General features: G+C 41.7%; 1 protein-coding gene across 1 annotated transcript; it reads left to right on the top strand.

Moving 5' to 3' along the window:
- The first annotated feature begins 20,960 nt into the window (after positions 1–20,960).
- Positions 20,961–57,553, top strand: wnt3a (wingless-type MMTV integration site family, member 3A). The gene is made up of 4 exons (XM_066716259.1): positions 20,961–21,346; positions 41,930–42,171; positions 52,455–52,720; positions 53,623–57,553. The coding sequence occupies exons 1-4, from the start codon at positions 21,252–21,254 to the stop codon at positions 54,100–54,102; spliced, it is 1,083 nt and encodes a 360-aa protein (XP_066572356.1). The 5' UTR covers positions 20,961–21,251; the 3' UTR covers positions 54,103–57,553.
- Positions 57,554–72,089: the final 14,536 nt, after the last annotated feature.

Raw genomic sequence — 72,089 nt, 5'->3', positions numbered from 1 at the left:
TAATTGTTTGTGGTCATCCGTGACTGAGTTTAAAGGTCTCTTTAAATGATAACCAGCTTTCGACTTGGAAAGAGAAGGAAATATGTTTCCCCACTTACAGTACAGTGCTGGTTTTACAGGGGTGATAAGAGTGAGTGTGTAGTCATTTATTCTGCTCAATTGATGCTTTAGTTGACTGATTGATTCCTCACGCCAGACGTGTTTAAAGTGAATGCGCTCCATCTGCATTTCAGCAAAGTGTTTACAGTTTTTATCACTGTGGTGCAACAGCAATATCTCGCTTATGTTTATTACATCTCACGTGGGTTAGCTGTTAATTGTAGATGTCTGTTACAATTAATTCCTTAAAATGCACAGACAGAAACACGAGCTTTGCACCAGCTAAGCGTTTGACAACTTTCATACGAACGAAGGATCCCAGATCACCCACACAATCTCTCCTGGTCATGAGAAACACAGCCGCTGAAAACGGCCTGTGCGTGTGTTTCTCACAGCACCACAGACTTCTCAGCTTCTTTATTAATGTATGTATGTCTTTTCTTTCAAGTGGAAACTTCTTTTCAAAGTCATCTTAACAGAAGATATCCCATGATGGAAAAATTGCACGGTAGGAAATTGAAAAGAAAAGAGATCAGACATAATGACATAGTGCCACTACCAGTAATAGATTAATACTATGCATGGGTTTAATTTAAATCCCTCCCTCACAACATACGGTGAAAGGCGTTGCTCCTAGCAACCCCAAATTGAAAACACACGTAGCAGACACACTGTTCATTAAAAGCACAACATTCCCTGTCATCTAACCAACACGCATCTTTAAAATCTGAGACAAGCTTTAATTACATGATCAGTCAGACTCAGTGATTAGAAAGAGTTGTGCAATATTTCACTTCCCCCTCTTCTACGTCTCTAGCACCCCAAGCATCTCCATACCTCAGTATGACACCTACTAATTAAAAATATCAGTATATAAGGTTTCCCAGCTTTGCAGGTCTGACGCAGAGAGGGAGAAAAAACACCATTATTTTCTTTATTTGACTTATTATGTATAATCGCAATGTATGAAGTGCAATTCGTGATTTGTGTTTGCTCAGAGATATGACTGGGTTAATCTGACCGCGGTTTGTAAACCTGCACGAGACGCCTCATATACACTCATATACCTTGCATTTCTATTGAAGTCTTTGACAGAGATCCGCACCTCGCAAAGCCAACAGTGTGTGGGACCCGATCCAGTTTACTTTAAGACACCTGGGCAGAACGCTCTGCCAGGAGCTGCAAGGATGTCCATTCTTCCTTTCAATGAAACGATATATTCCCATTCATGGGCAGCACAACAGCATTTACAGGTGGGCAGATCGCAGTCTTTGCCAGGTTTCTGTTTGTTGTATATCCAGCCTATAGTGATAGCAAAATAAAAGAGAGAGAAAAATAGATCTGAGGGAAAATACACTTTCAAAACAAACAAGAAACACATTTACAAACGTATAAACAGGTCTGTAACTACATTACACCTTTAGTTATTCAGGCTGTTCCTCGTTGATTAGAAGACACAGCCGGGGACTTGATTTCTTTGTGCATTCATGGCTCAGGTGTAATTCAGAGCTTCAGTAGAAATGTTCCCATATTCTCCTACTAGTGTATGACGACATGTCTGTTCAAGGGCAGTGTAGTCTTGAGTTCTCCAGTCCGTGTTTGTGCATTTCAAGGCCATTTCCCAGAGCGATTCAATCAGGTGTTGGCTTGGGAGGATCTATGCAGACCCAAAGAACAGAGAACACATAGAGAGCTTGGTAGAGCTCAGCCCATGAGATGCTGAAGTTGGGAGTTAAGATCTCAGGCACAAGATTATTATTTTATCAATTGTTCAGACAAGTGCCAAATCGGGGTGATCCTCCGCCTGAGCTTCAGTTTAGTGGGCAGGTAGTACTTTAATGTGATTTTTAAATCTTATAGTCCATAGTGCCTTGTTACACTTTACTGTGATTTTACAACAGTGAAGTTATCTTTTAAATTATAAACTTGTAAACACAGCAGCTTCATGCATCTGGAAAGTTAAAACAACGAGTTCAGTACGTTTTCAATCTTATTGTATTTCTTTCTCCACCAAAGTAGCTTGAGGGCTTTCTCCTGACAGAGATACTGTTGCAGAAAGTAAATGGAATCATTGAAGGGTTCAAACTAAGCTTCTCCAAACTCTTGAAATATTGATGTTAATTTCTGAAATTGCTGTTTGATTTTCCAAGATGAAAGAGACGATTTGCGGCCGCTATATTATGGTTCCAGGTTAAGGTCAAGACGACATTAACAAAAGATGAATTTCTGTAGACCGACCCTGGCACGCATTTTAATCCTACGCTAGAAGATTTAAAAAATCACTACCACTAGGTAGTCAGCAACCATAGTAATGGTAATCCTGCATGTTATGTAGTTGCCAGTCTATCATTGTGAGACTTTGATTGACTGCTTGGGCTTCAAAAGAAAGAGTCTGTGGAGCACCTGCTCTCCAGGAATGTAGCTGTAAGATGTGTCAGTGCATTAGAGGAAATAAAAGAACTGATCCCATTTTAGAAGCATTGTCTTGCAACGTGGGGTAATTGATTCCCACACGCCTAATACTCTTGACTGCGGTGCTTATTGCTTATTTATTTGGCAACTGGGAGAACCATGGCAGCTAGGGGCATCCTACTGTGGACAGGGGGATGGGGGAATGGGTAACTCTTCACAATATGTGATAAATTCATTCAAAAGAGTCTTCATTTAGACCTTAATACTGCCTGGCAACTTAATTTGTTTTTAAAATATTTCCTAATCATGGGCTTGACAGGACCTGGAATGGATACTCGATGTTCTAGAAAATTCTCCCTTCCTGTCGTATTAATAATGCCAATGGTGCACATTTGGGGGGGGGTTACCATGATGGATATATCCCAGCAGCTAGTGCAGTGGATCAATATTCCTATTCTACATGTTTTATATTCTTTTTGTAACAAATGCTCCAATTTACAAATTTCCTTTTCCTATTCCATTCTTCCACCCAGACAGGTCCACTGCCATGTTGATCAAATCTGGGCGGCCGGCCGGTGCCAGACTGATATAGCTCTCTGTGTGACCGCTCTCGGACATTTGTCAACAAAGCAACTCCCGGCTTGTTAATAAATCACAAGGCAGTGCGGCTGCAGTCTTTGACCTTCCTGATCAATAAAGAAAGTCCCTGCCAATCCGACGGTATTTACAGATGTCAGTCAAGTATTGTATCGAGCTGATATGGAAGAGGTTAACGGGACCATTAGGACAATACTGTTAGCACAGGAAATCACCACGTGAACCCCATCCTCGTTTTAACTGCCGTCGAAAGTTTTTCTGTAACCAAGACTTTGCACAAAAGACATAAAAGTACATTTCTTAATGGCTAATCTGCTGTGGAAATTTCACAAACAATACAGGGGGAAAAGCGAGAGGTAATATAACTTTGAGTGAAAGAGTCTGGACAGGGATTAAGACACATCAACTGTTAAAGGATTAGTCTGCCCTGAGCTGCAAAACTTTCCATAAAGTGTCACCCAGCTTTTTTCTTTCCGTGCAGCTTCATAAACACGCCGGGGAAGGAATCAGGCACAGCTGTCATGGCAGAACTTCCCTTGTTAAATGTAACCATCACTGGTCAATGCGTTTTGTTTGCGTTATGAATAACAGGATAGGATCAGCAATGGTATTTTCAGAAAGGCTGTGATATGCGGTCCGATGACATTTCCACAGCAGTGGCTCTTGAGGTCGGGAATACTTTTGGCCCTGTGGTTCCAGTGAACTGCAGCGAGGCGCAGGATGTTGACTCGTGCTAGGAGTTCAGCTCTTTCCCTAGCCAGGAGGGGCCTGTTTGGGATTTCCTGTATGCCACTCGTTTTTTTTATTTGTGAATACCTACATAAAAACCACCAAGACCTTTTTTGGTGCCAGGATCTTGTGTGTGACTTTTGCACACAGCAGTAAAGTAGCTTTGCTCGGTGGCGGAAAAGTCCTGCGCTTCCCTGTGAGTCACACTGCTGTTGTTGTTGTTGCGGTTGTGGTCGGTATGATTGTTGTTTGTAATTTCCGTAGCTGATTTTTGCATGACAGGACGTGTTGGATAATAATAGCGGATGCAGGAACATTTGGATCAGTGTCTTTAAGAGGCTGTAGCTAGTGGAAGAGATTTCACTGGGACTGCGGGCCTCTGCTGTTGAGCATTGCAGAATAAATTCATTGTACAGTGCAGGTGTTGTTTTTATTGAATTGCTCATGTAGTCACTGCTTCAGCAATTTCCCCGCTGGTGTATAGACAGTGTTTTGGGCACTTGATCATTCTGTTCATTACCTCGTTTTACACCATACATATTTGTATACCATCCATAATTGCAAACCCACAAATCCCCGGATACATTTCAGGAAGCAATTGGGTGAGAATTGTTTTGGGTTTCTGTCATCGTTTAGATTCAAGAGAACAAAGTCTTCAGCACTTTCCACAGAATGCCTATCAATACATGGGCATTTCAGATTGTTACCCACAATCCCCCAGAGTCCTTTGTCTGTCCTTGTGACACAGGACTGAGATTACAAACCAGAGCATTCAGGAAGTCAAATCTCTCCGTGTGTCTTGAGAGGAAAAAAGAACAATGGCAGAAATAATGTATATATATTTACATACACACCTCCCTATATAAACAGCATATCTGTTTTTGGTAATTTGATTTGTAATGTATTTTATTTACTTCGTTCTCTTGCCTTCTCTCATTGTTCAATACAAGTTCCAAGTTTCCTTTTTAGCCGAACTTGCTAACAAAGGGTATCATAGTCTGGCCTTGAATACCCCGAGTTGTACCTTCCAATCCCACACAAATAAGCTGAGCGCTGGCCTTGCTTTTGTGTCACGTCCCATATGAGGAATGTAATTTACATCCGTTTAATGCAACTGTGCGACCCCTCTGCCCCAGGCCGCATGATATTTTCCATGCACCAGACATAATTTGTGGTTTGGGGTTTGGAGGCTGACTGTGCGTCTGTGTAGCTGAGCTGTTTCAGGCGTCGGTCACATCGTTTGCAGTTCCTGAACTTAGATGCTTCTTTGGTTTTGTGAAGTATTGTTATTTTCGAGACCGCGACATATTCACTGCTGGAACCTACTGCACTATTCCGTTCACGGCAAACTGGAGCAGTGTTGTGATCCAGCATTTTTACACTTCTCGTGCAAATATAACACCAACTAATCATGCATGTTTTTGTATGCTTTATTTGACAGATTTCCCCCTTTTTTCACAGTTTTAAAGATTGGACAGAGTACAAAGATGACAAGTGCTAAAACTCTTTACGTCTGAGTTATGAATGTACTCTGCAACTCTCAAAATGGGCTTCTGGATTAGTACAGCATCGTTACAAGACTTTAAAAATGGAATTGAAAACAAAATGTAAAACAGACATTTCAATTAAATTGTCTGGCTGTCCAGAAAGTAAAGTTGAATTAATATAATTGTGTTGTTACTGAGGAAGAAACTTGTCATTAATTTGATATGTCCAAAAATCAAGCCTTGTTACTATCTTGGTACTTTAAATAGTCAAACATTTTGCCATGCACACATGATTGCAGACACCAAGAATGTGCTGTACCTAGATTGCTCCAGTGAAGGAGAGTGTATGGTGCTTACGAAGACATGAATAACCAATTCAGACAAAATACTACACAAATGATGGAGCTAGATAAAGATAAATTCCATGCATATCAACCGAACCTTACTAAAAATTAAGAACATTGCCCATCCAGCTGTCAAACCTGCCCTAGAAAAAGCTTTCCTGCCTGCCAAGTCAATATCAACCTTTTTGATGTGTCTGCTCAAAGAAACAGAACTAATATTTGCAAACATTGTGACTCGCATTCTCGATCCCCACAATCTCCCGAATCTGGAGAGGCAGAGTGAGAGCGTCGGGGCCGGTCAGGTGCCCCGCAACCGCTTCAAAGCATGACTGAACGTTTCGGAAGTGTTTTTGCTTAATAATATTTGTTTGTCAAATACAGGCTTATCAGTCTCTATCAGATATTTGCTTCTAAGTTAAAAAAAATGTTTTGTGTTTTATGAATTTGCAATAGAGTAATTTGTCTCTGTCCTTTTAAACTTTTATTGTATTGTTTCCAGCCCTGCCTTCTACTTGATATTTTGTGAGTGTTTATTTGGCATCTCACATGTATGCTGAAACTATATACATACATACATACATTCATATATATATATATATATATATATATATATATATACGATGCCTACACTGTGTATCCGGGCCTCAGCTCTTGGTCGCTAAGCAGCCGTCTCGCCCTGTGACACTGGCAGTATGTACAAAGTGACAAAGCTATTGCACTCAATGTTTGCCTTCAATCAAAACTTTCACACGGGTCAGTTTAGTCCACACTTTTTTTTTTTTAAATAGAAGACTTCGTTATCAGTGTAAAATGGGAATAGATGCATTCAGCCCTTTACAAATCAAACTACAAAGCTGTGTAGAAATAACACTTGAAAACAAATAATCTCCCCTTCGCACTTGGCTGTGTGTTTCAAGTTTTGAGATAAAGTTATCTTGCTGCCAAGATAGCTGCATTTTCATATGAAGCAAACTGGTTTTTGCGTTGGTTGCACAAATTATTTGGGTTGCACAAATAATTGCAGAGCAGGGGAGAAAAAAGCACCGTCTTTTGGTTATGTTTTGCCTCCAGCTCTCAGTGGGGTGTCCTGAATCTTTACCCAGGGATGCAGGGTAGAAGACATCTAATAAACTCCAGAATTCACCACTCACCTTTTCTCATTCCTCACGTGAGATCCTGCACTTGGCAGGGAAAGGGGTCGGTCACTATAAACCAACACCTGAAATACTGTTCTTTAATAGGGCGACCGGCATCGTTGTGGGTCATGGTTCCTTCACTACAGGGATTCCAGGAGAAACCCCAGTACATCTCCTGCTCAACGCTTCCCTGGTGTAACCACTGTTTCTCACTGCAGTCACAAGAACAGGGTACTTAACTGAGGAACCATTGGCCTGAGGGCCAGATTAAATCAACCCTTTGACCCACCACCGACCACAAATTACACACCTAATTACTTCATGGTGGGTTGCCATTAGGTAGAAGGAGGATGCTGTTAGCAAACAAAACGCCATGCAATTGGTGTGTAACACAGATTTGTTTGAAGTAGATTTGTTTTTTAATTAGGATTCACAAGTTATTTGGTTCTGAATAGCATGGTGAATTTCATCGCTACAGCAGTTCGGTGTTTATCATACATTCCATGTTCTCTTCTTCTCACTGTCTGTGAGGTTCTTACCAGTAATAATATTTTATTTAACACAAATTAAAATGTTAAAATGTGTCTGAAGTGAGTAAGTTTCATGATCTAAACATCGTACAGGTTGCCTGAAATCATCAATAGTGAAATCCTCCCAGAAGAGGAAACAATGACATTATTCTGATGCAATTGACATTAATCTTAAAAGGGAGAGATTTGGTCAGCTCTGTACTAAAATTGAAAAGGTAATGTGTATAATCAGGCTAAAGGGACTGTCCCATTGATCTTTTCCTTAACTTAGTTAAGAAATACTGTTGATAATGAATCGAGGTGAGGGTCAGGCAGGGTCGCGTTTCAAGGTTCACCTGAAGTGAACTTTAGATAAGGCTGAGTAATAACTTTATATCACAGAAACCATTGTCATATGGTATGCAATCTGAAAGGAGAAAAAGGGAACTTAACTCTTTCAGTGCCTGCTTATCTTGGCAGTTGGAAATTGTGTACATCAGTCTTGTATAGTATTTCTATTAAATCAAATATCACGATAGTACTGTCTGCTCTTGGGAACGAATTAAGTGGGTTACCTTTTTTTATTAAATGGGAGTTGTACAGTTTGGCAAAACAGTGTCACAAATTTTGGAAACGTGTAAAAATCTTTGTGCTTCCCCGCTGGGGAAAAAAAGTTTTGCTGTTTTGCTGAAAACACCTTGCTGGCTCGTTGCATGATTGGGTCTGAGAAGCAGCCATGCCTATTGTCTTTATCTGGGAAGCAGGTCTGGATAAAATCCATCTTGTTCAGTCACTCTTGACAAAGGTCAGCGTGGTGCCCTCGGCTCTGGGCTCACAGGAAAGAGAACTTCCCAGCCATCAATACTGACCATGCAGACTGTGGTGGGACCAGACTGCTTTGACTCATCGGGTTTATCTCTGCTTTCAAGGGAGCCTCTTTGATAGTGATGGCACTGGGAAGTCCTGCATAGGTAGAGGTTTCTGATTAAAGGAGGGCCAAGATAAAACATGGGCGGACAATGTTCTGATAGAGACTACAGAGAGAGCGATGCCGCACCCATCCTGCTCCACAGACTGACCCCGGCACCCAGTGCCACTCTGGCTGGAGAAGTGAGGTCACAGTATCCCAGTCACTTTAGAGCAAGGGTTCGGTGTCGTTCTGTCAAGAAAACGGTAGTACACCAAACAGCCTCCTGGAAGAGGTCTACGGTGCATGATTTCGGTCCTTCATTTCGAGATGTGTTTGTATACCTGGTGAACATTTGGGGAGGCTGTTCTTCGGGCAGCTGCGCATTTCCTAGGCAATGAACGTTCATGAGTCAAGTTGCTTTGTCCATCTCTGCAAGGTGGATTGGCCCCTAATGTTTGCATTGATGCCACAGTCACAGTCTGCATACGTCACAAGTTCCCCTGGACACGGCAAAGCCAAAGACCCACGGACTGAAATGTGAGGGAGGGTAATAGTCCAGCGTGGAGCTCGCCTGCCTTCAACGGTCAGCATAGCTCCAGAAGTGGCACCAAATCATCGATTTGTCAGCTTCAGAACTGCAACAAAATGGTCTCCGTTGTGTCACAGAACGCACGTTACAACCCACAGATATACAGGGGCTGCTTCAGTACAATTGACAGTCCTAACCTCACTGCGGGCCGCCACAGCGCCAGATCTAACCACATGGCCGTGTATCCGAAGAGGAAATGCCTCTGACTTTAAGCAGCAGACGTCACAACCTCTGTCTATGTGTGGCATTAGCTAAGGAATACAGGACTCCAGCAGAAAGACTCCATATTTGCGTTGAGACATGTTTATCAGGAGAAGAAAACAGCAAAAACATTCTGCATGTCCCTGTGTTTGTGTCTGTGCCTATGTAGAGGCTGCACAACATGGCCTGGAGAGCACTTGTATGTACAGTTAATGTGCAGCCCTTTTCTATACATAAATACATAATACATAAATACATTAAATATATCCTCCAGCCACAGGGTGTTAATAATGATGGATAACATTGAGGGGAAATTACATAGACACTGAAGAACTGGGGCATGAAAGGAGAGGAACCCATTATCTGATCGCATGTTATTCTACTATGACAGGGGGCTAAATATTGTAATTGTCAGAGAGTTATGTTTCAGATGAAAACCTACAGCAAGCTTCATAAAGCTGAATGGGAATGTTCTCTTTCCAGACTTAACTAATTTAGCATTCATTTTATTGTTATTATGTTGTTCAATCTTCTTCCCTGACAGCTTGACATTGATGCTCTGTTCAAAGCTACAGAAAATATAAATCGATTTTGTGTTTCCTACATCTGCTTCAGAAAGCGATCTGAAATTCCTTGTGATCCGATGCGTCACTCCACCCTCTCATTCCTCACATTTCTGTCTCAGCCCAGGGATGCCCAGCACATGCCCAGCGCCTCCCCTGCAGCTGTCCATTGGTCGGACATGCTGTCAGTCTCCTTCAGGAAATGAACCCTGATGGGAGACAGTCTCTTAACATGCACTGAAAAACCAGCACAGAGCTTTCAAGCTCTTCTAACCAAGGCAAAGTAAATAAATACAAATAGTTAAGAAACCACTGAAAATTGAAACAACCACAATTTCTTATTCCGCTGGGGCTTCAACATGAGTTTGCAATTATAAAAATCAGCCCAGGCCGTGCCTAGTGGGGAATGATGTCCAACGCTGCGCCTACATACAGCGTCGGAGTCGGTGCTGAGAAAATATCATTTAAAATATCAACTGACTTCTTACCACCATCTGACAAAATATATGAGTCCCCCAGTTGATAATTTAATTAATTAACTCACTTACCCCCTGCAAGTCTGTGCAAGCGTAGCTGTGTGCAATGCAAGCCTCTCGCTGCAAAACGATGAGACACAGCGTCAAGACACTCAGGGATGTAAGAGAAAGACCAGGAGCATCCTTGGCATGCCTTTAAAAGCAGACTGAAGCAGTGTGTGAGACGAGACCTTGCACACTGTATCTCTCTACGTGTATACACCAATATGTTTGTTAGCTATTGTGCCACCAGTATGAAACGTGATCACGTGTATAGGTTACTGAGTCTACATGGACTACTCACTCAAAAAGGCAAAGACAATGCTAGGGTATATTGTCAGAAGTGTAGAATAGAGAACAAGGGCAGTGATGTTCAGACTGTACAATGCACTAGTTAGAGCTCATCTGGATACTGTGGACAGTTCTGGGCTCCACACTTCAAGAAAGATATCGCTGCTCTAGAGGCAGTTCAGAGGAGAGCAACCAGACTTATTCCAGGTCTGAAGGGAAAGTCCAACTGAGAGACTGAGGAACTGAACCTTTTCACCCTGGAACAGAGGAGACTACGTGGGGACTTGATCCAAGTCTTCAAAATCATGAAAGGCATCGACCACATCAAACCAGAGGAGCTTTTCCAGATCAGCAGGGACACACGCACCCGGGGACACAAATGGAAATTGGGCTTCAAGGCATTCAAGACAGAAAACAGGAGACACTTCTTCACACAGAGAGGCGTCACAATCTGAACAAACTCCCCAGCGATGTGGCGGAAGAGACAATTTGGGAACATTCAGAAACAGACTGGATAGGATCCTTGGATCACTTAGTTATTAATGGACACCAAACAAGCACGATGGGGCGAATGGCCTCCTCTCCATTGGACACTTTTTTATGTTCGTATGATATGATATATAATATAGATATATAGCACATTGTTATAGATATGTGCATATTAATGTATATATTGAGTTGTGTATGTATCACATCAGAAACGACTGAGACACTCGGTGGGACATGTTCTGATAGACTAGTCTAGTGAAGGGTCAGCTGTAATAAAAGATGAAGAGAAACAAATAGACATGACAGTAGCTCTCGCTGTCTGAGCCCCCCTACATTTCCGGCTTTATTTGTGTTTTTATTGTATAACACTGACATCTGCTGGTGCAAAGTCTTAAACAAACACAGCCCATCAGGGAAATGCAAAGAGAAGGGAGACTTCTACAGCCAGGAGGATGCAATACATGATACATTTTATATATATATATATATATATTAAAAATAGCTACAAATTAACATGAACACTTTAATATTATGGCATGCAGGGTTCTACTCATACAATGTCACAAGTCTTTTCCGTCTCAAGGGAAAAAATGTGTTTCTGCATCGCAAATGTCGTGATAATCTCATCCACATGTACTGGGTCAATTAACACTGAGGGATAGCAGTCCACTACAATGATCTGACCCCCACCCAGCCAAAAACTACTGTTCTGTTTGTTATGAGAACGTCATGCATGTTTTGGGGGAAATTAATCGTTGAGGCGGTTATGGGAGGAAGGTTCATGTTTTTACCCAGGTGCCCTGCGAGCTGCCCTTGCCGTCAAAATAATGATAGGTAATCTCGCTGTAATTATTAAGCATGAAATTACACATCGTTCATAAACACACAGAGTGATGGTTTAACAATAATGGAACAGCGAGGCATGACTCACTCAATCTGCTGAGGTCAAATCAGGTACAATAATCATACCCCATGTGACCGGCTGTTATTTTTACAATTTGACTCCTCACTAACATTCAGACGTATAGATGGTGTTTGAATAGTTGGCCTTGATTTAAAGGGTGAAATGAAGTGGAAAGAACAGCCAAGGTTTGCATAATCAAGTACCTGACTCTATTCTTCACAATGTCTTGTGATTATTTTGTTAGTCTATCTTTTATTTTATTAAGTATTAACAACTAAACTATACAATAGATTGTTATTGTCTCTATTGCCAATCTCACTTGGCAAGTTCATCACTACCTATTCATGGAAAAACATTAATAGAAGCTAATAAGTAAATAATTTAAACTGTGGCCCAAGTATGTTGAGTTATTGTCGTTCCACAAAAACAAGCAACACAGTCACTAGGATGGTTTTCAGGGCACAGAGGAAACTGACCCTGCACAGTGTGCGGCCACTGAGCCGTGATCGGCCAGTGGCACGGTGAGACCCTCTCCCTAATCCCAGCCAGCATGTTCTGTCAATCACCGAGTGAGACGAGGTCACGTGACTTGGCCCTTGCCCAAGCCCTTAGATCAGGCAGAGTGACATCACCGCACGGATGAGGTCAGCCTACACATGGCGAAAGTGCAATAATGGTGAATACAAAGTGTTTCTGTTCTTCGAGAAGGAAAAACTGAATGAGCCACAGAAAATCCTCTCCGATGAGAGAATAGGATTTTAAATCCTGGAACAAAACAGCAACAACAACAAAAAAACATCTTAATTCAGCATCATCTCACACAGCACAGCGTTGACTCTTAACACGGCCGCCCAAAACCCTGCACAGCTCTTCTTTTCTTCTCCTTCTTCTTCTTCACGTTGCTATGATCAATATCATTGCACTGTAGAAGGGACTGGAATAAGGTAAACCAATTAAAAATGAACTGTCAGATCCAGCCTCAGTCAGGATGCAGGACATTTCTCATGGCCAGCAGTGCTTGGCATTTGTTCCTCTCTCCCAGCTGAAGCACACATTAGTATTCGAGTCCCACAGATATACACACTGTACAGATATTAGATTTACAGTCACATTTCATACTTTTTTGGGAGCTGAAGTCGGCACATGTTTTCAAAAAGGAATGCAAACATGAATCCAAAACTGCAGGCACACCCTGTGCTATTCAATATGATTTTGGTCACTTACAATATAATATAATTGCTATATAGGCTGTTGATCCTTTATTTTAGGAGCTAATAAAGTCGTAGCATAATTACATGGTTGTGTTGTTGTGTTGCTGTTGCACAATATCATCGTTAAAATGACCGGCTTCAGAAAGTGCCGGAAATGGAGTCCCGGCCAGCACTGATTGCAATTATTATTACACAACTTTTATTACCCTTTTCTATTTTGTTCAGATTACAGCACAGCGACACGGCAATTTGATGTCACACCATTTCCTTTCCTTCAAGTGGCAAATGGCCCTATCAGCACCTCCACTCGGGTTATATTTGTACCCGACTGCACTTTCAGAGCAAGCAAAATATGGCGTGTGTTTCTGTCACTGTTGAAACACCACCGTTTAGTCTCGCTCGGTGCCAGTGATGACGTTTCTTGGAAGAGAGTGAAGGGTTCACACTTCTTGGTCTCCTTCGTTTTGTGTCCAGTGTTTTTCAATTTCCTCTGGCCGTTTCTGTCAGAGAAGCACTTCAGTCTCCACCTGTAACACAAACATCTGCTGTCCGGGCTGCATCCCACAATGCCATGACATCTGGGTACCGTACAGGTCCATGTTGCTGATCCTCTGGTGGGTCGTCACAGGGCTTTGGAAGTCCTGACTGCGAATCTGGCTCCAGAACTGATTTTAATCACTGATTTTCTGATTGTCACTATGAAACATAAACCAGCTCTGTCAGTTTTGTGCTGATGTTCCCTCCTCTAAAATCAATGACAAACGCAAACATTTGTTTAAAACACACACACACACATTTCATGATGGTCTCTCTCTACCTTAGTGTGTGAGAGTACGAGCACCAACACTTTGACGCCATCTAGTGTTTATATCCTTAATCTCGACTGCTTTTGGCTCCCTTAAGCCAGGCGATCACATTTTATTTCCCCCAGATTTATAGTTCCCCATTAAATGAAAACCAAACTGCCATTTGTGTATTACTCTTCACAGCACACATAAAAGATCCGTTACTCATCCAATTCTTTCGTATATTTAGCAATTATGTAAAAGCCTAGTCATAAATCTCTACATCAGCCAGTTAGTCTGCGGTCTGGGGCCGAACTCCACTGCTTCATTTGAGAAAAACATTTCATTCCACAGAGAGCCGTGTCTTTATGGTCTTGATTGAGGGCTCGATCGCTTTCTTCTGGATTCATGTGGCTACTTTGTTGCGATGGAGTTCTGGCAGATCCTCATTGTTGTTATGGATTCGAGTATTTCTGTAGTACAGCCTGGGGTCCTTGAATTTCAGCTGCCTGTGCTCAGGACTGGGAATCATGTCATCGCACAATTAAGTGTACACTGTCTGTGTGGCCCAACGATAGTGTCCAAATTTCTCTAATCCCCAATGTTATCTTAATGTGTGCGTCTGTGCCTTGTTTTGTTGTGTGTCCTGTTTAATATCCCAACACTTTGATGTTTTGAGTTGCTTATGTGTTTGCCTAGTGTTAACAGACCCACAGGAGGCAGGGCGAAGGGGAGGGAGGATGGGTTTGACAGTAGGACCTCTGTGATGGGGGTTTGCTGAGGTTACAGTGTAACTGCCGTGTGCTTTAACTGTCCACTAGATGGCGAAAGAAGGTAATACATTGTAGGATACAAAGAAGACGGCTCGGCCAAACACACCCTCTCACAACAAGCAGAGATATCCTCTCCTCAAAATATACCAAGGCCCCGGGGTTGGATGGGAAAGGAAGAACAATAACTCACCAAATGTAATATATCAATCTGAACCAACAGCATCTGATGTATTTGTGCTTTTTCACATTTTCTGTGTCAAAAAATGTATAAAAATGGGCTCTGGCTCATCGTGACCCTCGACTGTAGTGGTCGGCCACTGGCAGACGGCTGACCTGAGCTCTATAAGGGAACTTTAACAAATGAAAATGAAAATCCCAATAAATAGGTTGAATTTATTATTATTATTATTATTATTATTATTATTATTATTATTATTATTATTATTATTATTATTATTATTATATTCTGATTAACAGCAAAATTATATTAGCATTGAAGTACTTTTCATGTTTGTTTTGGCATGTTTTGTTTCCCCATTAATTCAATGTATTCATAAGAACATAAGGAAGTTTACAAATGAGAGGAGGCCATTCGCGCCATCGTGCTCGTTTGGTGTCCATTAATAACCATATCCAGTCTGTTTTTAATGTTCCCAAATTTTCAGCTTCAATCACATCGCTGGGGAGTTTGTTCAGATTGTGACAACCTCTCTCTCTCTAGAGGCGATTGGCCCGCTCTGCGGCTGCCAGGGGATCAATTGACCCGCCATTTAAATCAGTTGTTGACCCCTGAGCGATTTGAATTGATGGATAGATTTCTGTTCAAATTGATGAAACCACATCGGTGAGCACTTCTGTCTGAGGTGGGCAATGAAGACTTAGTATTTCACTGCCTTTCAATAGGAAGAGAAACATGGCATCTTTGAATTCATTTAAAATTTGGGGATTTGGGGATGTAAAGCACTGCTGATGAGATTTTGGTTTCAAGCCTGTGCTTTTATATGGAAGTTGCTGTGTGTTTCCATGTTCAATGGTTATTCTTCTTCACAATAACATTCAGATCTGGAATAATCTGAGACTTTGACCGGCTCTGCAATCAAAGCAAACAGAAAACTTGGGCAACACTGAGCGACATGCCTGGAATGAGCAGATGGTTTGTGGGTAATTCCTTGGATTATTCTAATGTATTGCCCTAACTCAATCAAATCTCCAATTGCCAAATACCACACTTTTTTGTTTGTTTCTTTGTTTTCAGAGGATTCTGAATCTTTTCACATTTGCAAAAGCTCTGATTTAGTTAGGCCTGTGAGTCACTTCAAGAATTTGAAAGATACCGAAAATTAAGTGTCGTAATCACATATTTGTCCTGACAGAATATGTATGACTAGCTCAGGAAACGGGGTGCAGCCTAATTCACAGTATCGCTCCCAGCACTGAGCAAGGTTTAACGAGAAGCCCGTGACAAACACGCAGGCTGCGCCGGACCCCCTTGGTTCTGACTTGCAGCCAGACAGACCAATTTACAGATCAGACAGTGACTAAAGCCTGTATGTCGCATATCAATCACAGAAAGGCCGCAACGCATCACTGCGACTTTAAGGGATTTCTCATCGGGAGAAAGCAGTAAAATAAAACTACGCAAACACACAATACAGACCAGGGCACTGAGGCAGGGGTTTATTGCCATGCGTCGCTGGGAAATCTGAAACATTGGCAGTGTGGCTTGAAAGGCTGCAGACTAGAGTATAGTGGACACCGTATGGGAGTTTGTTTTATTGATCTTCCTGTGCTGCCAGTGGAGGACAGCGCTGGTCCATCTGAGCATAGAAAGCAAACACACTCTATTTCAGTGGAGGTTCCCCAGGTACAAAATGGCAAGTGGCCCTATCATGGCATCCAGAAAATATGTGAATAAAGCATGGATTGATTGGCTTGGTTGAAATACATTATTTCAAGTATTAAGCACAGCAGGAAATACAAACTGTGTTTCCTGGCAGATCATATGTGCGTTGATTTACACAATTGCCACAGACTGTCATTTCATTTGTGTGACTTTACACGAGGATACATTCAAACAACTGTTCCCAGCAGGGATTCAGTTTATAGGTAATTCTTCTAAATGGCTCTCATAAATACCACTTACTGTCACAAAGACTGAAATCTCTGTGACAACATGTCTGCTGGCTGTATTGAAAATGTCACACTTGTCCAGCCCTTGAACTTCCAATTCTCTGTCTTCTTCAGCTTCAAAACATTTTAACTCCATTCACCTGCAGCTTGTTCTATTAAAACAGAACTGTGTATAACATATCTGTGACTACATGGAGAGGAGACCTCTAATGACATTCTGGTTGCAGGCTGCAGGTGGCGATCTTCTCTACAGACCAAAAACATCCTAAACCAGGCATTCCCAAACCATTCCTGGTGTCCTCCCTGCCCTGCCCTTTTAATTACTTAATTAATCATATATTGCTTTGTTATAATTAAGGATTAATTAAGGATTCAATTAAGCAATCAAGATCTCAGTTGGAACAAAAACCAGCAGGGCAGGGGGTCCTCCAGGAGCAGTTTGGGAGTCCCACATCTGTGCCCAAGGATGTGTAGTCTTTGGATGAGGCATGTACTGAGCTGCTCTCTGCTTGTGTTTGTTACACAATCACACTGTTTCCATGAGCAGATGCTTAAATTCTGGTGTCCGGGGTCAATTAAAAATCAGGTTTTCTCAAACTGGTCAATCTAGCGTCCACTCCCAGTGGTACCAGTGATGAAGGAATATCCCTATTACCTATAAAGGACTTGCTTGTCAAATGTGGCTTTGAAATGGAATAATAATAATAGTATTTATAGATTTGTCCCCTAGCTTTATCCAAGTCGAGATTTATAAGAGTGCAATATAACAATAACAATACTATTACAATCACAGAGACATCAAAGTATCCGAGAGCTCAGATGGAATTAATTTGAATAAAGAGATGCATAAACAAATAATAAAAAACAATAAAAGTGGATCTCTGCCGGACAAGAGGGTACTAGAGAGCCTGGTGGTTGTATCAGAGTTATTGATCACTTAATTGCTCAAATTATGTGTTAACTGGATCAATTCAGGATGTTTCTGGCTGCTGGTGATTCAGAGAACCCCAGAATACCTGTAAAGTGGATGTTCTGGTCCAAGGTACTCCTCAGTGTCCTTGTCCAGTAATTTCACTTAAACCATTAAGGATTTGGATTCTACCAGACAAGATCCTCCCTCCCGTACAGCTGGACATCCCTAGTGTGACAACAGTGCCAGTGGTGATGGATTGGACTGGGATGGTGGCAGTGGAATGGACTGGGATGGTGGCAGTGGAATGGACTGGGATGGTTGTGGTGGATTAGACTGGGATGGTTGTGGTGGATTGGACTGGGATTGGTTGTTGTGGATTGAACTGGGATGGTTGCAGTGGATAAGACTGGGATGGTTGCGTTGGATCAGACTGGGATGGTTGCAGTGGATTGGACTGGGATGGTTGCGGTGGATTGGATTGGACTGGGATGATTTCAGTGGATTGGACTGGGATGGTTGCGGTGGATTGATGCTTTCAAGAGCTCAGAAAATGAACCTCAGTCTCTTCAAACCCCTTGGGTGACTCAGCCCCTTGTCCTTATACAGTTGCTTTCTTTAAAGAGTTAATGCTTTGTGATGTTAAAATCTATTGTCATTCACAGGGTTTTTCACAGCTCTATCATCCTGTCCTCTTTACCTCTTATTTACGGTCTCCGTGTCGCCCGTTTTCCCCCCTGCTTCCTATGCTGACCCTAATCAGCCTGTTTTCTCTGGTCACTATCAAAACAGTAGGCAGTTATTCTTCAATATGAAATGTTGATTCTTCCCCATTTTTGGTACCAAAAGCCTGGGGCCGGATTGTAACCCTCGCTGGTTGGATGCCAGAGATGGAGGTCAAGTGATGCAAATTTGAAGATTCATGTTATTGCACCAGCGAGTTCAATTAACAGCAAAGCCTAATTGGCTCAGGATGATCCGTTATCATCATTCACTCTCAATTCAATGCGTATGAGCTAATGCGCATCATTACTTGCTCTACAAACTATAGGAAACAAAAAGGGGCACAACATATACGTGATTATAAATTAGTATAAATGATATGTAATGAGGAGAATATTGTGCTTCGTATGGAGATACAATACCAAGATAGCATATTTAATCTGAATGGAAACGATACAACCCAACATCTTTTCTAGAAAACCGTGATGTATTCCTGCGGGGAAGACCGTCGGGTACCATCCCAAAATGAAACGTGAACTATTCATCCCGATTTGATTACATAAATGACACTCAAATAAGTGAAATAATAAAATACTTTGATTATTGGTTCACAATTCTTAATCAAATATCCCTATAAAATAACTGTTTATCGGGAGTAATCTGATCAGCCTATTTTAGGGTACTCGTGTGAAATCCAATCTATCTATCCATCCATCTATCTATTTGTCTATATATCTACATACAGCTCTGGAAAAAATTAAGAGACCACTCCAAGTTCAGAAATCAATGTTAAGTGGTCTCTTTTATTTCCAGAGCTGTATATGTACACACATCCTAACATGTTTAAATAATAATAATAATAATAATAATAATAATAATAATAATAATAATAATAATAATAATAATAATAATAATAGCAAAAATAAGCATAATCCTATATATATATAGTTTTCATCACTTCATTACTGACTTCCCAACTAAGAAAAAAACAAACGATGTCCACCTGTCCCAGTCCAACCTGTCCCTTGCGCTGCGCAGGCTGCAGCTTCACGCATTTCAGTGCCACCCGCACCCATCTCCCCGCGTCCTCCGCCTCGGCTCGGCTCGCCGTGTTTTATCTGCTGTCATCAGACACTTGACATTGCACGGGGAAACAAAACACCCTGTCACTCTAAATCAACGCGCCGCCTCTCGGGCTGTGCGCCGCGGCTCCGCTGGAGATCTGCGGCTGCTGCTGCTGCGCCGTGCGGGCGGCCGTGCGGTCACTGCGCTGCGGTGCGGCCGCTCACCTACAGACATCAGCTGCGCCTGCGTTCACTGCGCTGAAGCCGACCACCTACATTGTTATGTATCTCTTTTTTTATTATGGATGAGCTTTAAGTACAAGTAGCACAACTGATCTGCCCACATGTTCTTATTCCATTTAATTATTTTAGCATTCTATAGGGAATCAAATATTAGTGCTATATCCAAACGCAACAACAACAGCAATTATCATCATCAGCGTCATAGATAGATTATGTTTATTTTATTCAATTGAGATATGATGTAGCTAATACACATGTCCTAAAATGGTATGGCATTAATAATAACAACAACAACATCAACAACAACAATAATAATAATAATAATAATAATAATAATAATAATAATAATAATAATAATAATAATAATAATAGCTTTCTGTATCTTGCATGTAACGAGAAGCAGCACATAATCTTCTATTGCAATGCAAATCAATGATTATGCAGGGACAATTATGATCAATTAAGACCTCCGCTCTGCGCGCTGCTGCTGCAGGACTTTGGCTGCAGTTTGGCGCTTTACTTTCACAGCAGCCTGACAGCAGCCCGAATACTTGTATGATTTCTCAATCGTGAATTAATATATATAAAAATGTGTGTTTCTTTGATTGATGGATGGTTTGTTTCTTTAGTGTATTACGTTGCCAGCTACGCAGAGGTGTCCTTCATTTGACAGTTATTGTACTAGATACAGAATGATAGCTATTTCTAATTGGTATGAATTATATCATTGTTAGTTTGTTTCTGTTTGTTGGTTTTTAATTGACCTCAGCAGTCAGATATATATCAACACAAACACACACAATGCCATACAGTATTGATACAATTCCCCATTTATGGGGAAATCTATAATCTATAAAGCAATAACAATATAAATCCACTATACAACAAATTGAATAATAAAATAAACGATCAAACCAACAAAAACTATAATGTATATTTATAAAAATTGTATATATATATATATATATATATATAGAGAGAGAGAGAGAGACAGAGAGAGAGAAAGAGAGAGAGTATGACAATATATAGTAGTATTAATAGTTGTAGCAGCAGCAGTGTTTGCAACCCACGCTCTCTGCATTGGGAAGGAGGGGGGGGGGACAAAAAAAAGAAAAAGAAAAAGAAAGAAAGAATGAAAAGACGAGTAAAAGCAATTCACACGTATCTATTTTTGCATTTTAGCAGCTTCAAACTAGGGAGTGAAATCCGGACAGGTTGTTATAGCTACCCGATCCACAGGGGTCCCCATGTCTATTTAAACCCCTCTGCCCCCCCTCTCCCTTTAAACTACATTATATATTAGGCCCACCAGCCCTAATGATAGTAAAAGCCTGTCTTCTCGCAGGCAGCTCAGTCTCCGTCTGACAGGGGAAGGAGCGGGAGGAGAGCATCGTCTGAATTCACCCTTTGGCGATACGTGCTGATTGGGTCCCAGACAGGCGGCTGAAAGTTCCCCGAGCCTCCGCGCCGAGCCGAGCGGTGCAGTAGCGTGAACCGCGCAGCCCCGCACAGGACCCGCGCAGCCCCGCACAGACCCGCACAGACCCGCACAGCAGCGCTGGGTCTGCGCCTTTTTTTTTAGCATGACAAACTTTTCTGCGAGACTTTTGTAAAAGGGGAAGAAAAAAAAAAAAAACATGTTAGCCGAAACTTTCTTAAGGATGATCTACCTGGGATGTTTCCTGTTTCTTTTTGGGCTTACACAAGTCATGGCAAGTTACCCAATCTGGTGGTAAGTCTGTATTTTTACTTTTCTTTCTGCACTCACTTCTTCTTACCTTGACATATCATTCTCGTTTTCACTGAAAACGGCTGGATGTGTCGTTGTGTTTTGGGTGACGGAAGGTTGCTCAATTCTATTGTCATAAATATGACAGTTTTGCAGGCTGTTTTTCAATGATACCTGATCCAGTGCTTAAGTGCAGAGGGTATCGAATAGCAGGTCGCAGGGACGATGCTTTGATCCGCTGCTAGACAGATATGCGCCGACACGACCCGGCAGGGCGATTCTCAGAGCGCCTGCGCTGCGAGGCACCTTCAGACAGGTAGGACTGACTGACAGCCTGCCTGCCTCTGCGCGCAGGACACGGGGACGTGCAGCCGGGACAGAGACGCTGCCGGAGAGGACAGGAGGACATTACCTTTAATACCTCAAACACGAAGCAAAACAAGCCTTAGCAGCAGCGCCTGATCTGTGACCGTGTGAACAGCCTGCACAGGCGATACATATTGACAGAGAAATAAACCTTTCGAAAAGTGAATGCATTAAATACGGTTCATAGTTTTTCTGTATTATTATTATTATTATTATTATTATTATTATTAGTAGTAGTAGTAGTAGTAGTAGTAGTAGTAGTAGTAGTAGTAGTGGTGCTGTCCTAATTTTGCTGGTTCTATATTCGTGACACCTGCATATAATAACAATTATACTAATAATACTAATTCTATAATAATACAAGACAGTATTGTATTTTTGTAATTATCTGGCAACTGCGATTGATGCACAACTGCTTTAAGGGAGTAATTACAGCATTGTGTTTCCTCAGCGGAGGCAGTTTATAAGATCAGTTTTCCTTTATTCAAGATCTGTAATCATGACGCCCTACCAAGGCAAATTTCGCAAATATTGTTTGAGAAGACAAGTACATACAGATTGAATTGTTCAATTTAGATAATTATGCAATGAGTAATAATAATAATAATAATAATAATAATAATAATAATAATAATAATAATAATGGAATATCGTTTTAAATGTATTTGTCTTGGTCGAGACGAGGCGATAAAGGAAGCCTAGCAAATTAAACCCTCTTATTACGAATACTAATATAGATGCCAAACAATCCCCTAAAATAAAACCATAAAAACCATGACCCTTTGTGTAAATAGCGTGTCTAGGGCGCCGGTGCCGGTGAACCTCAATCAGACGAGCGTCCTGAGCTCCAGTGTGGCTGGAGTGAGAGACGGGGGCTTTTGGGCTATATGGAAAAGATAATTGTGCTATCCCGCATTAATCCCGTTTGCATGCTAATGAGTCAATACAATATATTATTATTATTATTATTATTATTAGTAGTAGTAGTAGTAGTAGTAGTAGTAGTAGTAGTAATAGTATTGGTTAGACGATGTTCCCCGTCAAAAGCAGCATTTTCGTCAATCTAACGTGGATGACTGTCAATGTAAATAGGCTACATTATTGCATGTAACCTTGTTTCCATATCTCGATCCATCCATCCATCCAGTTTCTACACCGCTTGTCGTGGTGAGGGTCGCGGTAGTATTTACTGATGTATTTATTAATTAATTTATGACTATAAATGTATAAAGGAGTCAATAAATCACAGACTATTATTATTATTATGATTGACAATGCGTTGGCTATTGAGGGAGGTGATACAGTGGTAATGCATGTAGCCGATGGCCAACACGGCACACTGTGCACCTGGGGAAGGACAATTCAAAGCAGGCGCTATTTTATTCCCACACCTGTTCATGAGGAATTCATACCTGACCCAGGAATTGAGTGGTAATGAATTCGTGGTCCTTATTGAAGCGCGGAGCTCATGGCCCATTGGTCCCATAGAGGCTGTGATAGAGACCTACCTTGGCGAGATGCGGACAGGCCCACGGCCACAGGGCAGGGCTGTGTCTCTGCAGGGCCCTTCCCTGCACGATCTGGGTTTTTGGGGTGTTATGACAGGGACCGGTTTCGTTTAAAGGCGTTTCTGCCCAAAACAAGCGCGTTTAAATAAGTTGTGAAGTATATATATATATATATATATATATATATATATATATTGAATGCCCTTTGGCTTGCGTAGGGTGTGAGTAACATCAGACATAAGCCACTGGCAATGCGGCGAGATTGATTTATTTAATTGGTTAATTCGTTTTACTCAATTAATGAAAGCGAGAGAATGAGAAGACTTCCTGTTGAATTACACTACATTTCAATGGTCAACTCATTTACCCGTTTTCACGCAGCAAAGTAATCTCACTCAGTTACTCTCTCTGGACAAAATACGACACATTTGATAACATTTACCACATTAACAGTTTTATGAATTCATTTATATTTTCGGTGGCACGAATAAAAGAAAAAATGAAAAACATGTAAAAAAGGCGCTGTATTATGAACATGTAAACGGTATAATATGATCAGTGAAAACAATATAATACAATTATTATTATTATTATTATTATTATTATTATTATTATTATTATTATTACACATCATGTATTACGTATTTAATGTGTGTGTGTGTGTGTGTGTGTGTGTGTGTGTGTGTTAACGATTGGTTTATGGGAAATTACTTTTGTGAGAAGTCTTCGAAAACCAATAAGGAAATACTACTACTACTACTACTACTACTACTACTACTACTACTACTACTAATAATAATAATAATAATAATAATAATAATAATAATAATAATAATAATAATCTCACTTTCACTTTGCAGTAGAGCAGTCACTTGTGTAGTGTTTGTGAGCTGGGTATTATTTTAAATTTCCAATTCAGTGATAATTAAAATAGTAATATTTTTTCATTTCACATCAGTGATACTCGATTTGATTGCCATCCCAAAGCAAAATATACTTATTTAATGCATAAATCATTTAATTACTGTTTTTATTGCAATTTAATAGATTAATAATGTAATATCTGTATTCGGTGTTTTACTATATAGGCTACATCTGCCAATAAAATATTAAGCTGCAGGAATGCATGTTCATTTTAGTTATTATTATTATTATTATTATTATTATTATTATTATTATTATTATTATTATTATTATTACTGTTACTATGTTTTGTTTCTGTTGTAACGGTTTCATAGCGGATATAAATTTAATCAAACGAAATTTACTAGGATTGTTTGTTTTCAGAATGAGTCTGATTGAAAGACACGCACTGGTCACGATTCTGTATTTGTGTGTTTGATTGTTTTGACTGATATATTATTGTGAATTGATTGGTGAAACAAATGCACTAGAGATGCATTGAGGCGTGTCGCTTACCCTCAATGATTGTGATTGGGTGATTAGTGGTCAAATGTGCGGACCTAAATATATGTATATTCATTAAGTTTTATAAGACTATATTATTATATATCATATATCATATCCATGAAGTGTTTTAATTATTATCCTGTGTTTTCCGTGCAGAACTCCAACACACTGCACATTCAAATTATGGAAATGACGCCAAACAATTGTAAATAGGAAACGCAGGAAAACATCCTATTTACAATTGTTTGGATTCATAATTAATGCACAGTGTTCCTCTTCTTTTGGAATTAATTTTAAAACAAATATAAACTAATTGTATGCCTTTAATTGTGTTTTCACAATTGAAACAAATACATTTTCTTTATTTTGTTATGTAGGCTATTTATGTAGGTGTTTCTAGGTTTTGTAGGTGTCGATGTTTTCTGTTTGCAGAAGCAATTCGTTGAGTATCTCCTCTAATAAGCAGCACATTCACACAACGGGCAGCTCGTTTAGTGGTTTTCCTTTTATACTTCCCACAACTTGATATAACAAGATGAAGAAAAGCTTTGATCTGCGACTGAGGTGATTTTGAAAGTCTTAACTGTTTTGAACCTCCTCCAGCTTTGTTAGTCACATATCACTAAACGATGCTTTACTCGCAAACATCTTGCACAACTGCACTGTTTAATAGCGTTTATAGTGCCTTGGCACGACTTCAGGTGTGTTGCACAAACGACGGACTGAATCCTAGCCAAGCTGTCTCTCCAAGTCTTGTAAATGTGTTTATGTGTGTGTTTGTGTGTATCTGTAATCTACCTCTAAATATTGCACAAGAAGGCCCTTCTTCCTACCTAACTCATCTTCACATCTTCAGAAAGAAAATTATAGGGATTAAGTGCAAAAAATGTACCACATATCTCAACGGGCATTATTATTATTATTATTATTATTATTATTATTATTATTATTATTATTATTATTATCGTTGTTGTTGTTTGTGGATCACTTGCTTGTGATTTGACAATAATTATATTAATTAATATTGTGTGTGATGTGCGTATAGAGTCAAGTATACGATTCAAACATAAGACTTTGCAATCTCTTTTAGAATAATATACTGGTCTGCTTATACCAACAAAGAAAAACTGCACAATGTTGCATACTGCAGGATTTCCCCTCAGTCTATAGATGAACTTCTCTCTGAAAACGCGGCAAATCTGTAATCTGCCCTGAGACCCGTAGGGACGTGATCTGCTGCGGCTGATAGCACTGAAATGGGTTTGGCCTCAATAAGGGGGTCGCACTGTATATTCTGTGCCGATACACTAGAAACGCTAATTGGTCAGAATTGTCTATTCGAATCTGAGATCAATAAAGCACCGGGATGACAGAAGAGGTTGTCAAATCGTATACAGTTTTCAGACAGTGTACATATGACAGATATATGTATGTATGCATGCATGTATATATGTATGTGTGTATGTACTTATTTATTTACTGTTTCTTTATGTGAAGACACTTAAAAAATGTAAGTCAAATTCTGACAGTACGCATCATCAAAATAATTGTAAGAGAATATGTCAACACCATCGGACTCCTTTGAAAGAATAAATCAATTCATAGGTATGTAATTGCATGGCATTTACAAAGCACCTTCCACAGTCTGGTTACTATGACGCATAGTAACTATACATTTAATTTCTGCCTAAATTACTACAAAGCAGACATAAAATGATTATGGAATCCTATAATTCTCAGCTTCCCTAAGAATTAAAGCCTGTGTGTTAAAACGGAATATTAAGAAATAGCCCAAATCGCATCTCCAGTCTGTTTGATTTCCCATTGCCTTTTTTCCGTTATAACGGCTGCATAAACTAAAGTGGAATTGGGATTAAATGATCAACAACATACAGCCCGAAACAGGACACATCTCCGTGTATTCATAGGATCAAATTCGTCATTTTTAAAACCAGATAATTCTCCATCATTCTCAAGTATGCTTTGTATGTCCCTGTTGGCAAAATATGTGAGAATATTGGCAGTTCTATGGATCCCCGGTACCAGACTGGTGAAGTAACCCTTTACACACCGATACACTATGTATTATTATTAATATTGTTAATATTATTCGGCGGGTAATTATAAGTGTGACGCACCATCGCTGGCAGCACCAGAGCTCGGACAGTGACGCGGATTTCGGTGCAATTACCCACGGTATGAATTAAGTTGTTGTTCCCCCCTTTCAGATTTAATTAACTAATAACAAGGTCATAATTCCGTGGTGACTTACATGAATAGTCTCATTCACACAACCTCCACTTATTGTAAAGTGACTGAGTTGTGTAGAATAGTTCACTTCTGGGTGTACAAGCAGTCAAAGGAAGGCAGAGAGAAAGATATTTAAAGAAGGAGCTTTAAAAGACGTTAGGTTCACCAAAAAGACGAGTTTATATCCATATGAGAATGGAAATCAATACGTTGACACTGGACGATGATTGAGATCTTTCTGCCTTTAATTGTATTATTATATTGTGTTGGAGAAACAGCACAGCACTGCTTCAGTTAGAGAAGACAGACACTACGGTGGAGAGGAAATTGATTGACATTCAACAGATACATTTTTAGGCATTTTCTGTTTGCATATTAAAGCAGACTGCAGATTTGAACCATTGAAACAAACGCACAACCCAGTGGCCGAGCAATCCAGACCAGACACACCTGCTGTGCCAAAGCCCTGACTATATGTGCTACAATTACATACGTGTAGATGTACAGCACTCACACATATACACCTATATATTCAAGAACATGAAACAATTTAAATGGGGAGGAAAAGGAAGGCGAGGTAGGATTTAACCTCGACAAATGAAGATGCCAGCCTTGTTGCTTAGCCCCTAGGGCTGCCAGGTGTTTAAGGATAGGTGGATGTAAACAGCAATAGAAATTATCACAAGGCAAGTCTAATCTCAAGACTGGAAAATGTCAGTAAAGTAAGAATTCTGAACTACACCAATTTTCCTCCTCGTTTCTCTGTGTGTGTGGCTGTGTGTGCCATATATATATATATTTTAAGTACAAGTTGTAAGATACTGTCTGTTGCTAAATGTTTAAAGTATTCAATCTAGGGGTCATAAGTAAATGCTGCCAAAGTACAGTGACTTTTTTAGCTTAGTTAATAAAATCTGAGCTGGAAACTTTCCTCTCCTGGCCACACATAGACTTTTACTTGTGAGTATGCCATACAGTCCACACAGTTTTGAATAAAAATAGTACAAAAGCAGTGGTGTGCATTTCACTTAGTTACATTTCTTTCAATTAAATGTCTGTATTGTTTGATTGACAGCGTGATATTGTTCTTACTTTCCACTTGGTTCAACTCAGACATAGCAAAGTGTGAAACTGCATGCAAAAATAGCTGTTAGTGACCCATGGAGTAATATATTCTGACTGTACTGAGTCAGCACGGGTGGGAAACAAGGCTGGGCGTGCGGGGAACTCCGAATGATCGCCAATGTGTAAACACCAGTGGAAGCATGAGTCAGCAACCACAGCAACAGCAACGACAGCGCTGTCCTTTCTGAGCGCCAGCCCGTGCAGCTGTCGTTGCTGAGGTTGTGTTGAAGAAACTCTGAATGGAGGACATCCACTCGGTGATCGGATGTAGAGCTTCAGCTGTAGGTCGAGGGAGTCCCTAGAATCCGAGATCAATCGGATGGGTTTCAGTTATGCAAAACACAATGAGGTCTAATTGCTGCACTGGGCTTTGCTTTGGTTTCTTGCTTTTCAGTATGTAGTGCATCACGTCCTGGGGCTTTATCCACAAGCTGTAATTTGGCCAAACCTGTGCTCACTTGCTCCCCGGAGGGGTGTCTCTAAGTTGTGTTCACTTACTGTAACTCTAACTAATGGATTTCTGCCCAATGTTTGGAGTATTTTATATTGCAAACGTTGGTATAAGATATAGAGTTTGACCTGCTGTCACTTTGGATCAGAATAAATATAACTGTGTACCTTTCGGGTCAATGTCTATAGTTGTTTTGCATTGAGTGCTGGATTGTTTTAGTCTCTGTATAGTAACGTTGCTTTAAACTAAGTTAACCATTAAAAGATCAAGAACCACAACATTTATTTTGTGACTGGTCATTTTGATTTCTTCTGCTTCTTCTGTACATATGTATAGTTTTTCTTCCTTATCTTAAATAAAGTGATACACGTGTCTCTGCTACTCAGTCACCTAGTTTAGCAGGACACGGACAGCCCAACAGGGGTTAAACCCAGGTTTGGGCTGAGCCCGGGCTGTCTTAGACTGATGAAGTTGCTGTGCTGTGTCTGGAATCTGAAGCCCAATCTTTAGGGATAACGTTCACCGAACATAAATCACTACTTTGAAAAAGGAAAGGAAACCAAATATATGATAATTTCCCACCATTTATTATCATCTTCTCCGTGCCTGAGCTTCACCCAGTTTGGGGATATAGTACACTGCCCTGCCCAGAACCACAGGAATGTGATGCAGTTGTTTGTGTTTTGAACGAAAGGTCCCCTGCCTTTGTCCAATCAGATGAACAGAATAGATACAGAAATTGTAATATCGGTATGCTGCTTAAATGCATGAACTGAGCATTGCGGGACAGAGGCAGAAAGGAATTTCTGCTACGTATATTACAACATTTTAAGTGTCATCTTTGACAACGTGCCTCTCCTGCCAGTTGATTACACATTTCAGATGTTGATAACCAAGTCTCATCACTTAGCAGCTACACAGGAGGCACATTGTAAAATTGTGGTAATTTCAGGTAATTAGATCCATATTAACAGTTGAATTGCACGGTTTTTAGTGATATTACTGTAAGGTGTGACCACAGCCTGGGCAGAGGATTATAATTTCATCGTTCAGTAAATGTGCTTTGCCATGGCCAATGATGTTTTGTCTATCCTGATGCATGAAGATGAGATGATTCTTATTTTGTATCTCAGAGTTATTTCCCAGCTGTTTGTGTTGCCCTTTACTACAGGAGCAGCGCCTATGAGCTCCTCCTTTGGAAACAGTAAAGCAGTCAACCAAACAAAGACTTTCCCCTTGGAATATTTCTCCATGTAGACCGAGCGAAAGAAACTCAGAACTCAACATCCAAGATGAAAACCCCTAAAAAGTCTGGAAACCACCACTCTTCCAGTACAGAGAACATAAGGGATACGAATGAAAGAAGACCATTTTGCCCATCTACCACCAAAACGTCATCCTGTTATTACTGGACAGAACCCAGGGAGTCATCTTCAATGGCATGTCTAGATATTTGATCAAAGTTTCAACATTTTGTATGAAGAACTGCCTAATATGTTTAATTCTTTCACTTGTCACTACCAGTGAATACTGTGAAGCCTTCAATCGAATCCCCTCACGATGAAAATGATTAACTGCCTTCAACCTGTGGGTGTTAAACATGTGGGCCTCAAAACTCTTCCCACTTCGTTTTTGCAATTAACCCAACACGACCACCTATAATAGGCATGATTCGAACATGTGTGTCTGTGCGTGCACCAAGAGACCAAGAAAAACAGCAACTCTGTGCTAATATCTCAAACAAATGCGCAAGAAGCCATCTCACTGGGTCCTGGAGCTAATACCACGTTAGAACCGTGTTTCTCCTGAACACAGTTCTCCTGAAAGTTCTCCATCATGTCACGGGTATTGGAAGCACTCCTGAGGGATCTGTATAGTCAGGCAATGGATTGCGATCATACAGATATCACTACAATACCTTCCCCAGAGGAAAAGTAGTGATTTGTCTCTGCTGATGATGAAGTCTTCCATAGAGCGACATTTGTGTGCTAGTCCGGGGCATAAAGACTGTTGAAAACAGAGGTAGAGGAAAAAAAGAGTAATAGAGATGAACTGCTGTTTTTAAAGGATTATTGTACAAATAAAGTTGCCTACAGCAGTAACTCCAGTCACACTGGGTACAGTACACATTCAACAAGGGATGTGGTTCACAAGAAAAGGAGGATCCCTGCCAACTGAACAGTTCAAGTAGGATTACTGAATGCTCACAGTTAAGCTGGTGCCCTTTTAATCAAGCCATCTTTAATGAGATATTTGTCAGCAATGAGTGAGATGTCATCCTCTCAGATCCCGTCAGGTATTAATCGAAACAATGCAAACACGGGGCATTAGCGTTCTCTCTGCTGACTGAAGGGCTCGACAGCATCGGAAACGTAAAACGAGTCTGCCAGGTATATTTGATCATCGAGGCGGAGGACTATCCTTGTCAACCAGGCGCTGTGTGTCAGGGTGTTGCTGGAGAGACCGGGCTTGTGTGCCGTGCTGGGATCTGCAGCACACGGTGAGCGCGGTGCGAGCGGGCCTGGGCCTTCCCCCTCTCCGTGCCCTTGTGTGCGGTGCACGTATACCTGGAGGTGCCGACTCGCGGTGCATTCCTGCTCCCAAACATGCTTTTCTCGATGTCAAAGTCGGCTCCATGGCCCCAGGCCCTACAAGTGAAGTGCTAATTCTGGAGTCCTCTGTAGGGACTTGCTGAAATATGCATTAATTCTGGGCAGGATCCACTTTAAATCAAAAGGAAAAAATAGGTTAGACTTGAATCAGAAATGAATTCATTTTTTTTTGGTTTTAATTATGATGGATCAAAAGCAGGGAAGACTGGGAGAAAGCTGGGTGGTACAAGAATGCTGGCATGCCTGGGTATAAACTAATAACAGTGTAACACGGCAAGACTGCGGCACAATCTGTTTGACTTGATTTTACTGTTTTGGCAGCTTTCTGGTCAGCGCTGCAAGAGCGATGAATTATGAATGTGCATGGAAAGCTAAACGAATTGTGTCTGTAATAATATTTTGACTTCTGTCTTCTTCGGTATTTGAGTATTTGTAAATTATGGCTGTTATAATAGATGATACCTAGCCAAGCTTTTGTCAAAACAATGACCTTGACTTCAAAGAGAAAGGCAATACCCCGAAAGGATTTCGCTGGAGAGAGTGTTTGTGAGCAAGAGAAACTAAGCGCTGATGTTTCACGGTCAGTCTTGTGCATACAAGTTCTTATAACAAGACGGCAAAATGTAGGATCTTTTCAAATGACCTCCCAAGAAATCCATTTTGCTCACATTTTCCTGAAAGAGCTGTGTAGTTTTAACCCTGTGTGGCAAAGTGACATAGAAATTAAAAAACCTTGCTGGTATTGTCTATTTCCTGTCGTATTCCTCTGCATCGATTCACTGTGACTAAAAACACAGCAAGTTTACAATGCCATGACATATCTCTTTCAGATTAAAGATTAAGATTTCATAATTTGCATATCAACATGATACAATCCCAATCTGTGCACATGTACACTAGTCAGATGACCTTCCTGTTCTAGTTCTCAAAACTATGTCTGCACCACTCTGTGCTGTGTTTCACCAGTTCATGCTGCAAAGACAACCTGTAGATAAATAAAATGTCTCTCCTTTTGGATCAGCATCTCTCCAGTGAGGACACTGCTTACAGGAAAAGCATCTTGTGATGAATGCACGTGGTCCCGCTGGGCAGTATTGGCTGCCGTTCAGTTGCTCCACTGATGCAATGGAGAGAGAGACCTGGTTCAGAGTTGTTGGGAAGGTAACACTGGGATGGATTTTAGCTGGACCGCTTTGCCAGAATGCAACCTTCACCGGCTCCATACGAGCTCACCTGTCAACCATCACAAAGTTAAACTGGACAACACTTTTTCCAGTTCAACTCAGCTACATATTAAGCTGGATTGTGTTCAGACGTGGTCAGATTTACCATCACAGCACCCTTCCAGGAGGCATGACTCCATGGCTTAGGGGGAAATGGGAGGATCGTACATGAAAGACATTCTCTTTAAGGTTTTACTAGAGAAGCAGAACTTTTCTATACATCAGTAATGCCTATACTCAGAGTACATCAGAGCCGCCTCATGTTTGTAAGCAAGCAACAGGGCGCACGTTCCCGTAGACTGAGAGGTCTTTAGCTGCCGAATGCCTTCAGGGACGTAGTAACAGGGGCCAAATTGAGGTCAATTTGCAATCTTGGCTACTTTACAAATCTCCCTTTACCACCCATCCCCCCTTCCTCTTGAGGAATCTTCAGAGATAAGAGTGTTGAATAGTTTTTCACGGTGTTGAGCATTTCTAATTGTACTTTATTCCTGCCATTTCCTAAGCAGGTGAATGTAAACAGTATAGTTTCAAGATTTTCTCATATCTCATTTAATTTCATATCTGTAGAGAGTAGAAGAGAAAGATATCTGGCTGTATAACTTTTAGATCATACTTCAACGGTGACTTGGTATTGCAAGTATAGTCATTTCCATGACTGAATATGGTGCCTGGGCTTCAGACACAGCAGTGCTGGAGTGTGTAATGCCATTGCGTGGCTCGCTCACTGGTCAGGCTTGTAGAGGGAGGGAGGAAAATGCTTAGCAACGAGGGAGCTTAATCCTCTTCAGTGCCTGGTGTTTCTCGCAGCAATCCACTTACTCGTTTCCTTAGCTAATTAAAAGGAAATTAAAATATTACGATAGTTTCAACAGAGTCACATTATTTTGGCCAAGCAGGAGGGTGTGCTGGCATTGATCTGATGTGTTCAGGTGTTGTGAGTCGGCTCGGTGGCGAACAGTGTAATGCTCTTCTCCAGGCACACACCTTGTCTGTATGCATGAGGTGCCTGAGTAAAACTTCCCCGGTTGTGTCTCAGCTGTGCGTCAGTTAGGAGCTCTGTGGTGCCGACCGGGAGTCTCTCAGACCGACAGCAGTCTCGGCGTTGGCTTCTCTTCAGCAATTAAACGGTGTCAGGGGTCAGCCTTGTGCGTGCTTGTAGTCCCTGGTGTTTATTGCTTAGCACAGCTACAGAGGTCAGCAGAGAGAACACTAATTGAGTCGTGCATGACTGCCTGTACCTGCTTCAGATTCGCAGATCATTAGGAATGGGATACAATCAATTTAGCATGCAGTCTCTAATGTATTTAAAGCTGTTCCATGCGCTATGAAGGCGCAAGGCAAGAAAGATATATTTCGCACTGTGGCGATGCAATACAGAGGTTAGTATGGTAGGTGTATGGACTTTATTTTTGTTTGATTGTTTTTTAAAGTATTTTGCACATTTCCTGTGGCGACATTTGTGAACAGAAGTGATTCATTAATTTGTGATTTCTAAATTATAAAGCAGATGTGCTTTGAAGAGGGTTAGAAAAGTAGGAGTCAAAGTGTGCTCTGCGGATTGTTTGCAATGAGCAGAATGATTGGTGGGTCGTCCAAAAACAAGAAAAAGCTGGAGTGGAAAACACCCAAAAAAGCTGAAAATAGTTTGTGAACAGAGGAATTTTGCTTGACTGGAAGGGAATTAAATATTTATTGATTCCCCTTCAGGGAGGACGTCAGCTTCACACAACCCACCTGACGCTTGATTTACAATTCCTGGCTGAGCTGCATAACTGATGATATTTTGTTTTCTTTTTTTGGGGTGGGTGTGAAAAGGATGCCAACTGCTGACAGGCTGTTTTGGTGACTGCATTGCCCACCCTTCACCTCAGACGGTTGTAACTGTTGACACGTCTTCCCAAAACCCATTCACAAATCCTGGAAAACCAAATCAGGTCCATTTTAAACATTTGTTGGACGTTTTGCATACTGTAGTTGAACAATGTAATTCTCTCACTTGCTAAACGTACTGCGTGGGCATGGCCTGGAAGATGAGAACATCACCTGCAAAACACTGAAGAGGTGCTTTGTGATAAATGTGGGTGTTGAAAATCCCAGACGGCACAAGTCTGGCCCCCCGCCCCTCTGGGCTGAGAGAGATGATGTCTGGAGGTTTTGGAGATCTGCTCTGTGTGCCTGGGGGGACCTGTGGAGGCGGAGCAGTGCTGCTGTAATGCTACCTTGGTATGTTGCCTTGAATGCGTGGTATTCAAACTGTAGACCAAATTACTTTTTGCAGTCAGTGGTTCACTTTGCTTTTCTCTGCATGTCTTTCAAAGATGTTTCTGTCCCGTTTGGCCCTGCAACACCCTGAGGGAATCTTGTGCTGATCATTCACACCAAACGGTCCGGGCACAGGAGTGCATATTGCCGCTTCAGAGAGATGACTGAGATAGACTCATAAGAAGAACATAAGAACATAAGAAAGTTTCCAATCGAGAGGAGGCCATTCGCCCCATCACACTCATGATCCAAGGATCCTATCCCGTCTGTTTTTGAATGTTCCCAAATTGTCTCTTCAGCCACATCGCTGGGGAGTTCGTTCAGATTGTGACGCCTCTCTGTGTGAAGAAGTGTCTCCTGTTTTCTGTCTTGAATGCCTTGAAGCCCAATTTCCATTTGTGTCCCCGGGTCCGTGTGTCCCTGCTGATCTGGAAAAGCTCCTCTGGTTTGATGTGGTCGATGCCTTTCATGATTTTGAAGACTTGGATCAAGTCCCCACGTAGTCTCCTCTGTTCCAGGGTGAAAAGGTTCAGGTCCTCAGTCTCTCAGTAGGACATTCCCTTCAGACCTGGAATAAGTCTGGTTGCTCTCCTCTGAACTGCCTCTAGAGCAGCGATATCTTTCTTGAAGTGTGGAGCCCAGAACTGTCCACAGTATCCAGATGAGCTCTAACTAGTGCATTGTACAGTCTGAACATCACTGCCCTTGTTCTCAATTCTACACTTTTGACAATATACCCTAGCATTGTGTTTGCCTTTTTTATTGCTTCCCCACATTGTTTGCTGGGGTTGGAGCATGCAAATGCAAAACGAACACACTTAGAAGCAGAGAAAGTTCAATTGTGAGGGGCTGAAGCTGAACTTAGGTGCCACCTAAAAGCTAAAGTGTGGAGCATGTTGGGGTCTGCAGCCTGAGGCTTTCATTGAAGCCTGAATTCAGAAGCAGCCACCAGCCTTTGAAAACAACAGACAATAAGATAGAAGAGCGCTGGATTATCCATTTTTTTGTCAGGGAGCTCAGTGAGGATGAGCTTGCCTTGAGCCGCCACATTGTGGAGAAGGAAGGAGTTAAGCGGTTAAATCGGCGGCGCACCCAGCCGCACAATTCACTACATGACGTAATGCAGGAAACGTTTAGGATTGCAGTCGAACACAGGTTTCTGATGATTTGCAGAGCGATTAGGGCTGTGATTTGTGGGGGTCCTTCTCATGTTGTCATACTGTACTCGCCTTTTGTGATTTTGTTTTAATAGAGGATGTTGATAACAAAAAAGGTGTTGACATAGTGTCAGAGTATGAGGATGGTGGGTTAGAATTATCACACACTGTATCCATCCAATAAAACCTGACGCTGAACAGATATATGGCTGCACAGTTCTGTAGGTCATGGAAATGAATGCTTTAGCTGTCAGTCTGAGTGTGTAGCTTTCGCTTTCTCAGCTGGGGTGTTCACCTGTGCGACTATGACTATATTGACATCTTCAAAGCAGTTTATTATTATGTATTTATTTATTTAGATCAAAATAAAATGATTGGTCCTTTCATTGAGACGTCCAAGACTTCAGCACTGAATTCGTAATGAATCAGCGAAGACAATTAATGAGGCAGCCGTGGGAAAATCCTGAAAGGGAATCAAGTGGGAGGTTTGACAATGGGGAACCCCTGTCAGAGTGTTTTTCTATTCCTGAGATGTTACTTGAATATGAGGGGATGAGTGTTGTTCAGTGAAGGCCAACCAGCCCAGGTTTAGATTAATCTTGAGCCAAATGGTGGTAGCATATAATTATCCTGCAAGGAGCCCATCAGTCCTAGTCTTAAAGCACTCACTGCTGACTCTCTTGATTTCTTTATTATTTCTGTGCTTTTACAAGCACAACAACCGTGAATCAGATCATGTGTTAAAGAACGCTTTCTTCACTCTGTTTTGAATAGTAAATCTCTCCACAATATATAAGGAGGTTGTCTGTACACCCTTGGGGGGGAGGGGTAGCATGCTAAGAATAATATACATGGAAACAAGGAAAGGCAATACATATATGATTATTCAGTTAGCCATTCGTTCTCTGAATTATCTTAACTCTGTGTTTTACTAATACCTGTGAAAACAATGGATTTGTATGTATGTATGTATGTATTTATTTATTTATTTATTTATTTATTTATTTATTTAATGTATTAGAAGCCAGTATGTAGGTTTGGGGGCTGGATATTGCATTAATCAAAAGGGAAACAGAAGTGCATTTCTCACAAAGCATTGATTCATGGGCCCAGGCAGAGACTCTTGATCAGAAACAACTAATGAGCAAAAATATCTGGGCAGCAGGGCGTCGTGTCTTTGAGTGATCTCTCAGATTATAAAACAGACATTGTAATTTCCCCAGAATGCCCCTGTGCCGAATTCACATCGGCACAGGGGCCAATGTGAACACATCAGCACAGTAGGCTGCAAGAAGCTCCAGTTTGATTATTGTTATTAAAACAGATTACTAAGCATGATTTGACTTAGCACGGGTGCTTAAGGGCACATGGACTGTGTTAAATAAAACACACGGATTGTCGCTGGATAAATGAAGAAAACAAATAGAGGATTATCAAATTAAACTGTGTCAGAAGTCTTATACTTTAGAATACATTAGCACTCTCTTAACTAGCTCTTGACTTCTCTCAACACCTACTATTGTTTGTAATAAACATCCACAATTGAAGGGGGATTTGTTGAAATCACCTTCTATTCCCAAGAACACACAAGGATTTATTTCACATGTCAAGAAGGGAGATATCTGCCTCGTCTTGTTAGTGAAGTTAGTGAAGAGTTAATCTGGCCGTGCGGATCTCTTGATCTCTGCGGAGCTGATTTTGCAGCACTGTGACTGTGTCTGACGGCAGCGATGCAGCCCGGGCCGTCCCTCTGTCCCTAGTGATGTTGTTTAATTATCTTTTGATTTCTTTCTTTTTGCCCTGGAAAATACTTTACTTTGGACTTTTCTAACAGATAAGATGTAATCTAAAGTATGTACATTGATATATAATAAATGATATGAATAAAGAGGATGCCACTTTAAACTGAGCCATCCACGGGACAGTTCCTCTCAGTACCTTTTTCCGACTGCTCTCCGGCCGGTCCCTGCCGGGCTCTCCCTAGGTGCAGGGCTTGTCTGTTTATTTACACGCACAGCCTGTTGTGTTTATGGCTTCTCATTTATTTACTTTCCCATGAAAATTTTCAGCATAATTTGTGCAGAGAGCCCAAGTGATTTGCAGTCATATCCTGTAATTTCCTCTGTTTTCTGGCATCATTATGAATGAAGTCCACTGCAGATTGCGTTGAATTAATTTATCTTTCCTACATTGTCTCCTCTGTTTTGGAAATCCATGGCAGGAAGATCCAGAACACAGGAGCTCAGATGTCTGTTGGAGATAAAGCCATACAACTTGAATATATAAAATATATACTTTTTGTTATACTATGTAAAATAGAGGACTATGTAAAATAAAGTCCACCTTTGTAAACATTAGTAGTGTAATCATCTCTTTATTCAGAGACACTTGCAGTGGCTTTTTAAATCAATCTGTTCAAGCCAGGGCTGAGCAGTACTGGGAGAGTCTCCATCCTTTACTTGAATTCATTGATCTGAATACACCGGTTATTATTAGAAGGAAAGTTCCAAGACCAACGACCGGAAAACATCTCTCTCTTGAGAGTAGTGAGATAAAGCAGTCATGATATTTATATCAACTGACCTTGACAATAAAAACTGAATATGGAATGATAATCCTCATCCCACAGTGATGACATCATGGCCCAGCCTCTCAGTTAGTGACTTCATTGATCTGAACACTTTGATCACAAATAACATTTTCTGTCTTCCTCTGTGGCTAATCCGAATAAACAAACTGCGCAGAAAATATGATTCTACTCATCCACACAGTGTACCTGTTATGAAAGGATGTACATATTTGTCATATATTTTCTATTGATACTAATCTCAAACAGATAATAATTATATAACATACTGACATTCATTGCGTGTGTATCATACTTAGTTACAGATTACCCTCAGGACAAAATATTATAGTACTTAGTGTACTTACTGTATGGTACAGTGTCAGTCTCTTACATAATCCATTTATTGTTACCTGTTTGAGAGAAATATTGATAAAATCATATTTGGATTGTTTTGAATCAGTCCCCTTTGGGAATTTGAAGCCCGTAACACATTCTTCTGGGGATTTTGATCAAAGCCAATGGGATTCTTCTTCCCTGAGAAGGACATGTAAGAACTCTCACCATTGCAGGCAGTTCTTTTCTCCTTTGAATCGAAATGACACCTTGATACCCCTCTCCAAAACCCCGACGCCCCACAAAACCCTGTATCTAGAGTAACATTGATGTGAAACGCCACAGCCTAAGCCCTGTGATACTGATAATGTAGCTATTGGTTCTTATCCAGAGAGCGCCCTCTTTGTTTCAGGGTCTTTGTGCACTTCACTTGAAAGAAAGGCAAAGAAATACTTCTCTTTCATCACAACATAGATATTGGGTTTCGTTAAGCAAGGAGTGCACTGGGCAGACAGAGGTCCTGAAGGAAATCGACAGAGTTTAGCAGTACAAGGCTGGTGACACGTGACTTAAAGGGATAGTGGCATCAAAGTTCTCACAGAAGCTTTTGATCAATATATAAGCACTTACCACTGAGGTGCACCATGTTTGGACAGGCTATCACCCAAAGCACAGCTTAGACTCATTTTGGAATTGGGTAAAGCTCTTTACTATTTCTCCTGATATGATTCACATGATGATTTATTTTTTCAGTCCTATATATGTCCATGTATATGTATATACAGCTCTGGAAAAAATTAAGAGACCACTTAACATTGATTTCTGAACTTGGAGTGTTCTTTTATTTTTTTCCAGAGCTGTATATATACGGTTATAGTAGAGATTAGTCACATCAGTGCTGTTCAGCAAATCATATGGAGAAAACGAGTGATTGCGGCTGACTGAACGGGGGTGGGTAAACTTCTGACTGCCTCTCCACTCATGTCTATGGAAACTGGAACTGTAGGGTTTGCTTTTTCTCTAGGATGAATCGGTGCTCAACACTGTCCGAGAAGATGTAATTGATCAATGTGTGTAGTTTGATAAATTACTACCAACTGAATCCACTGAATAACAAGGTTTTAAAGGCTATGAGGCTTGATGAATTGTCTGTATCCAGTGTAAACAATGTATACAATGTGTGCTTCACCTGTAGAATGAAACCATATATGTCTGTACCTGGTGTTCATGTCAGGTGTTTCGGCGGTGGCTTTGCTAAAAGTGTCGCCATTGATTAGGTTCAAGCCTTCATTAAATCCCACATAAATTATCATCTTATAAATATATATTGCAGATTTGTAGTCTGACAGTTAGGGTGACTCTGACTATCCTGAAACCAAAGCAAATGTCAACTAATTAAGCACTGTAATTGAATTAAGTCTCTTTGGCTCTCGAGCACCAGGGTGGGCTCTCATCCCTAAGGTATAAGGTTTGGGCCCAAGGAAAGGCATAATCACTGATATTCCACTATTTACACACTTTATTTTCCTGTAATATTACTTTCTTGACTGATTTATTTGTATTCCCATAAGTTTAATGTACAAACGCTAGGCCTTGTTGACGCGCTTTTGGGACTGTTTTATATCACAACCCCTGCAAAGGAGTACATTTAAAGCAAAAATAATTCCATGGAGTTTTGGGACCTTTAGTGATGAATTTGGATGATGATTACAAGGAAGTTACTCACATCATAACGCAATCTGTTTATTAAATCATTAGTATTATTATTTACCTGCAAATCTTGCGTACTGTAAATTGTATTAGGTTTTGTGAATACACCTGAGTCCAGGTATTTCAGTTTCCATTCTGATTGGCTTTCTAAACACTGCTAGACAAATACAAAGAGCATATGTTCACATTTTACTATCATTTCTAGCTCAATAACAACAGCCCCAAAGTGGCCGAGCCAGAAACAAAACAATACTCTGAGTTATGCAAGAGGCTGGTGTCAACAGCCTCCAGAAATACTTAATTCCCTCTCTGTCTTAAGAAGTGCATCTTGCAGCCGAGGAGGCAATGATAACAATAAACTCAGATTTACAGCTTGCTTAATCTTTTGTCAGAAAGTGGTGTGGCTCTTTGCTTCCTTTTCAGACAACCCCCAGGGCTTTTCTATTTTGTGTGAATGAGCATGTGTCTATCATTCAGTGCATATTAGCCAAGGGCTCAGGAGTCACAAGCTGAGATTCTGAGAAAGGTGACACGGTACAATTTCAAAGTAAAACAAAAGCCTCACATCTTAAAAAATACCATATCCTTTTTTATTTAATCTTAATAGATCTGTAATCATATATTTATTATAGATAAGATAGATAGATAGACAGACAGATAGACAGAAAAATAGATATACAGTCTAAATAGAAGATCCTTAATGCTCATTCCCGATTCTTGTGATGTTTACTGAAACTGGTTATTCTGAGTGAAGTCTGCTGGGAGTTGTCAGTCTACGGTGAGCAAGAGAGGAACAATTTCTTTGATGGTTTCAAGACTTTCACAGACTTCGAGGAATGTCCTCCTCACCGCTTCTGACACAAAGCAACGTGTTGTTGAGGGCCTCAGTGGTGTCACTGTACAGTTTATCAATACCACTTGTTAAAAAAAACCGATTGGTCTCAGCTTTCCATTTCCATTCTCTGCGATCTGTTTGCTCTTGATGCTGACGTTTGTGAGCTCCTCGCCCTGACAGAGATGCACACGCGGTAATTACACGCTTTTACAATGTTTTTTCTCGGCATTGTGTAGTAACATACCTTGCATTCATTCTGCATCCCTGTGGTTTTGCAGCCTTTTAACTGTGCCACCACATTTAGGCTGCGGCAAATCCCTGAGTTACTACAGTCGATATTTATAGAGTACAATGTCTTGGCGACACTCGATACAGGAGCGTTACATTGTTGGGAAGGGTGTATGTGTGATGAATTTAGACGTACTTCATGTGGTGGCGTCTATTTACCGTTTTGATGTAATTACTATCTTGGAGGTTTAATTCTTAAATTACCCGATCATTTCTGCAGCTGGCAGTGCGTGTTGGCAGTGCGTAGTGCTTGGCTGGTGGAGTCACACTCACTGTCTTATATCAACGCCCAAAAGACATGTTTTCAGCAACAGAACATTCAGCCTTCCCTTCCAGGAAGCCCTGATCAGTAAATACACAAATGCCGAACCATCGGCCACAGAGTTGAGAAAACCAACCTGTGAAAAGTAACGCACAATGTGTCCGGCTCTGTCCTGATGGCACCTCTCTCTAACCCCAGCTCTTCCGCCGGTGTGTGTTGCAGGTCCCTCGCCGTGGGGCATCAGTACTCGTCGCTGGGGACTCAGCCCATCCTGTGCGGCAGCATCCCCGGCCTGGTGCCCAAGCAGCTGCGCTTCTGCAGGAATTACGTGGAGATCATGCCCAGCGTGGCGGAGGGCGTCAAGATCGGCATCCAGGAGTGCCAGCACCAGTTCCGGGGCCGGCGGTGGAACTGCACCACGATCAACGACAACCTGGCCATCTTTGGGCCGGTGCTCGACAAAGGTCAGTGAGGAACCGTCTCTGTGATGACAAACTCGCTGGGGTATAGACTTGACTAGGTATCCCTCTCCCGCCAAGCAGTCCTGCCCTTCTTGGCTCTCATGTTCTGGTATGTTTGTTGCAGTTATAATTCACACAGAGCAGCCATACCATAGAGAGGTCCACACACGTCCCACCTGTCTATACTCCGAGTTATCCGGGTGATCCAGTAGCAAGTTTGATTTAGTTTCTTAGCTTTTCTAGTTTAGCACTTATTGATTCCAAATCAGGGCTTCAAGCAAGAAAGGGTAATTGGTCACTTGATTAAATAATGAGGGGATCTTATTCAATCAAAAAGTTGTGTAAATTGTGCAAGAGCTGGCTGTTTTAATGTATATATTTATGTATGTATTTGTGTGATTCAGAGTTACAGTACAGTAGCAGACAGATTCCTCGTGCAACACCTGCTCTCTGCTGCGTGTGTAGTGCTCTGACTGGCAGTGTTAGCGATGGCCGTGTTTACCTTTGCGTCTCACAACACAGGTGCTGGTCTCTCGCCGTCTTCATGTGGTTTTCAGCCAATTTCATTTCCCAGAGAGGAACTGTAATCACTTCCTGCCTCTCATTGACAGCTATGCGAGGCATGTTGGTAATGATGTCACATTTTAACCCTTGTGAAAACAAGACTCGAATGTATGCTCTAAGTGGATATAGCTGTTGAATAGATAAACATGAATGAAAAACGTATCCCAAAATCTTTGACTTGATTATCACAAGGTCTTCAGCAATCTGTGCAATGCAAGACCTTGTAAACTCAACCAGACCGAGTCACAAGTTTCCTGACTTTGATATCACAGGGAATAAAAATGAATCCTATTTTTACCACTTTACCACTCTGTCCAACTCAGTTTGTGAGTATGTTCTTGTATCTTTAACTACTCTGTCCACCTGTAGACCACACAGATTTAGGTCAATTTACACACGTTAACATTCACATTCTCCGCAGCACAGAAGATGCTGAAATATCATTCAGATGTTCCTTCATGGCGGTTATCTAAAGAAACATTCCTGCTGTAAAATGCACGGGATGAAAACCAACACAAAGCCTTGGAACTGGTGCTGAAATGTTCCACAGTGGGTTGTTTTATGATTCCCAACCTTTGTTGTAGTCTGGTACAAAAAAAAAGAAAAAGAAAATGAAAAAAAGAAAAAAACAGGTCTGGGATTCTTTCGCTAACCCCATCCTGTCTGAACAGTCGTGCCCAAGAGCTACAAAATACAGCGAGGATGACAGTCTGGGTTGCGAAGATTGATGTGCACTCCAGTCGCACGCAATTTCAACCCGGACTCACACCACTGCCATTCGTGTCCGGCTGCGGCACGACGCTGCTTGCATCTGTGCCTGGATCTCACCGTATGGTCCATCGGCGGGGGGACACAGAGAGCTCTTCTCTCCCTCTGCTTTGTTTTATAGCCCTGGTGTGGTGAGATGGGCCTAAAAAAACAACATAACAACAACGACACAAAACTCATTAAAGATGAAAGCATTATTCTGCAGATGAGGGTGACGACAGGCCATGTGTGTCCAGTGTTTCTCTAAACACAAGGGTCGCTCTACAGTTCCCCTTGACAGAGCCATGTGTGTTTTGTGTCTCTAGGCTATCCATTTTGGATCACGCTACACCATTACTGCTTGTGGGTATGCATGAGATATACTGAGAGATTGAGAGAAAGGGAGAGAGAGAGAGAGAGAGAGAGAGAGAGAGAGAGAGAGAGAGAGCAGACACACAGTACAGTGTAAAGTGTGTGCTAACTGACTAAATCTCTTCAGAAAGTCTGCCAAGTTTTTGTTTGTTTGGGCTTGAGAAAGTTTTACAAAATCACTTGCCAGTCTGCGCTGGTGCCAGGAGTCCTTAAGCAGGGATCGCTCGGTGTTGTGGGTGATCTGTGCCTGAACACACAGGACTGTCGAAATACAAAGACAGAGTGTTCATCATCTTGTCTGTAATGGCAGGTTTACCTCATCGTTGCGCTCATCCCTGAATCTTGACACTGAGTCGATGCAGTTTGTTGACCTGCGCACGTGAAGCGAGGGAGAGACTCGAGGGAGATCTTCACGCTGAACTTCTGGAGGGAATTTCCCTCCGTGTTGGTTCAGTTCAAGCAGCGTAACTTAAAGCTCTGTGACTAGACGAAAACCTCTGGCTTCGGTTTCTGAAATACCTCCTGCTCATTATCTGTAAGATGTGCGATTCCAGCTAATACCCGTGTATCGTAAGGGCTTGGTATACGTTTGCTCGCTTGGCAGACCCTTTCATTTCAATCCGCTGACCGTCTTTCTTCTTCCTTTCTTCTTTGAAAATGGGCGTGGTGCGAGCTGTCAGTAAGTGTTAGTAATCCAATCACCCGCGCCTGGAGCGATACCACCTTGCACGGGGAATTGAGTTTAATCTTGGAGAAGCTTTGGAGATCTGGAGCTGGGATGATGGATGGCAGATGGAAAATTAACAGCTGGCTACCTGCTGTCATACCTGCTACGCCGAGTGCCAGCGTGGTGGCATGGTGGCATTATTGACTCCAGTGACACGCGATGAACAGGACTCGATGGGTATGCTGCAGACACACACATGAACTCTCATGTACATGCTCTCATGTAGGGCTGAAACACTGCTTCACTGTCTCCTCACTGACGAGTGACTTTCTAAATGCCAGTGCAGACACCTGGCTTCATCTTTTCATAATATTATACAACATCTTCTCTCAACACCCAACACAAAGCTTTGAGGAGTCTTTTCATATATCTATAGATATTTCACATAGTTTAGATTGCAAGTGCAGCAAATTACAGTCTAGAAATCATTTTAGAGAGAAAGAAACTGGGATCAGACCAGGCAACCAGTGACAGAAAAAATAGCAGTCAAGCTTAAAGTCATTCTTCTTTTTTTATTAATCTAAAACATTACCTTTGCATATTCCTTTAACCTTTAATAGTCAATGATGCACATGCTCATTGTTTGATCATTTAAATCAAAAGCATGGCGTTCTTAAAACAAGAATTAACAAGGTTATTATGTTATCTGAATCCTTTTCTTTGCTTCGGGACATTGTTAAATACCAGTGAAAACACGTCGAGAAGTGTGTCACACAGACACGCTCGTTTCTGATTGCAGTGAAGGGGTATTTTGTGTACATATGGACTTGTTGGAAGGGAATTCCCTGAAAGACGTCTGCAGTGGTGAATTCCCAGGATACAATTAAAAAGGAGGAAAAATCTGCATTAAATAAACACTGGATTACAATTAGGCAAAGGGCGAAGTTTTCAGATCTGGTAATCAGCGCCTTTCTTTGTAGGTGTTGGAGTGAAGCTGAACACTTTGAAACAACATGCACACAATCACAATCAGACACACACACACACACACACACACACACACACACACACGTGTGCACGAGCACACACAGCCACACCAAAAATACTAATTATACCAGTGTCCCAGTGCCAAGCTGCAGTGTGGTGAACCACGCAATGTAAACACAATCCCTTTTTAAATTTCCACCTCAGTGCGTTTCTTTGCAAAACTAAAGAAACAATCATTCCAATTAAAAACAAAAAACCTGTACGTGCTGTTAACCACTTAGCTGCCAAAAACAGACCATATTGTTGGCAGTAATATATTTATATGCTTATTATAAAATGTGTTTCTGTTTTGGAGACAACAAGTTGTTTTGTCAAAGAGGTACTGTCTCTTTGTTAAGGCAGGCCTCTACAATCAGGCAGGTCTCTCTCTCTCTCTCTCTCTCTAGTAGTAGCAGTGAGAGAGTCTGCAAAAGAAGAGATAATAGCATTAGAGAGAGAATCCTTTGGTGACCCAGAATGTCCTGTTTTGTAGATTTATAACACACACATAACACAGTAATTGCAGAGTAATTGAACACTGCTAATGGGATGTTTAGCATAGATTTGTAAAACAATTGTATGATGCTCAGGAGCTGTAAATATATGCACTTAATGTATACACTGAGGTTATAATGTGGAGTATCAGGTGAACGCACTACATACGCTGCTTTTTGTGCACTTAAAACAAAATTCATTGAAGCAAATCCACCCCAAAGAGTCTGTACATTTCTGCACTGAAGAGCAGGGCAAACAGATCTCAATGTCAGGAGTAATCTTCCTCTGAAAGCGTGGCGTGTAAACATGTCAGCCCTGTCCGTGCCTGTCTTCACACCGTACGGTATTTAACTGCAGTCTGGGCTGCGATGTGTCACCAGTGTGGTCAGGCAGTGAAGAGCTGCTAAAGACGGGCATGCTGCTTGTGGTTTCCACCCTGACCACATGACAGTGAAGCAGGAGGGGATTTGTGTAACTACCCCAGACCTGCCTTCTATAAATAACACATAGACCAGTCGCACAACTCTGTAATTGTAGCCCATTGTTGTTGCGTTACTGTTACTAGACATATATGGTCAGACCAAATCAAAACTGTGACCCACTTGCTAATTGCAAATACAAATAAATGCAATACAATACAAAATGATACAGTACTTGATGGTGTGTGTGCTTTATTCGGGCAGAAGATTGAATGCTCTCTCAAGAAACAAAAACACAAAAAGAAAACTCCATTAAGATTGGGGTCAAAGTTCTGATTGGGCCAGAACCATCGTTAGTGTTTTAACAAATGTGAAATTACAATATATAATGTACTTTTCTCATCCTGAAACACAAACAGGAGCACAACACACTTAAAGTCTCTGAAAATATGTATCGATCTTTTGTTACACATTACCTGACTGGCAGGTTGTTCATTCTTTTGAATCATGTGACCATTTTTTTTACATGGTCCTGCCGACGCGTCGACACGCGGTTCGCCGTTTTCTGTAGTGGCAATAAAAACAACCCGACTAACGGCCCACACTTTATGGGCCGGCTCTTTGCTGCATTGCGAACTGGCGAGGCGGTGGTACAGGAACAATTAGGCACCTGCTTCTAGGGCCCTGACACGGACACCCCTTGAAAGAGTGGCAGACATTGACATGCAGGGAGAGGGCAGTTCACCGCCGTGTTATCCGCCATCACACCCTGAATGGAGGCTTTTCTAACAGTTTAAATGGAGCCGGGGCACAACAATACACAGCTGCTATAAATACCATTAGGTCCCTGAAGTACCTAGTTAGTGCTTTGCTACAGTTACCCCAATATGTGAGCAGACGGGGGGGGCTGACTCTAAACCTGTCAACTGGTCTGAGAAAAGACTAACGTTTACTAGGGATGGGGGGGGGTGGGGGCAATTGCCTTTAATGAACTCTTGAGCGATTGTTACATTGATGGAGCAGGCTTGAACTCAAGTAGGCCTGTAATGATATTGGTTCACAGAGCCGCCTCATTGTGGTGTAAATACCCCACATCTCTCCCACTGTTCCTGCCGATCCTAAATAGCAGGGGCTTGAGTGGGACGGGGGGGGAGTGGAGGTCAGCTTTCAGGGTCTCGGCTTTAGTTAATCAATTTGATTGGATTAAGGTCACCGTGGCTCCTAATAATGTGAAAGGTCAGAGAAGCGGGATTAGGCTCTTTGTGACCGTGGATGAGCTCCGCACACAACCTTTTGATGGCACTAAGTAGTCGCCGTTTTCATTTAATTTAATTTGATTGATGCTTGTATGTGTCTGTGGTTCTGCTTTGTGGCGATGTGTCTGTTTGTCTGCCAGGCTACTGGGTGTGTGTTTCTCTTTGCATGGGTCTTTGTGACGCACAAAAGGGGCCTCAAACCTGCCGGCCTTTCTCCTGGGCAGACATCCTCCGGGAACTGTGTCGTGAACGCACAGGGATGCGACAGCAATATCACTTTTTTGGGGGTTAGATAGGGATGCACAGGTATCAGGATCAGCTGACCCCTAACAGAACTAGAAGTCGAGGTGATTCGCACGGGAGTTTATTTTCCAGGCGTCCGCTGAATGGATGGCTTAAGTGGAGTAGCAGGGGATGAGTCTGGATTAATCTGCACCCTCCGTGAAAAAGAAATCCCAAAAGACAGGCCCTCGCTCATTGTTTACAGAGCCATTGGGAGCCGTAGGACACCGGTGGCCCAGCTGAGAGATCACTCTCCCTCTCTAGCAGGGGAGAGTGATTGTTTTTGTTGCGAAGCAGATTGGTCGCTTGATAGGTTTTATTGTGATACGTTGTGATGATGCTTTGAGTTTCATCCATTCTTAAGAAATAACGTGCTTTTATTTTTAGTTTTTTGGCTGTAAAGTTCAGATACTTTATTGAACACACACACACACACCCACAGCAACACCCACACTTCTGGAGGGGCCTTATGCTCGACACAATAAAAAATCTAATATTCGATTGAATTAGTATAGGGTGGTAGTAGTGTTTTTAATCTAAGGATTCATTTTATTTTCTCCGACAAAGTTATTTCAAAGGTATATGTAAACTGAACCGTCATTACAAAATTAAAAACCGAGTCACTTTTTTCACCCAGAGATATGATGCACCACGATTAATCGGCAACATAAGCTTTCTAACTGTAAAAAAATTATACTATATATATATATATCTATAATCATGGCATTGGAATTACTCTCCTCTCTTTTTAAGAGTCCTGAAATGTCTCACTCAGGTATTCGTTTATGTTCCTTTGCATTCCCCAGCAGCCGGACCCTCGCCGACCCAGTGCCTGAAGGGTTTGTGTGCATCAGGATTCATTAATATACATTAACAAAAGTGTCAAAACATTCGCACCAGGAATCTGCCCGGCAACAGGGGTGGGGGGTGTGCAGGTGTGCAGTGGAGCCTCCTGCAGCCGCCGCGCTCAAGAGAGACCGTGCTGAGAGTCCCACGTGTTTTACGACTTCGAGGTTGAGCTTTTAGATCGGCCTCACTTAGAGCACTTAAAAGCCAACCACCGCTTTTATCTTTCATTAGAAAAAGTCGCTCTCCGGCTTAATCGCGTTGACTCAGCCCCGTCTGTAAATTACAACCTGAAACTGTAACATCTGCCTCTCGGGTTGACTGGAGGATATGAGCAACAGCTGTAACCGTGCAGTGACGTCAAGGGAAAAGTTTAATTAGTCTTAGTTTCTGTTTTTGGGTGTTATGAATGATATGTTTTAGATACTTATTCGGTTTAACAACAACCCTTTGTCTGCGTTGGGTGTCATCTCTGAAACTCGATCCCTGTCATGTCGTTGGTCTCTCTGTGTTGGCGTGTGTTTGCGTTTACCTGTTCTCTGCATGTCAAGAAGACGTGTTTCAAACTCGGCGGATATTGAAAAGCAGAAAAGAAAAGTGTGATGCCTGATTGGTTCAGTCCGGTGGTGTCCAGCTCTGTGAAGGTCTCTTTACTGGGAAGACAACAAGAACCTGCTCAGCAATAGTCAGCATTACTTTTTACCATACAATAATTTGACATATCTGAAGCTCTCTGTATATGAGGCAAAAACAGAGAGAAAATGACACTCACTGTCATTAAAATGAATACAGGAGATTAATTAGGAGTGTTAATTAATTAAGTGAGTGTGTACTTTAAAGAGATATAGGGTTGGTGTCACAGACTGTGAGCAGCAGTAATTCACGAGAACACTGTGTTATATATTTCAGGTAATGCTACTCTAGATCATTACTAATTGGGCTGAGTCAAAATGGCAATTAATAAAGTAAGCACACTGCTAGGTTAACAAAAGGATAATTTATTTCCAAAGAACATATCCCTGGCAAGTTGCATGGTGTCCTTACTGAAAACAATAACACAATAGAGAAAGAAAACATATACTGTATATGTGTGTGTGTGTGTGTGTGTGTGTGTGTGTGTGTGTGTGTGTAAAAATGCTGCTGCATTTCTATGAATGTCTTTACAATGACCACAATTCTCACCATAAATAAACAATCAGTTGAAATAACAGCCAATTATAGGAAAAAAAAAGGTACTTAACGTGTTTCTGAATGGCAAAGCTCAACTTAACCAGCCTCGAAAAAGGTCAGGGAACGCAGGTTATGACCTCTGACCTTCGGATGAGAAACTGTTACCATTTAGGATGTGATAGGAGGTCCGTCCTTTTCATGAAATGCATGTTTCTCCATGCTGGGGGGGAGGCTAGCACACCGGTATATCATTAACTCACTGTCAGGAAGAAAGGAGGGGTCCAGTAAATGCAGTTGATGGGAGACCTTCGCCCACACCCTGCTGGGCGCTGCTTGGAGCACAATATCTCCGCAACCATGAGATTAAGCTGAAGAGAAAGTGCTTTTCACGATTCACACGCCCTTTAGATTGTTTTATTAAACCGTTTGAATAGGGATTTCCCAGTCTGCCGACAACCAGGGCCCGGCCAATGCATAGTTCTCTGTTGCTATGACTTAACTTGGTCCCCACTAATCACTGGCGAGGGCGAATTTCATATAAAATATGTGCGGCCATTGTGGGGCTAATGCGGCGTGACAGTGGCAGCACAAAGGGGGATTCATGCCCCCAGCAGGTAATATGGACGATTTGCCATACCGACTGGGCAGAGCGGAGAGCAGGGCGGACTGTCAAAAGCGATCAGTCCACTTAGGCAGCGCGGCGCATTCCTTTCTCAGGTAGGCCCGAGCTCTGCCCCCTTTCCGTCTGGACACTTTTCTTCCCCGACGCTAATCCGCTTTTCTTTTCTTTCCTCCTTTTCTCCTGCTTCTTTCTCTTCCTACTTTTTTTGTTTTGTTTGTGTCATCGCCATTGTCTGACGGGGATTGACTCACTTTATTGGCTTCCTGACTTAGAGGGTCGGGTGCGAATTGAAAATTAAATACGCGATTCACTCCGCTCCGGTCACGGTCGTGTTGGTTTCACTGTCCGCCGCAACCCGAGGTGCAGGAGAAAAATGCCCCAACCTGGGTGAACAATTAAACAACTTTGGAGGTGGATAGGGGGCAAGCGTAAACCGTATCATTCATTAATTACTGTAAGAAATCAGGGGAGCAAAGTAGTTTTAGTTTTGGCCCTATTCATGTAACTGAATAATTTATTTTATATTTTTTGACATGTAGAAAATAGGACCATGATATCCTAGAATGTGATTTTAATTGGGTGCTCTAAATTACATTGCAACCCACTTCTTAATACGCCTGTATAAAACTCAGGCTGAAAACATTTTGAGACAAGGCTTTGGGGGCATTTTGCAATATTTGTGTTTCTAATCAAGTAGCCACAGTGATCTACTTTAACTGTAACAGCTCACACATTTCCTGTGGAAGAGAGTAGTTCAATGGCCAGTTAATGGGGGAGTTCTCTGTTGGAACAATGCAAATCTTTATATTTGAAATGATAACTGGGTGTTGCCACATAACTTCAGAGCCAAATCATCAGTGTACTTCAAACCTTTTCAGTAAATCTGTGCAGTGATAAAATTCAACATTCACTGTGAAAGAGGTGCAATCTAGTGCCAGGTCTTCTTTTGTTAATGGACAGCAAATTAGTTAATTACAAAGGTTAACAAAGGTTACATTCAACCTCTTCTTAACTTCATATGAATAGTGATTTAACTGCGCATTAACAATGTTCTCACACTCCAGCACTTATCCCCTTTGTGTGAAATTCATTCATAATTCTGCGAAACTGAATGGCAAATTATTAATATTATATGTTCCTTTCAAAAACCCTTCACCTATATGTTCAAATGTTACATCCAGTAATTCATTATTAGCATTTTCCCAGACAAGTCTAACACACAGTTGCCCAGCCTTTCAAAAGCTTAATTTAACCTCTTAATTATAGGTCTGTCAATAATGTTTTATAGCTCATGATGCGGATGTTTCAAATATTCACTGACTCATCAGCCAGTAATGTCAGCAAGCCATTGAGTTTTACTTATTTAGCAAAATGCCATTTTATGTGTTAAGCTGCTCTTTTGCAAACCAACAACAACACTTGCATTGTACCTGTCATCTCTGCCCTGGACGCCCATGCCTGCCCTCGCTCCCAAACCCATTTACAACAATAAATATAATAGAAAACAATGCTTTGCACTGACAGTTTGCGTCAGTAAGCTGGTACTTGTGCAGTGCATTCCCGTGATGATATCATTGAAGATTTAATTAACAGGAATTTGCCTCAATGCAGAATGTATCCGAGTAACACTGACCCGGAAAGGTACCCAACTACTCCCAAAACAAACATCTTTAATTGTGTTATTAATTCCTCTGGTCATGTGACTGGGACTTGTCTCAATCAGTGACTTACACGTGATGTCAAATATAATGCGACATTTCCTTTTTCTCCTATTGTGAGAGCTAAGTTGAGGGTTTTCTCTTCTTTGTTTTTGACTCCAGCCACCCGGGAGTCTGCTTTCGTCCACGCCATCGCCTCAGCCGGCGTGGCATTCGCGGTGACGCGCTCCTGCGCAGAAGGCTCGGCCACCATCTGCGGCTGCGACACCCGGCACAAGGGCGCCCCCGGGGAGGGCTGGAAGTGGGGTGGCTGCAGCGAGGACGCCGAGTTCGGGAGCATGGTGTCACGGGAGTTCGCGGACGCTCGGGAGAACCGACCTGACGCCCGCTCCGCCATGAACCGCCACAACAACGAGGCCGGGCGCACGGTGAGTGACAACCAGGCCTCACCCTCTCCTCACACCCTCACTATCACGCCCTGTCTCTCGTTTCTCGTCTACCTGCAAGGAAAGCAACAACCAATTCCTTGCCACCAGTAAAAGAGAACAATAACTAGAAATTAACTACCCTTATTATGACTTTTCCCTTGCATACTTGCCTCATGCAATTCTGAAAGTGTTAGTCAAATGTTGAAATCAAGTATTCTGCTGTATACAACAGGTTGCAAAAAACACATGACTTATCTCTCCCAAAGAGTGGGTGTGGACTCGAAGGTTTTAACCAACATATTTGGCACCAGAGCTTGGAAAAATAAGGTTTATTTGACCTAGAGGCTCTTTAAAAAAAAAAGAATAGAGAACTTGACTTCAATTTATATAGTGAAATAAAAATGAAATACCAATTTAAAACTATTAATATCTCTTACTTATATGTCATAGTTTCCAAAGTAGAGCTTCATAAACAGATTACTTTTGATTATTTTGATTGTGTTTTAGGGATGGTGCATACTGGGATGGTTTAGCACTTCCAGCTGTTTTAATTGGCCTTGTGAGAGGAAATTTGAATCAACACCTGGCAATATTGTCAAATATTATTTCTTCTGTATTTTAATCAGTGGTTTGAGAAAGTAGGATGTAGGGTAATTGGTTCACAAAGAACATGGTTTTTAATGAAAATATCATCCAACCACTTGCCAACGATGAACAAAGTACAGTAATTGATTGTGCTTTTGCATCAGATGGACGGGTTTCAAATCAATGGCAAACTGTCTAAAATCAATATCACTCAGTGCGTAACAAAAAGCTCAATGCAAAAACAAACACAGAACAAACGCTCGGCAATTGGTTATCATGAGGCTCATGTTGGCTGCTTCTTCTTCTTTTCCTTTCAGTCCATTAACGACCACCTGCACCTCAAGTGCAAGTGCCACGGGCTCTCGGGCAGCTGCGAGGTGAAGACCTGCTGGTGGTCTCAGCCCGACTTCCGTGTGATCGGGGACTACCTGAAGGACAAGTACGACAGCGCCTCGGAGATGGTGGTGGAGAAGCACCGTGAGTCCCGGGGCTGGGTGGAGACGCTCCGGCCCAAGTTCACCTTCTTCAAGCCTCCAACGGAGCGGGATCTGGTCTACTACGAGAGCTCGCCCAACTTCTGCGAGCCCAACCAGGAGACGGGCTCGTTCGGGACCCGGGACCGCGTCTGCAACGTGACGTCCCACGGCATCGATGGCTGCGACCTGCTGTGCTGCGGCCGTGGCCACAACACGAGGACTGAGAAGCGCAAGGAGAAGTGCCACTGCATCTTCCACTGGTGCTGCTATGTCAGCTGCCAGGAGTGCGTGCGCGTCTACGACGTCCACACCTGCAAGTAGAGCCTCCGAGAGCAGGCGCTGCTGTGTCGTTTTCTGGCTACACTTTCACCCCTCAGAAAGAGAAAAAATAGTAACTTTAAACAAAAAAAGGATAATAAACAAATTAAAAACAAGAAGCGACGAGTCAGAGAGTGGGGAGCACGACGATGCTGTCTGGGCACGGTTTGCTCAGGAGCAGTCGGGAGTCAAGTTCCTTCAGTGGCTCATTGGCACAGCAATCCATCGAATAGTTGACTTCTTCATAAGGCCCATCCCAGGAATCGACTTAACCAACATAGATTACGGCTCTTACTTTCCGCAGAGGCTACGGGAATCCACCTTCGGCCACAGGTGGCGACGCTGGTCCTCTGTGGCTGTGACCTGAAAGCCACGCTTTCACATTTACGAGGAGAACTGAGCAGACTTCAGTCCCCGAGAGGGTATTATGGTTGCTCACTTTATTGCAGGAACCAAGGGAATGTCTTTGTGGAGATTTCGGAGAGACCGTGAATGGGACAGCAGGGTAGACGTTTCTTGCCCCCGAGATCTCCACCAATTGTCACAGCTGAGATGTTTTTGTGACGCACTCTGCTGTGCATTCCAGTAGCGCACTGCCTTAGGGAGCATTCGGAGGCATTGTTTCAAGCAAAAGGGTAGCAACACTTGACCCCCAACTCATAAATCTTTAGATGTCTTCTTTAGAAGCGTCCTCCCTCGTGGTATGTCTCACTGATGTCCGACACAGTCCTTGTCAGTCTGTGCTTCTAGATCTCAAAGTGCTTTGAGGCCAGCCATTATTGCTCATCGTGATGCCGATTCCTTTCACAGCGAAATGGGATTGGTCATCGGCTGACAAAAGCCCAGAGATCTATTTTCCATATATTCTACATTAAACATATTCATCTGCTGGTACCTTAAGGAATCAGTGTTTTTTTCAGTCTGTATCTTACTCACAATAAGTTAAAAAATGAGAGGAAAAACAAACACACATTTATATATGTTCCTCATTGCAGTTTTTTGTTTTGTTTTGCATTTTCTTTCCATAAGTGTTACTAAGTTTTATGGTTGAGTGATTTAAGTTATGAATGGATCTTTTTTTAAGTTAAATATAGTGTTAACCAGTTACTAACCTTTGGGTAAGAATGCACTTGCACCTGTGTGAATGTAAACGTCTTAAAACATGTATTTGCCAATTTCACTTTTTTTTTTTTCTAAAACGTGATACATTTTTTCTCTTCCTACTGGCCCCATAACTGTATTATCCACATTTGTTTAGGAACAAATAACAACTACACTGGTAAGGTCATGTAAGACCTAAACCAACTGTTGATCGCAGGAGCCAGTTCTTTCTTGTGAATTAAGTTATTCACATTTTGTAGAAAAGTCAAATTCATAATATTGTTTTTCTCACCCAATTACAAAGATTGTAGGTTATCATGAGTGTGTGCCATTGTAAGATTTGAGAAGCTTGTCCACAACCTTTATATGAATCTAAGCACACAAATAACTAATACACACTGATTGTGATGAGAATTACTGCTACCTAACACACAACATCTTGTGTACGAATGACTGTAACACAGACAAACTCACCAATTACTATTCCTGCTTGGTTAACTAGAATAAGAGACCAATTACAGCCCTGCACATGAACAATTAGTCCTGCAGGTGAATGACTTCATCTGATATCAAAGTGTTTTCCTCCAAAAATAAATTTGCTCTATAGCATCTGTATGAAAATAGTGTGAGACACGTGGAAAGAATACTTTAAAAAAAAAGCAGATTCGGTAATGATGTATTCCCAGTGGTGACCATTTCATTTAATACCATTGAATGCTTTTTTACCATCAATAATATACTGAGAAATCTCCCTGCTAATTCATGTTGCAGATCACATGTGGATTCAGCCCAAAATGGTCATTTGGTTTGAATACTAAGCTTTCTCAGCTCAGTTTGACTAAACGGTGTATCCAGCCCATTCCTACAGCTCAGATACAATCAGTCAGTACCTGACCAGACATGCCACAAAAACAGGGATAAAGCGGAGTTTCCCACAAAGCAACATGTCTGACATAAATTCATTTTTCTCCCTCTTTGAATGCTGCTATCCAACCATAGCTATACATTATAAACACTATATTTTCTTTCTATGAAAGAAACTGTGTAGAAATAGTTTTGAACAAAAAAAAAGATGTGAAGTTTTATACTAATTCTGTTTTCATATATAACATGTATATGTTAACCATATAGACATAATTTAAAAGTGTTGCCTGTTTGACATTTCCATGGTAATGCTTTAGCAAAGAAGCATTTTCAATTGAGAACTTGAATTCGACCGCTTTTAAATACGACTGACAATTTGAGGCCGAGTGAAATACCTCGAAGCTTCTCGTGAAAGCACGTCCTGCTTGTTTGTAGAACAGGTTTATGGACCTCACAGGTATGGTTTTCAAAGCTTTAGGTCCAGGTTCTGTCCGTGCCGTATTTACCACGCCCCAAAAACAGAACACAGCTAACAAACAACGAAATTGAATGACATTTTCAAAGATGAAAACTAAGATTTAGTGAAGGATTTTTCTTTTAGCTCCATTACATGTTAGCCCTCTATTTGACATTTTAAAAGAATGGATGAATAGACGACAATATATTTTCAGGAGAACCATACGACTGTTTTCCTCCTGTGCAGTTTTCATATTGCCGTGGAGCAGCACCCACAACATACATCAAAAACACGGTGGTAACTTGACACCGGCACACTGCACCTAGGTTATCATGACGTCTCTTCTCCAAAACCTGCATGATGTCAGGCCTGTCTCTTAACTTCCTGCAAGTACCGCAACCTGCAGCCTCCCCAGTGCGCCCACACCACACCTGCAAACACCGTCCGCCCAACCACGAACACACCCCCTGGACACGGCGACAAAACCAACAGCTCTGAGACCAAGCTTTGAAAACCAGCCCTCACACAGATCAGACCCATCTTTCTTTTTACCAAAACAACGACTCAATATCACCTTAAAATGTTTGGTTATTATAATTCATGGACGGTATCACAACAGTGAGCAACACTTTTAATTTAAAAGCTACTGTACTACATTTATGTCTGTAGTCTATTTTATAATACCTTTTTGTTTGTTTGTTTGTTTCTTCCTTTGAAAAACATCGTGCATGTATTATAAAGTCTTAAAATCCAAAGTTTTGTACAAACTAGTTTGTGGCTTTTTTTTTTTATTTCTAAAGTCTGATGTTTTTTATGATTATTTATTTTACCAGAAATGTATATATTAGTAAGTGAGAGTATATATTTGCAGAAAGAAATAACTTGTCGAGACAGTGTTGTTACTTTACCACTGTAACAGTTACCTCAATGTCTGTTTTCCACTGACGACACACATCACACGATGCGTGTTCAGCTGTCTGTTCTAGGCTCATAGATGTTAACTTTATAATAACAAATTAAAAAAACAAAAAACATTATGCATTGCTCTCCTTATTAATGCTTTTACATGCTACACCAAACGAGACGGGATAGTGATCTTTTACTTTGGTATCTGTGGTCATTTGTGAGAGTGTGTAGCAGATAATTATACATTACAATATAAGGCACAATCTTTGCTACCATTAATACCTTGCAGGGGGGTCTTCATCCAGCAGCTGACTGACAAGAAGAAGAAAAACAGATGATGATGACGAAGATTATATGTATAATATTTTCATTACTGTCAGCTCCAACTCCAACTCAATTAGCAATTCCTGCTTTCAAGGTTTCTCACTGTAAACGAGTGAGCGAACAGCACAGCAGTCCTTATATAAGACTGGAAAGCTTTAAAGACCCACATCTCCCAGCGGCACAACACCACTGATACGTGCCGTGCGGTAGGAGACATGCAGATGATCCTGTTAAAAGAGCATTTTAAAAGGCAAGACAGGGTTTGCTTGCTTTTTTCTGATTAATATCATGTTGCTGAATATATAACGGCTCCCGGCTGACACAGCGGGGTCGTCCTGGATGTGTTTGGAGGACGGGATGAGTCACAGAGACGTCCATCCAAACAGGGTATTCAGGAGAGATGATGAACTAAAGAGAGCAGCCTCAGCTCACATGTTGCACAGCCTGTGCTATGGACAAGAACAAATAAGTGGAGCCAGCTTTCTGTGTCAGCAGCTAAACAATTTAGTGAGAAATAATAATAATAATAATAATAATAATAATAATAATAATAATAATAATAATAGTCCAGGGCATGGCCAAGGTCCCAATCCCCAGAAGTGTGCAGAGACATAAACATTTTGAAAAGTGCCAGGCTGGCAGGAACACCTCGACCGTAAGTAACCCAAGCAGGTGAATCATCACCTCTCTGCAGCTCTCTCTCCTTTACAATACAGAGCGGATCCTGTCAATTGGTCAATTAATTAAACGCAGCTGTCTTCACGTCTCCTGATCGAGTCACTGTTGTTACATGCACACGTTGAGAGGAAGCCATGCTGAACCGATGACACGTGTGAAAGCCCAACCCGGCCCTCCTCCTGCGAGCCTGAGCCAGGCCGAGGCGGCTGTCTGTCAGTGAAACCCGAGGCAGGGCTTTTCCGTTGTACTCTCACTGACAGACGGCCGCCTCGGCCTGGCTCAGGCTCGGTGCTGAATGACTGCAACACTAACGCCTCTTAAGGAAAGATTTGTGACAATTATGTCAACGCGGCGTTCGTTAATGTGACAGATGCTCTGTCATATAAGACCGCGCTAATCTGCATCTCCGCGGCCGAACAAAAGACGAGAGGAAACCCGCGGCAGACGCCCTCTCTGTGTTTGTTTTCAGAGGAGAAGTGTCTGCCTGGTGCCACTGACAGACAGCACGCATCCCCGGCGCTGCCAAATCCTCTGCAACAACACTCCGTACTGCAGGAGTCTAGCGGCATTAGTGGCTAATGTAAAAATCCTCCTAATAAAGGGGAATATTATCCAGTCTAAGGCACACTCCCAGATGAAAGGGTTTCTGTGGCACACACTGGTGCCTGGGTATGTTTCTTGATGGGCTGCACACATTTTGCTTTTCATTGCATAATAAAACCTCTCCACTATTCATGCTGAAAACTTTGCTTGATTTTGCTGTCTTGTGCAATTGCATTTACATACGGGCAACTCTGGCTGTTCAGTTAAACAGTTGTTGTTCTGCTTCTGCTTTTCATCTATCACCTCTTGTTGCGGTAGAAACCAGACCAGCTTCAATGAAGGCAATAATCGAAAGCTGGTAAACGTCAACTATTCAGCCTTCGGAAATGAATTCTGAACATATATAACATAGGAATGTGTACCAGACAGAGAGTGGGGAATAAACGAATTGTCATGCAAAGTTTTTAGTGTCCTAGGGAGTTGCATCATAGCGTGGATGAGTTTTCCTGTTTCTTTCTTTCCCTCTGAAACTGAAACAGGTGGCTTTAAACTAATAATGAGCGTTCTTCAGTACGTCTGCAGGAACATATTCAGCAGAGAGTTCTGTGTTAGTTTTCTCCGTGCCGTGCAGGAGGCTGGCCACGGGGAATTGTGAGCCGACAGTTTAAAATCCCAGACTTTTCACTGATATGGAATTGCGACCAGACACTGTTTTCAGTAATGTGTTGTAGTCTCTAGGTATTTACAAAGCTAGAGCACTAATTAGTGAATTTATTTTGGGCAGGAAGAAGCCTGTACACATGTTACAAGATACTAAAGGATGGAACCTGTTGCCTCATCCTCAAAATGCAGACTCGTCGGTATTACATACAGTGTATATGGTTTCTCATTGCTATATCTGCAAAAACGTGTTGTTTTTCACTTGATAGAAACTGCATATCTGGCACAAGAGATGTTTTTTCTCCTTTTATTCTTTTGCCACAGAATCCCCGAGATGAATTTGACTTTAAATGATTTAGTAAACCATGCCCTCAGTCTCGTCTCCCGTGCTTTTGCCTCTTCTCTGCTGTCGTCTTTGAGGCTCTGTATTTCTCTTTTTCATTTTTTAGTAAACATTTTTCTTTTGTGAAGTGAAGATGATAATCATAGAGACCGATGTGATGGGGGGACGAATCGAGATGGTAAAATCCATACCTGATCTGAGCGAAAGAGGGCTGAACATGTAAAGGTACCACAACCAAACTCAAGTTATACAGTGAATCTGCTGTGATGCTGTCAATTTTGTTGTTAGAACATAAGAACATAAGAAAGTGTCCAATCGAGAGGAGGCCATTCGCCCCATCGTGCTCGTTTGGTGTCCATTAATAACTAAGTGATCAAGGATCCTATCCAGTCTATTTCTGAATGTTCCCAAATTGTCTCTTCAGCCACATCGCTGGGGAGTTTGTTCAGATTGTGACGCCTCTCTGTGTGAAGAAGTGTCTCCTGTTTTCTGTCTTGAATGCCTTGAAGCCCAATTTCCATTTGTGTCCCGGGTGCGTGTGTCCCTGCTGATCTGGAAAAGCTCCTCTGGTTTGATGTGGTCGATGCCTTTCATGATTTTGAAGATTTGAATCAAGTCCCCACGAACACCCCAAATACACGGGCGAATTAAACAGACACCAGACTAACCTGTGGAGTTCAGTCTGAAATCGTATCACAATCTGCTGACGCCCATTCAAGTATACGATGTGTTGGATGATCATCTAATACGATGGAAACGGAGCCATTACAACGTCTCCAATAGTGTCCACATATGAACCAGCATGCTTCTGCTGCCCCGACCCCAACTGCACAGGGTTTGAGCCACTTTAGAATAGGCAAGAGCACTGAGGTTTATTATTACTTATTACTCGAGGTGCTTTCACAACGGTGTCTCGTCACATTCACCAGTCTGTCCTGTGCTGAGCTGCAGCCCCTCCAGGGTACAAGTTGAGAGCTATTACTTCTGAGTACGGCCCTTTCTTTGTTTCGGTCGGCTACATAAGAGTTGTCTGCGCACTGAACATGAAACCTTCAAAGAATATGGACTGCACGAGGGCAATATTGGAATTGAAAGGCTTGCATGTCATGAAATGAGAACGACACGCTTGTGGTGAAGTGTTAAATAAAACAATGGAAGTCTGGACCTCAAACAAGTCAAATGAGTCTAATGCATTAGAGAAACATTAAAGGCACACTTATCGTCTCTGTGTTTTTGAAAGCTTCAGACCCGTAGTGTAAAATGATGGAGATGTTTACGTTATCTTATGCAAATTGATTGAAAATACAGCCTTTTATTGGGTTAGGTTTTGTGGCTTAAACCAATCTGTTGTTGCTTTGATGAGCCTTTAAAAGCAAATAAGGGAAAAGCAGTCCTGATCACAGAGTTCAAAGACTTAAAAGGGTTCAAAGGATTGTAATTTTGCTGAACCAGTACGAACTTGCAAGAGCAACCTTCACAGTGCGTCTGGCAGACACGGGCCCAGCCAATTCCGAGTCTGAACAACATGATCGTTTTAAAGAAATATTGATGCACTGAAAACAATGCAATGTATCAAATATGTTTCCTTTGAGACAAAAGTAATTTAAAAACATGATTCAATTTTTCCCTTTCTCTAAAACGGCTGTGCCTCAATTCACTGATGACTATAATTCACTGGTCATATTTGTTACTTCTTGCTTGGTCTTGCTGTAGCAAAAAAACTATGACGTGTGTGATTTCTGAGAACAAAGACCTATTGGCACAATATTAATCCATTAGCTGAATACTTTTAATTGACTAACTAGTCTATGCAAAAACATGTGGTAGATACAAAATTTAGAAGCAACTTTTTTTCCATTGCGAAACTTACTGATATATTGCGTTGTTAAATCATTGCCACTGAAAATCTGGAATAGTATCAAGTGCATCTGGAGAGATCGCGCTCCCGTGCACAGTGGATTTGTACTAGAATTGATCTAAGATTTTGAATGAAGGTATATATATATTTAATTTTATAAACAATTTGCAGTTTTCACAATAGCTCCTGGCATCTACAAACATGTCCAGTGTTCACTTACAATTAGTGTTGAGATGATTATTTAGTTGGCTGTGACTACTAATATATATATGTGTAATTGTATTTCTTTTTTTAATAGTAATAAGTATAATTATAATTATTTCTTTCCTAACAGACGCCCTTACCCGGGGCGAATTACAGTTTACACAAGAAACATTTCAACGCGTTACAAAATGATTTATTTATTTATTATTTATATGGGAAAGCTCAAACAGAAGCTGCTTCTCCTGAACAGCAGGGAGACAAGGAGAAAAGCAATTCAGGGACAAACAGAAACCAGGACAGGAAATGTAATATTACACGACGGCATACGCTTGTTTTTTATTTGGCCGCCGCTGTCTTTCGCCTAGCGTCCGCCGTAGACAACACACAGAAACAAGATATCTGGCAGGAATGGTAACTCTTTGTTTCATGTGTTTCTGAGGTGGGCTCTGGGACACTGCTGCAGTGCACACATCACAGGGCTCAATCTCATGCGCTCTGCAGCGGCCGGGTAATGGCAGGCCTCTCGTCCCGTTTCATCCCGAGCCGCTGTGGACGGCCGGTGCGGGCGGCAGGCCGGTGGGGGCGGCGGAGTGGTTGAGCGCGGCGTGGGCTGCTGTGAGCCACGTGAGCCTCCTCCAGGGATCCCCATCTTCCGTCAGTCAGAGAGATGAAAGAGAGAGAGAGAGAAAACGAAGGCGAGTGATAAGAGCCCTCTGAGTTAGCGCATCCGGGGGGACTTAATTTAGAACCTGATCTCAAACTGTTATTTCGGGAGCTGATTGACTGAGCCGGCTCCCCTATCCCCCGATCACGCCGGCACACATTGAAATGCACAGGCGTGCGTGTACACACTGACGCAGGCAGGATTACTTTATTTATTTCATTACTCGTGGCTCTGAAAAATCAGCAGCTGTTCCTAGTAGAAAAAAACGTACTGATAAAAGTCAGATATTCACGTCGTGCTTTTTTCTTTGTAGTTATGCAAGAGAACAAAGTTGCACGGCCATTTTTGTTACAAACTGTTTATAATTTCAAGTTGGGTTCGACTGTTTTATATGCCACTGCTCCGAGACGGATGCCATTGTGGTATTTTGACAAGTATTTGACTTGCCCACGGTCTTCAAATGTTTATTCTGCTACTCTATCAACAAGGGGTTTTGTAAGAAGGGGCAAAAGCAGAAGTGGGTTGCAAATCAATTTCTAAAACCTTAAGTGGTTTGATTAATAAACTCTGTTCAAAGGGTTCATATAATCCTGTGTCATATCACTAGTTTGTATCTCAGGTTTGGGATTATTCCTGACTGGGTTTCTCAGATTGAAAGTGCTCAGGCAGTGGACATCAGACAATGTTGTGCAACTGTACAATTTGAAAAATCGTCCTTCTATGTTACTGCAAAAGCTATGACAACAGATTGACTGGCCTGTGTCGAATGGAGCAGCTGTCAAAAGAATCTGAAAAGATTTTGGTACCATGAAGACTATTTCTTAAACTGAATGACTGACAAAATTATTAACAAAATTTTCAGACGAAGGGTGCGAATACTTTCCATCGAAACTGTAGACACACTGACACACACGTACACAGTGATTGTCCTGCAGTGTCTTGCAGCAAGGGACGCATTGCACGACAGACACTGTCGAGGTCCCCCGTGTCGGCTCTCAGGGCAGGAGAGGAAGAATCGGCCATGAAAAGACTAATAATCCACTGGCTGTCCTTCTGTTTGCATGCAGGTCGGTATTGTGTCGAACCCAACTCTCCTCCCCTGCTGACTGGGGAAGGTAGGGGGAATATACAAGACTACCAGAGGGAGGGAGGGGAAAAAAGGCAGTTAAAAAAAAATCGGGGATTAAAATCGATAAAAAGAAGCTAAATATTATTTTGTTTCCATTGAAAGGGTTAAGAAAACAAAGAGAGAGTTGACAATTTCATCCCGATGGACGCTGGGAATGGTCCACAAGAGGCACAATGCTATCATTATTACCCCAGGCTCCATTCGGAGTGGATTTTCCACAAAATCTTTAATAATAATTTGATTCTTTTCAGTCCCAAGAAGCCAGCTGAGCTCTTTAAGAAATAGTAACAAAAAAAAAAAATTCTCAGAGAGGGAAGAAAAAAAAAGTACCCGTCCGAGAGGAGCTTTGGCCGTGGAGCCGATCTGAAGCAGATTAGGCCCAGACTGAATAGACCCAGGCAGGGCCTAGTGCGCCGGCTCAGCCTGCACCCCCATTTCTTATTCATCCCAGGACAATGTCACCACCAGAGGCCAGGCCTCGACACTAAATTACACCATTATCAAAAATAGATTGATATACATCCCCTTCCGTGTGGAATTCCTAAACAAATGTTTTGATACTGTCGCCATTCATCAGATTTCTTTTCTTTCTTTCTGTTTTTTTATCGTAGTCAGCATTCATATTAGGACATATCGGGCCGTAAGCGCGCCACACACAAACTGCCCGCGGAGCAGGGCCAGGTTCCTGGGTGGTGCAGCATGAGTTCAACACAACCGAACAAGAGATCATATTTCCTCCGAGGGTCTCCAATCAATGTGCGAACGACTGGTGACACAATTCATTCGGTCGCTGTGATTTAATGAGTTTGTCCATGGACGCCCATGTGGAATGAATGGGGGTACGACATTATAGTGGTGGAAATTAATATTCTGATTCACATGATACACACACACACACAACACACACACAATTACAGAGATCGCAACAGCTGCCTCGTGCTTATGGGCCACATTATGAGTTCTTAGAGATGAGCAAACTCTGTCCGACCACAGACTTCCTCTTTTACCTATAAGGGATAAACAACTTTGGGGGAGATATGCAATGCTGGAGCAAAGATAGATAGATAGAGAGAGAGAGAGAGAGAGAGAGAGAGAGAGAGATTGAAAAGGAAATTAAAATGATGCCCCTGAAAGGATGACCTACGTTTGAACTCTAGATCACTCCATCGCGAGGCGACGGCAAAAGACAGAGGTCTCCTCGCATCTCAATACACGAGCTGAGGAGGGAGTGGGGGTCTGAGATGCACCTCCGCTCTGAGGTGGCTTTTATACACAACACCCCCCACCCCACTCCCTCCCTCTCTGCCAGTCATTTCCAAATACACCGTAAAATGGAGAAAAAATAAATAATAATAATAAATACAAAAACACAGGATGGAGAAAAGCTGAGCCTGTCTATTGAGATGTCTCTATATGAAGGAAATGGTCTCTGGCTCAGAACAGGGCCCTATAACTCTCGGCACCGAGGTGAAACCCGCATTGTTCGCAGGTAGTTGAGAGAGGAGGCGGTGTGGGAGCCACGCCAGGAGGCGGTGTCTTCAGTGTGAGAACTTTGACACGGCCGGGCTCGATCGGCATCTCCCAATAACCATATAAATGAGAGACAATGGCCTTAATTGCGATCGATCCCCATTCCCCTGCTCTGTGCCGTCACTCTCATTGGAAAGGGAGAAGACGGAGGTGTGTCTCAGAGAGCTGTGTGCATTTCAATAAGCCCGCTGCTCCGGTGGCTCTGGGGTCTGATTCCAAAGGCCTGGCCTGGAGCCTCCTCGGGCAATTGCCACAACAACAGAGGGGGAGAAAAAGTCACACTTCGGTTCAAATACATTGCTCCGTTTCACTTTCCCAAGGCCTTTGATGTCCAGAGGCCCCTAAAACAATCAAGGCCGTGTTCACAGTGTAATTAGCACAGTGAATTTCTTAAATGGCAAGCCGCTAATTAAAAGGGGGGAAACACAGCACAGGAGCACTAATGTGGTTTCGGGAGCTCTGGGTTTAATCCCCCAAGGTCTTTAGGAGACATTCTCTGGGATGGCCATCCTTGTTCTCGGGTTTATAATAGGTGGCTGTGGCAGAACCTAAGCCGGTGGTCAAAGCTTTCTGGAAATCTGCAGTGTGTGTGGTGGTGTGTGGCGTGTGAAAACAGGTTTATTTTTTATTATTATTTTTGTAATTATTATATCATATTAGATATTTTATTTGTTCTCTTTTGGGACTCTAGAATGCACATCAAGTCATCTGTAGAATCCAGGATGCAGACACTGTATTGATGGCGAAGGACAGCAGCCTGTTTCTTCGCTGTGAATATATTCCTTATATAACTAATGAAATTCTTCAAACTGTGAAGATACATCTGAAATGCATCTTATTTAAAGATAGAAAATTATGCAAAAATAATCTCGAGGACAAATTGTTTCTCTCTTTGGTTTGTTTTCTTTTTCTTTCATTTACCTATCCATCAGAGCAGCTGAACCCTTTGCAGTCTCTACTGGCCTGAATCTGTGAGCATGTGATTCGTTTTTAGATATTGGAAACCCTTCATTTGATTTAAGGCAATTAAAGGTTATGTTCATTATTATTGTTTTCTGATAATAAAGAACTAAATAAATAAATAAATAAATAAATAATAATAATAATAATAATAATAATAATAATAATAATAATAATGAGAAATCATCATTAACATGTGTGATAACATAAGACAATGCAAAGTAAGTTTTGGTATTTGGTATTCCTTTTAATATCTCTAACATGCACACCACAGAGACACGCACACAAAAATGATCTAACAGACAGATCAAGTTCTTTGTTTTTTCTTTTCTGATGTCAGTCACAATCTTTGGAGTCTTCTGGCAGTCTTTAATGCTGTGTTTGAGAGGTCCAATCACCTGATGGGACAGTAATAAAACCTGGGTAACCTGACTGGGACCTGTAAGTCCATCCACCTCACAATGGGGATTGCTTTGCAAGGAGCAACATGACCAGAGTGTCTCCTGCCCCCTCCGTGTCTAAAGAAGGACGCTGGGTTAATTTACTCCACAAACCCTCCCAGGCGGGATTGACCGGCTGTGTCGGGGCTGAGGGTCACTCGGAGCTTACCCTAAACCCCAGACATCTCCTCTCCCTTGGCCTCTCCTACCTGGTTAGTGCAAACAAAGGGGAGAGTAACCCTGCTGTAATTTGTCCCACAAATCTGTGTCTTAGCATGTGAAAGCTGGCTAATTGGGCCGTTGTCTTGATCGGGATTCAACAGGAGTACTGAAAAAACTGTCTGAAGTATGAAGTGAAGTTGAGTTGAATCTGGCTTTTATTTGTAATTGTTCCTGAATAAAAGCATAGCTTTCCTTCACCTGGCAGGTCATTACTTTTACTTGCGTGTCTCTAAGGATCTGCGAATCTCCCTGAGATCGTGATTCATTGCTCAGGCTCGGGCCACGTGACTCACAGGACACATCGTGTGATATGGTGTCACTGGGGATTCATCATTACTTAATTAAATATACATGTGAAATATTATGGACGGAGCTCCACGGGGGGGATTCTCTGCCCACTAATGTGGCGTCGAAACCTTGCTCTGAAATTTCAATCTTACTGGGAAACTGTGGGCTTCTTTCTATGATCAGACAGTGAAATGTGCTAATCCCCTGCCTAACCCTGGGATTGCATAATACAGCACGGAAAGAGCATGATGTATGCATGAATAAATAAATAAATACATGCATACATACATGCATACTTACATACATACATACATACGTAAATAGTGAAAGCCTGAAAAAAATATTTGATAATAATCTGGTTAGTATTATACTAGAAATATACGCGTATCTCATAATGATACAATCACGAGTCTATTCAAGACAGTATGGACGTTTAGTATTACAACAATACACATTAATCTCAATATTACTCCAATGTAAAATGTGAAAGAAAAAGAAAGAACACAAACACACACACGACAAGACAATAATGTTCCCAGTTGAATGTCTTTCTTACACAAAAAGCTCATCAGACTTATTTTTAGCCGCAGCTGAAACCTTCAGAGACAACTTCTTAATCTTGAAACAAGCAGATCTCTATCTTCGACTGTTTTTGTTTACACTTCTGTCATTTTCAGCTCGAGTGAATAACCTTCTGACTTTCAACAGCTGTACCTGATGCCACACTTTTTTTCTTCTCCCAGTAATAACATACTAACATCTGCTGCAAAGGTCATAATTTCCCATAAAACAATGTTTTCATAATAGCACAGCCATCACTTTCATGCTTAAATAATACTGCCACATAATACAGTAGTAATACCTTTTAAAATAGCCCCACTTTTATTTCTAAATTACCTGCTGCAGTAATTGCAGTGACTTGATAACAAATCCTAGTTAATCTCCGGGGCACCACATCAATATTCACTCCATGTAATCAATAACCCTCCAAAAGAAGGTTCTGCTTTATTTATTCCACATAAAGGGTGCTTCGGCTCATGTGATATGGGCTCATCAGCGTTGTATATTAAAATTATATTTAGATGTGTGAAAAATCTGTTCGGAAAGCTTTGCTCCTTTGGTGGACTCACTTTAAGCGAAGATTATCGGCTTCTGACAAGAGGTTTCGATGCTATCACATGTGCGGCATTGAACTCTTCTTAAACCACATTAAAAAACCATCTACGTTCTCACTCTAAACCCATAAACACTCCTTGCAAAGGCAGGGTAATTACTAAGCGCTTTGTGGAGGACTGTTGTGTTTTATTGTTTTTAGTTCTAGCGCACTTCTTAATCTGCAGATCTCGGTGTGCATCACCTGACTGAGGTGCAAACAGCGCAGCTTGTCATTGGAAAACACCAGGCTTTGTAGCTGCTCTTTCATGTCTCATGTTTTGATTGCTGGTAGCTGTTCGCCACACAGCCCCGATCCCTGCAATGTTGCAGCAAATACAGATACAATTATGATTAATAGCTAAAACAACAAAAGCACAAAAAGGCCCCAGTACAGAAGAGGTGGATAGTTTATCTCCATTTCGAATTGTTTATACAACCCTGCCATCAGTCTGTTTCAAATGCAGTGACTTAACTGAAGTAAGTAAAGCCACAATCAAAGTCATCTGTTTTGAGACGCTAACTCACACAAGAGTCTCAGCCACCGTCTCTGTACGAGTCCGCAGTCCTTGGCAGCTTATTTCATATATTCGCTCCTCTCTGAACAAAACCAATCTGCTGCTGAGTGCGTTTTCATCCTTCATTAGAACGAAAATGTCCCTTTTGCACCGGGCACTGAAAGAGCAACACTTGTTCGGATGCTCCATGACAAGGTAAGTGAAAGACAGGCGAGTGGTTTGGTTGAAAGAAAGGGACCTGGGTCTGAACGCCTCTGTTATACCACCCCAGGCTTTGCTTCTGACACTTCACTATCTCTCTGCTCGCTAGGGAGTGGAAGAATTAAAATGCGTACAGCCTCACACAGAACCCCGAACTCAAGCCTTGTACCAACCCTACATATCCACTCCCCGAAACAAAGGGCTACTTATTTAATTACAATTCTGAATCCGATTTGTTACAAAAGTATTCTCAGTGCACAAATAACAACATTATAATTCCCGAAAGATGCGTTTGTATGAGAATCGTAAAAGATCAGGAAACAAATTAGGCCTTTATCAAGAGCCAAGCCTTCAGTCAGAATCTTTCTTTTTTCTTCTCTCTTTCTTTTTATGATTTTCTCTTCTTTGAAGCATCTGTCCACATTGTTCAGGTGAACAATGACATTTTGACATCTTCCTACTCACGGGGCAAGCTAGTCAGAAGGAGGGATGGGGGGATGGGGGCATGTCATAAAGAAGGGCTGTATCGGGGGGGGGGGAGTCTTTTCTCTTTCCTAGGGGCAGCTAGTCACACTGCGGTGCCAATGGCTTGAGTGATAGGAGCAGATAGGACACCCTTGCTGTTCAAGGTGCCGATGAGCATGGGCCTCGTGGCAACCTGATGAAAACAGAAAACAGAGGGCCGGGGGGATAAAAATTAAATAAAACGAAAGCACAGTTCATCACACTGGTGGCCAAGCTGATTCTGACGGACAAAATGAACCTCTACCCACGAAGACTTCAACAACAATGATAATAACACAAAACAAAGTATTTAAATATAATACGATGGCTCCCTGTGCTTGAACGGAAGTTTATCTTCTGACGGGTCACCACTTTCCAAAGTGAACAGATGCAGTCTGATCAACATCACTTCATTTATCTGACCTTGTGTGTGCGGCGATGAGGTGCACGAGGGGAGAGACTCCTGCAGGTGTTTGTGGCACATCCTCGTCGAATATAATAGGCTTCGCTCATAATGATCACAGGATTATAACCTGGGGCGATTACTGTTCGTTGTCACAGACGGTTCGTTGATCCTATCTTGTGCTCCATGGGTTCTAGTTGCAGACTCTTCACAGAACACTGTCCACAACATGGCGACGTAGGCAATTTATGCTATGATTTCAGCTCCTACGTTGGCCTTCTGTGTACAGGCAGTTCAAACAGAGACCCTCATAGCGATGGCCTCTTTCTGAATGGCAGGGAGGGAGGTGGGAGGATACGGTTCACCGTGATTTTAATAACTTGGCCGACCACATTTCCTACTCAAAGGAGATCTTTAAACAGCGGCTCCTGGGAAAGGAACATGATGGCCTATTCATAACAGCCCAGATTTTGTCCTTGTAGATTTTTGTACATTCATTTGTGTTTGACCCACTGAAAAATACACGATTTAATTCCTATCTTGAGGATGCGTTGTTTTTGTGTTTGTGTTTGTCACGGGCCCTGATTCAATCGCACATTATTACCCTGAAAATGAATGAGTCTCTCTTGGACTTTGAAAAGGGTCAGAAGGCTTTTGCTGGAGAAAATTGAGTCAGTTTGAGTTTGAAAAGAAGGAGCATTTAAACTAAGCATTTAAACTGGTCCTTTTTGTATTTTCCAACAATATAGGTATATTGTAAATATATTTTACCCTGTAATGCATATATTTATTTTAAAAGTTGAAAACAAATTGTAGAAATCAACCTCAACAAATATTTACAATCTATAAAATAAATATATAGATTACAGACTACAATACATATCATATGAGGCAATTGCGGCATATGAACAATATAAGAATCACACATTTCTACCATGCAATACAAATAAGTATATGTGTTCCTTATGGACATAAAAGCCCTACACAGTATCCTGTGTCACAGAAACACACACCTGACATTTTGTGATACTTTTGACAGTCTTTCAGTTTGTCTTTAAACACTTGGAGGGGGGGGTGGACCTCATACTCCGATAGATACAATCACTGCTGGATTCAATTATAGTTGTCCTGCCTGTGCCTTTCTTTCCTCCAGTGCCTCTGACACCTAATGTACACAGCCTCTGTAAAACATCCTTTAGGAGCCCGGGCGACACAAAGGGACACTTGCACCGCGAGACGATAAATCATCCTAAAGGACATGGTTAGCCATTGAGGAGCCCTTCAGCTATACAAGCCCGGCTGCCACATTCAGACACACAGTTCTCATTAAGCCTTGTATTATACAAGAGCTGGGAAATTAAACTCCCATAATCCCTGTAATAAGGTGAGAGGTCACAGCCTGGCTGGGGTCCTGAGGTCTGACACCCCCACCCACATCGGTGCTAAGCTGTGGTACGAGAAAGCCCGGTTCAGCCTCGTACCCAATTAGAAGCACAATGCGTTTCTTATCAATGAGACCCACAAAAAAAAAAAAGAAAATCAAAAGGCAGCGGCGAACAGACCGAACTCCTATTCGCCCACAGAAAGCTACACAGCCAAGAGACAATCCAGCTTTTTCATAGCTGAGAAGGTCTTTGATTTCTCTCTCTGCCCCCTGCACCTTCGATTCCAGCCCCCGTTCCCCTCCGAATTCATACCTTGTGCTCATGTGGGCCGAGGGAGGGACACATCTCAGAGACACAGCTGTGCTGGAATATATCTATATGTCACAGACGCTCTCTGAGGCTGTGTCCTATGCAGGGGGTACAGGTAAATTTCTTCTGCTTCTTCTTCTTCATCATCATCTTTTTATTATTATTATTGGTTATGGATGTCAAATGAAAATTAATGTGATCTACAATCCCTCACAAATGTAGAAAGAATATAATATAATTAACCAGGACTGAATTCTCAACAGGCTGTAGATAATATTAATTTTCATTTTACATACAGAAGAGCAAATATTAATCATATTAAAGTAATAAAGTCCTGCTTTTCTCAC

This window comes from Amia ocellicauda, chromosome 2, assembly GCF_036373705.1.
Source record: "Amia ocellicauda isolate fAmiCal2 chromosome 2, fAmiCal2.hap1, whole genome shotgun sequence".
Classification (NCBI taxonomy): Eukaryota; Metazoa; Chordata; class Actinopteri; order Amiiformes; family Amiidae; genus Amia; species Amia ocellicauda.
The sequence above is the reverse complement of the archived record's forward strand: the minus strand, read 5'-3'. Positions and strand labels throughout refer to the sequence as shown.

Coding starts and splice junctions, on each gene's coding strand:
- wnt3a (XM_066716259.1), top strand. CDS start 21,252: ATGTTAGCCGAAACTTTCTTAAGGATGATCTACCTGGGATGTTTCCTG. Junction 42,172..52,454: donor TGGGCCGGTGCTCGACAAAG/GTCAGTGAGGAA, acceptor TTTTGACTCCAG/CCACCCGGGAGTCTGCTTTC. Junction 52,721..53,622: donor ACAACGAGGCCGGGCGCACG/GTGAGTGACAAC, acceptor TTTTCCTTTCAG/TCCATTAACGACCACCTGCA.